Below are 72,089 nucleotides of genomic sequence, written 5' to 3' on the forward strand. Positions count from 1 at the left end.
TATCGCTTCTGAGAGCTTCTGGCCTTTGGTTCCTTCTTCCTTGCATAAAAAAATCATTAACCTGTTCACTCCCACAGGGCTCTCAATCCAATCAACTCATGCTATGTTTCCTGTTCATGAATCCCCATACCGAGACTGGCCATGGTACACCTGATGTCTTCTATGGACTGGACGCTATGCCAACAGCCAAAACCAACTAATTACTTCATAATAATTACTGGAAAATGTTGAAAAAAAGAAAAAAAGTGATGATCTTCAGAGGACATAAGTTCATCACATATTCCATCTCTTCTGCTGCTCATTTTCCTCTTGGGACCCTGCCCTAGGGTGGGAAAGGAGGTCCGGATGATGATGATGATGATGATGAGAAAGAGGTTTAGTATGTTTTGTACCCACAGATGATGTACACCCACTAAACAAATATTTGATACTCCTGTGGTGTGATGCAATATGACACACAGACCATGGATTCTGAACAACCAGCAGTACCAAATGAACGCTATTTCACTTTTACGAATAATGTCAAAGCTCACAGAACCCATGGGTAACGAATAATATTTCTGTGGCCAACATACCTTAAATGCTGACTAATACAGTATGCAAACTTTATCTGACTGTACAAGCATATTATGGGAGTCTCAGGCTGGATTCCGACTATCTATCTGTGTATATCCAGATGACTTAATCCAGTAAGGGGTGGCCACAAACAAACTGCCTCCACGTTGCAGTCCCCCGCCATTACACTGCCTTCTCCCCAACTCACACCCCCCTCTCTCATATACCTTTCCAGTCCATCTCATCCTCTCAAATAAAATTATACAGAGACAGCAAGAACAAAAATGGAAAATGCATAATTGGAGTAAGTGTTAATAGCCACTAGTGATCTCCATAGCCACGTACATAAATTAATCGTTCATGCTAAAATGTAAACATAGATGTGAGTGAAGTGTTTCTTCTGGACTGAGCAGCTTATAAAACCTAAAAGCAGAAACTGTCTAAGAAAGTTACACAAAATATTATTATTATTTCTACATTCTACAGGTAATGTTATGTGCTATGGTTTCAGGGCCGACATCCACACACAGGCTTACCATGAACTGCCTCTCGTAACTACTGTAGGGCTTTCTCGCAGCTACAATAGGATTTTGCAGGAAAGACAATGAAGAGAGAGAGAGAAACTTTAAACCCTTATGAACCAAATGGAGTTCTTTCAAGCTTTTTTTTCTGTGGGAGGAACATGGATAGGTTTGCACAATACAGCTTTCCTCATCCCTTGTTCTTCCTGCAAGTTCTGATGTACAGGAGGGAATGGATGGTAAGTCTGTACGTGCATGGCGGCCCAGGCTTCTATACCCAAAATACAAGATCCATAACTCTATATCAGTTTACCCTCGCATCACCAGGACAACGCCAGTATCGGGGGCAGCTGCGAGTGAGCCATGTTCGCCTGGGAGTGTCAATACCAAGTCAGGATATTTTTTGGTTCCTCTCCTGACATTTTTTTTCTTTTTTATTTTCCTTTCACCATTTTCTTTTTGATTTCCTTTCACCACCTTAAGACAAACTCATTTTGTTTCCATTTCCTTTCACCATCTGACAATCTTTTCTTTTGCACTTCCTCTCCACATCTCCTGACCATCTCATTCTCTTTCCATTTCCTTTCTTCATCTCCTGACATTCTTACTTTCTTTTTCACTCCCTCTTGGCATCTGACAATCTCATTTTCTTTCCATTTCCTTTCACATTTCCTGATAATCTTACTGTCTTTTTTCACTTCCTCTTGGCATCTCCTCAATCTTGCTCAACTTCCAATAGACCTCTCAAACTGAAGGGGTTACATGTAGCCTTAACAACTCCTTCAGTAAGGGGCGTCTCTCTTGGGTTGAATTAAGTCACCAAGAACGAAGCAAAATCATCACCCACTTAACCACACTGAAGGGCATGGCACTTTCCGGCTCCTATGACTCACACAGCTGTATAAATTCATCAGACGTTAAATACTAGAGTTGTTCTGGGCATACGAGGGGCAATGGCAGTAGTACAGAGGTGACATGGATTCCACCAGATTAACCCTTCCAGCCCCAAGAGAATCACTTATACTGGTTTCATTTCCACTTATATTCCTATCATCTGCTGGTTTCGTTTTCACTTATACTCCGGCTATCATTTGCTGGTTTCATTTTCACTCATACTCCTGGCTTTATCCAGCTTAGGCAAAACATGATTAGACGCGGCCTTCATTACCATTCACCTGTAGACTCCTTCAACATATTCACCACCAAAAGTCCTTCCTAACTTGAATCCATATCAAAATAGAAAATGCACTGGGCTTGGTCACCTAATGGCGGCATTCCACACTACTTGATTTCTGGCAGCCTCCTTATTCAGTCCCCTATCCCTGAGGTCACACTCACACAACCTCATTCTAAAGGCTTCCCATGTTGTGTCTAACTCTGCCAGTTTAAAGAATCTATGTTAAGCTGAATAAAATAATCAGTAACAGACAATACACTTATCACCTCCACACTGAGGGATATGGCTCTGAGTCTAAGCTATTGTTCATCTACCGTATCTATCTATAGACCGATGCCCTAATCCCACAAAGGATGGCAGCAGACAAAACACCTCCAAGTCGCTCTGTTACCTACCATTTGAATGCCCTCCCCCCAGCTCACTCCCCCCTCCCTCATATACCCTTCAACTCCATCCCTCCACCTCATCCTCGGCTACTGTACTCCCATAAATACAAAGGTACATGACCAGCACACTTCCTTTGACGGCATAGGTGGTCGGAATGCCTCATCACCTCTTGGGAACTAAACCAATGAAAGGCTGTCACTCCAACTGGGGCGTTCCAACCACTAGACCACCAGGACCAAAAGAACAAGACTAAAATCAAAATAACCTCCCTGGGCTGAAAGGGTTACGAGGGTCATGGGATAACATTTTTTTTACCCTTCAATATATATATTTTTTTTCTTCTACTTCCCGATGCTTTTACTCAGCGTAGGAAAGACTTTATGAATTGGAGGAGTCAGGTACAGCCTTCACTAACCCCATCACCAACACATGTCTATCCTAAGTTGACGAAAGGTCTCTGGAAGTAGGAAGAATGCAATATATCTATGGTACTGAGTGGGTCAAGATAGATGGCATGAGTACAAAGCTTAACTAGTATATATTTATGATGTTCAGCATTAATCCTTTCCCTGCCATGGCCACACTGGACCATCAGACTCAGGCTAATGCAAAACCGTTTTCTTCGGCTCAGGCAATTCACCCGCTAACCCTTAAAACTGAGCACAACTGATATTTTTGCTGCCATTCACTCTTTCTTTGACGCCAAGGGGGACTGAAGAAACAAAGAACATAAAAATATGAACAACAGGTACTACTGCCAACACTGATAATGATCCACTATGGAATGGTCTTCCTCTGTCTGTACAATATTTCCCTTTGGTTGTGATCTCCAGTCTTCTAAAACACCATGTTCTAATATCTCATAATGAACTGATCTTGATTTATTCTATTTTCTTCCTTGTTTTCCTCTCGCCCTTGCAGGCTTCTTTCCTTTTGTTCCTCCCTTTAAAAATTAATAAAAAAATAAAAAAAATATATAAGACTAGGCCATGACTTGAAACTCAGAAATGTCATCTTCACAGCTCACTGAACAGTTCGAAATATTGTGTAAGCATTTCATAACTGTTCCACCAAAGACTGGAGCACTATTCAAGGCCACACCTGTATATCAACCCCACAAACACCCTAGTAGCTTTAGTCACACTGTTTGAGGTACTGTAACTTTTGGTTTTCTTTCAGCTACAAAGAGCAGTATTAGAGACAACACGCCAACTCAAACACAGGCATCTCAAAATGAATGGATCTTGAATTTGGCTCTCTTTTGTATTTTTTTTTTTTTTTCTTGGAAGGAACAGTTTGGGGGTTCCTGGCCTTTGGTTCCTTCTCCCTTGCATTAAAAAAAAAAAAAAAAAAAAAAAAAAAAAAAGGGGGGGGGTAGCACAGGAGCCACCAATAAAGAAAAAATAAATACACAAAAATAAAAATAATAAAATAAAAAGGAAGAAAAAAACATCCACATCTGGCCCAGGTTTTACGGTTAGCTGAGACAATTTCCATTTCCTTGACTCCTAGAATTTGCCTGAACTGAAGCAACCAGTCTTGAGGTAGCCTGAGTCAAGTAACTTCATGCATCCACAGAAGATGTAAGTGTTAATAAATCAGCAGGCCAATATTACCAAACTATACAATATCATCCATGACTTCTTACACAGGAAACATACTCCCTTTCAACTTAATATCAAAGGCAGAATACAATAGATCTGTGTACAGGACTGGGTAGCCTTTCCTTTCACACAAAGTCTTCCCTTAAAGCATATATAATACTGACCACTGGAGGTATACATGACAAGTACCCCACAAGTCCACCTGACATCCTTTCTACCTTATTCTTGCTCCCAACCAGATAATTCTGTTCAAGTTGGGAAAGGCCTCTCATACTGAAGAGGTTAAGTAAGGCTATATGCAATACCTCTAGTTTAAAAGGTGTCTCCTAACTTGAACAAAATCATCTAGAATGGCAACATGAAAACGATATCCCCGTCCTCTATGGGCTGACTCCTTCAGTCCCGCCACCTTCATTTTCCACTTCATTCTTGCAACCATCAGACAAAATCAGCCTGGGAGAGACTTTTCAAACTGGAGAAGTTCAAATACAGCCTTCACTACTGCAGGTCCTCTCTACGCATTACTGAATGGTGGCAACGAGACACAACTGAAAATTAGCCACCAGAGTGAAGCAGCTATCAATCCATCTACAGCCAGACGCCATGATCTGGTAAGGGGTGGCCATTTGTCACTGAGTTTGTTGTTTTACCTGAAGTGGCACGGACCCTCTGTCAAACCACTAGTTGACACATGGGGAACACATCTGGGTTGGTTATATGGTTACCACCCAGCACAGTAAATGGTTTCCTAGCTTACAGGAAAGCATTACACTTGTCACTCAATGTAAAGCCACCTACTTCCTTAAATTTAGTGTTTTTTTATCAGCTAATTCTGGCAACACAACATTTTAACCTGAAGACCTCTTGTAGTAAAGGGTTAATGATTTCTATACCTGTGCCTTCCAGTTCAAACTTTCTCCGAACCCGAATCAAATCATCTGGTGATTGCAGTCATAAAATAAATGGTTTCTGGACTGAAGGTGTTCGAAGCCATATTCAAAAGTAACCCCAGTGAAGCTCATAATATCTCATAATAACTGACCACAGGAGCACCAGACCTCAATTATCCCTGTTATTATTAATCAGGTAACACAACTAGACATTACGCACACATACACAAAGACCTGCATTCTCGTCCATTAAGAGAAGCTCCCTAACACCTCTTTGTGATTAATTTTTGTATATGAGTGGTTAATATCCTTTTGTACAATATCTATGCAGAGTATGGCAATGTCTGAAGGATTTATATAACACAGAGTAGGACAGGAAGGTGTAATAAGCATAATACATCACCTAGAAGGCATTAGGGAGCTTCCTTCACTAACGAGACTAGGGACCCAAGGCTTGTACAAAACATTACAGGTAAGTGACCAGTGTAGCTCCCTTGGTGATGCCCTATGACTGGGAAATGTCCAATCCTCCCCTGGCCAACACACCCAGTCACACGGCACGGCTGTCACTGTCCGGCACATTCACTACACCACACCACCTGATTGAAAGCAATGTAGTTTGTATTCTCTGAGGCTTTGGTGGTCTTCTAGCATATCTTCCTTAGAAATCTGTTCTGTATATTGCAACATAATACCCTGTACACTAAGTCCATCCCATATTAGGCCTCTCAGAACCAGCAGGATCCAAGGCCACACTACTGAAGTCCAAATCAATCAAAGCTGGACACCCTCTCTTGGATTTGGACTGCAGTGTATTAATGCAGGACTGTCTGCAGCCTGACGCTCTGGCCACCATACCATCACGGCATCTTAGGTATTCAGGAATTTTAGTGGCACACTGTAGGCATGAACAATATACTGTACATACGTCTGTTATGGAATCTAAGGACAAATTATGACCAATAGAGGCGCTATGGACCCTCCGCAACTCAGGAAAATACAGGTCTACATCTCTCTCTTTCTGTTCCTTGACTGTAACCACCACCACCAGCAGCAATCTGATGCCAACGCCGTCAATGTTCACAATAAGACGGATAACTGAGGTCACTCTGCAATAACCCTTTCAATACAATGATGTCTTTTGTTTCTCATTACCTGTTACCTTCAGTTCATTTGGTTCACCTTAAAAAAAAAATACTGAAAGGGTTAAAAAACAATCTCCATTAACCCTTTGACTGACACAGTTAACCATAAAGATAAAAAAAATTAAATAAATAAAACAAACCACAATCCACTTAAAAATCATATATATTTCTCAGGGTTTTTCATTGTGAAGTTCAAATTAACTTGATTTTGAAGCATCATCATCATCATCCTCACCACCATCCTTTTCCCAACCCCAGGAGGCTTGAAGTGCAACAAACATGCTTCTGTATAACATTTAACATAAGCAGGACACGAATAATCTTTTCTCTTTGTAAATTTTCACCAATTCACCGTCTTTCACATGGTTCTATGGAAAATAAACATCAGATGTGGATTTCTCTTGATTTTATTATGAAAATAAAGCATATAAAAAAATTTCATGCAAGGAATTTTCTTTTCAATTAATGCACATGGCACATTTTTGGGAATGACTGCTGAATGAACTGTTGCAGCCAAAGGGTTAAGTCTTCCTGTACAACCAAGACTTCAGTTTACATTACTCAAACTCTACTTGCTATCTTTATTACTGGTGATTACTTGCTATCTTTATTACTGCTGATTACTTGCTATCTTTATTATAATATTACTTGCTATCTTTATTACTGATCACTATACTCTTCCTATCTCCGGATTATCGGACTCAACTTAGTTCTTCCCTTGACTCTGGCTGATGTTCATTTTTAGTTTATTTCTCTTGATACCACATGACTATTCAACTTGGGAAGGCCTCTCATACTGAAGGGGTTTCATTACAGCTATACCTAACCCCTCCAAGATCATGCATTAGTCCAAAGCTGAACAAAATCACGATATAACGAGAATAAACTTAGCGGTCGTATGCTTGAACCTTAAATCGCAGAGTGGCATGCAAACCCCTAATTACTAATGGTGACTTATGGAACGACTGTTATTGGGTATGGTTAGCCTGCATCCCATATTACAGGATGCAGTTAGCAACCACAAAAGAAGGCTAAATATGTTCCATCATCACATGCTGCCACCCACCCAACATCCAATCCTATGTTGTCCCACAAGGAGTATGGGAACCCGGGGCTAGGCAAGTTGGTCCTGACATTTAAGATGAGAATGACCAGCCTCACTCATCCCTGAGTGGCATTATGTGAGCCATAAACCCCAACCACCTCTTGGATATAAACCTACACAGGCTCAATCTGACTGGAGTGCCTTAATTACCCACTAAACCACCAGGTGCCATAATCATTAAAAATTGGGGTTCTGCATCACACTTTGCAATTTTTGGCACAAGCGTATAACCCAAACACATCCCAGGACTAACAGGCATTAAAAACACTCACAGTTAACCCTATCAGTATAATTAAATATTTCTTAATCTTTTAAATAAGCTTATTATTGGTACTATTTCAAGTGACTAACCAACTTCCAAAAGACCTCTGGTATTGAAGGGGTTAAAAGCACATCTCCAGTAAACCTTTCAGTAAAACTACATCTTTATAGCACTGTACTATCATCAGGCTATTTTACTGAACACAGCAAAGACCTCTCATGCTGAAGGACTTGACTCAACTTGACTCAGTCCTCTCATACTGAAGGACTTTACTGAACTTAGCAAACACCTCTCATACTAAAGGACTTTCCTGAACTTAGCAAAAACCTCTCAGGACTTTACTAAACTTAGCAGACTTAAAACCTATCACACTGAGGGATGTTACTGAACTTACCAGACCTCTCAGGACTTTAACTTAGCCAAAACCTCATATACTTGATGATTTTACTGAACTCAGGAAAAACATCCCAGGGTGTTACCATCCTAAACTTAGCAAAGACCTCTCCTAGTGAATTACTTTACAGACTTATCAAACGTCTCCAACTGAAATACTGAACTGAACTTAACCTCTCATATAAAAGGCCTTACTGAACCTAGAAGAACCCTAGCATACAAAGGGATCTCTCTCGTACATTACAGGATGACTCCACACCTCTCACGCTGAAATGCTTTACTGAACTTAACTCCTCATACTAGAGGACTTCAGTGAACTTAACCTCGCATACTGAAATACTGTACTGAACATAACCTCTCATACTGAAGGGAATTTGACTCAAGATCTCTCATACTGAATAAGCTAAACCACACGACTCTAGCCTGCCTCTGCCGATAATCACGAAGCGAGCCAGGGGTGATGCTCCAGGGCCTCCTTGGAGCGGTCACCGTAGTCGTACAGGATCTCCGTGCCGACTTCCAGGTCGCGCTTGGCCAGGAGGATCAGGTGTGGGTGGCCGTCAACTTCCACCGCCTTGGTCACCAGGTTGCCATTGCGGCTGTGGTTCACCAGCCGCCCCAGGTACCCAGACTCCTCTGTGGCATCAATACTGCAAAACAAAGTGACCCTCCCAGTACTGTAGTAAAATAGAGGCATGACTTAAGACAATGGGAAGACATAAGCATTTAATTTCTCTCTCAATTATTCAATGACATGAAAATATTGTCCTCTCACGGCCCTCGTACCAGCATCTTCTCAAATCACCCGGAATCACTCAAATGAATGGGGGGAACCGGGCGAGAATGGGTGAGTTTTGCTATAGGATTTCCAGATGGTTGCATCTGTTTACAACTCGTGCGTTGTGCTTTTGTCGGTCGCTGACCCGAGCCGACCCACAAGACCCATGTCCTATACCTGCTGCTGTCCACCAGAGTTGCTGTGTTGACTGTTGTTGTTTTGATGCATTTATTTGTTTATTTTCTCACTCCTCATTTCATGTCAGAACTGTGAGCACGCAGTTCCAAGCTAATTTCAGTTAGGCCAATGCCTAAGCACCCTGAAAGTGTTAAGAACATAAGAAAAGCATTTAGTCCCAAGGAAAAAGTAAAACTGTTGGATGAAGTGGTGTGTGGTGTGGGAGCTTAATGCAAACTAGAGTACCATTCTGACAATCAGATAAAATAAGTCAGGTGTGTTTGCAACAAGGATAGTTTCTTGGTTGGAGTGATATAAAAATAAAAATGTTAATGATGAGGAAGCAGTACAATTCATGTTTTCATGTTTATTGCAACAAGTGTGAAAAAGGCTTTGTGACTGATCTTTGTTATGAACTGAAGGACATGAGTCTACAGAATTTGGTTCTTACAGCACGTGAAGACTCTACGTGTTGAGATAAGAAGTTAGGTAAGACAATTATATGAGTTCAGTTCTTGTGAATTGCACTATCATACAAATGTTACTGCTTGGTATTACTGCAGTAGTGTTTACCAGACTTGTACATAATCACTCAATGCTGATGATTTCAGTGTATTTTTTTCCTTTATTGCTGATGACCACTGATACTTTCAAAAATAGTTTCACAGTGCATTTTTCTTTTTTTTTTAATGACTGTGAAGGAAATAATTCTTGGTGAAATATGTGCCATGCTGGGTGGCAATTTTTTACGTGTTGATTAGGTTAGAAGTTTTTGCCTGGTTGGTATTGGAGGGGTTAAGGGTAGCGGCAATCCTTGGTGGTTAAAATTATGGGGAGTATTGGGAGGCAAAACTTCTTAGGCAGGTTAGGATGCACAGACGCGTCCAGTCGGCAAGATTGTATGTAAGCACACTGCCACGGGTGTCTTAAGGCAGACATTATAATAACCTATCTTTATATATGTTTTTACAGAATAATATGGAGCTCCTAGAACCTAACCCCTATTTTACATGTAAATATACGTCATATTTTAGCACAAATTTGATTCAATACAAGGTTCTGCATAACCCGTTTCGCGTTGTATGATGGCTGTACCGTACTCAGCACAATATGCATCCAACTGCGGCCGGGTGCTGATGATCCCAACCAGTCACTCAGATCTCACACACCAACCAACCCTTTCTCTCATCTATCTCCAGCTAACAGTTTGCCAACACCTGAAGGAAACTATTCACAAAAAGAAGCCCGAGATGTGTCATAAGACTTGTACTGCCGTGTGTCATCATTTTGGCTGAGTTCCCTACCTAAAAATGTTGATTATGTGGCCGGCTACCAAACACAGTTACACATGACATGGTAGTGCATCTCAGGCCAATGGTAGCCAAGAGCCAGGCACTTCTGACCCCCTTCATGACTGGCACAGTATTGTTAGTGTTGCCCCAGGCTCATCTGCAGTTAACCCTGAGGACTGCAGGATGAAGCTGTCCTTCTGTAATCCACCATCCTCCTTTCAGAGGACTGGGAGGGAGCTGTGTGGTTTCTACATAAACAGGCAACACAGCCACCTGGTCACAATGCTGCCAGCCAGTGATGTCTCTCTCTCCAGCATCACACTGTCCTATACTACCATACAGTGACTACAATAATGCTGCCACTTACCAGTACTGTTGATTTTGATGTGTAAAATAGTAGTTGTAGCATCCCTTTGTGGCATCCAGTGCATACCTCTTCTCCCTCTCCTTAGCCTCCCTCACATCAATAAGGTCTCCTATGTACTCCACAACAAATTCACCTTTGGCAAACTTTCTTGTTGTCACCACACCACGCCCTTTGGCCCCAAAGTGTTTCACCTGATAAGGTAATGATAATTAAACTGAGTATCTAGACACTAACAGTGACTATCTATCTAGCAATCTGTCTATCTACTGCCAGACACCTAAATCCCATAAGGGGCAACCACAACTACAGCTTAATGTTCATCATACACCAAGATGCAGTTATCAAAATGAGATACAAAGAACCACCTTATCTTTGAAAAATCGCACAGCAAATGTACAGCCCTGAAGCATATGTATAATACAACATATTCTGTACACTAGGATATGTCATCAAAATTAACAGGAGGTAGGAAAAATACACTTTAAAAAACACATTGTCAAGCGTTAAAGGTTAAAATAATACATCCAGTACTATAATATATAAAAAGATAAATAAGTGTGAGAGAGTCATGAAAGCAGATGTGGCTGGGGAACTGACAAGGGATAGAGCTAGCTGGATGAATTTTGTGCAGGAATGTATGACCAGGGACTGGCACCCCATCTGAATCCAATAGACATCTGATTGACTCTATCAGGCAGATGAATGTGAAGCTATGTATGGAATAAGTTGTACCCATCAAGTGAAGACAGGATTCCAGGGGATGTGAATGGTGAGTGCATGCATGTGTGACCCATTTCATCGGAAGCTGACAATATGATCTTCCACTACTGCATTCTCTCCCTTTCCTGCCCTTCTGTACCCTACCTCACCCCCACCTGTAGGCAGGAAAAAAGAGGCAGGATGATGATGATGATGATGATGATGGTGATGATGATGATGATGTATTATTTCTCCTCACTCTCATGAACTGTCCTTGCAGTACGTGTCATCTTTGGTTTTCTGACGTGTTACTTGGCATTTACTGATTTATTCTTGCAAACTTCCGATGCTTCTGGTCAACACTTGGGGTTACCTCACGTACTGAAGGGATGAGTAAGCTATACCGTATATAACCTCTACAATGTAAGACCTCTCCAAAACTTAATAAAACTGTTATGAAGTAAAATAAATAAATAAATAAAGGACAAGATAGAATGGGCTAACAGTGTGTCCGATACTATCTTACCGTAAGCCCCTCTTCCTTTCCATTTTTTATTCTCTCTTCAATCTCCTTTTGTCTTTCCTGCAGTAGTGTTGTCTTTGGCTTTCTCTCGGACCTCCTGATGGGGAAGAACTCGGTCATCTGTGTGTTGCGCTGGGTGGGTTTGGCCTCCCCGTTTGCCATCGCTGCTGGAGCCTGCTTGCTGCTTTTTTCCGCTTTAGGTTGTGCTGTTGCTCTGCTGCCTGTCTGGGTTGGCAATCTAGGGGATGCAAAGACAGGAAATACCACATGGAGACAGACTGTCTATCTATTTATTGTCAGACGCCTTAATCCCATAAGGGGTGACCACAAGCATATCGCCTCCATGTTGCTTCTGTCCCCCACCATTTCACTGCCCTGCTCCCAGCTCACATCCCCCTCTCTCATATACCTCTCCACTCCATCCCTCCATCTCATCCTTGGCCTCCCCCTCCCTCTCCACCTCACTCACATACACTCTCCTCATCAGTCTCTCACTCTCCATCCTCTCCACATGGCCAAATCACCTTAATGTGTTTCTCCTAACGCTTCCTATCACATCCACATAGAGACAGACATATATGCTATTCACACATCCATCAATTCTAACACAAGGGAAAGCCAGGAATGTGTGAAAAGACATATACTGAACAGTGTACTTACACATCTACCTATTTTAAGACATGGTAAAGCCATGAATGTTATGTGAAAAGACACCAACACACTGAATTACTCACATATCCATCAAACACATGGATCACTTTATGGCACTGTATGACTGTGAGACCTGGGCAGTAGAGGAAGAGGATATTCGTAGGCTCGTATGTACAGAAATGACAATTAGATGGATGTACAGGGCATCCTTGAATGCAAGACCTTGGGGGGCTATGATTATGACTGATGAGTTGAGAGGAGGGATGGGACTGTACAGTAGAGTATTGCTGTTGTGATGACGAGGGGTAGATTGATATAGTCTGGGCATGTGGAGAGGATGGAGGATGACAATTGGGCATGGAAGGTGAGAAGTGTGAACATTGAGGGTAGGGTTGCAAGAGGCAGACCAAAAAAGACCTGGGACAGAGTCACAGAGTGTAATATCATGGATGAGGGACTGAATAACAAAGTTGCCAGAGAACAAGCTGAGTGGAAAGCCACCATTTGCTGACCAAGATAGATGTATGCATGCACGTTGGGGCCTTTAAAAATGATACCTATGAACCACCATCATTACCCTGACCTTCATTACGACCTGAAATAAGGGTTGAGGTACGATCCAGAAACAAGGAAAGAGAAAGTGCAGAAGTGGGTGAACTATCAGCAGCATGCCCAGTGAAACACATCACACAGTCGTCCACACACCATTCAGGCCCTCAGAATCCTGGCTCCAGCTCAAGTCTAACCACCTGTTACTTATTTCCTCTGGCAATTTTTTCTACTGGCTAAAAGCACTTCACACATACCAACCAGATAAGTCACTCCATCAAGTTACAATAGGGATACCAAACCCTTATCAAATGCTCCTCCATAAATAACACATCCACACAATTCAATCATCCTCATCAACTTCCAAACCTTGCTTCTCACACACTCATCTTCAATATTTAACCACCTTCTACCTGGACTATCACACCTTCTCTCATCTTCAAACTCATCACCACATCTACATCCACTCTGTCCTTGGGTAAGAACTGAAAAATCAAAGAGACGCCCTACAAATAAAAAACATTCTTCTAATAATGCAGTTAAGGATTTATTTTCACCAACGGGAACGAGGTCACAAAATATCACTGGAAAAACCAAGTCGTGGTTGCAAGAAATTAAATAAGTCTTCCTAATGAGGTAGAAATGAGTCTCCTTGGTTACTTGCCAAATTAATACTTCAATTTGACTACTGTACACCTGACCATCAACTGAGCTGAATTGGGTGTGGGATCTTTGTCAGGTTAGAACACACACGCAGTATCAGCTACAATGTGACTGGTACTTACTTTCTCCTTGCTTTGGTGGTCTTGGTACTGAATGTGAGTTTCTTTGGTATGAGTGAAAGCTTGAGTTTGGAGAGGGCTGTGGAGGGTGAGAGAGGAGAGTCCAGACGTAACCTCTCCTCATTCAGAGCCTGCAGGGTACATGGTTGTTATTTTCACCTCCCCAGACAGTGAACAGAGGGAACACACACACACACACACACACACACACACACACACACACACACACACACCGGATTACAGGCAGCCTCAATTCGTGAAAATCCGTAACAGAGGGACTTACGATCATTCTTATATGTACTGGAGAGGGATGCCTTCATGTGGTGGCACTGATCAAACCAGATAGCATGGCTGCCTGGTTATAGAAACATCCCTTGCCTTCCTTTACAGCCCTGAGAAGAGAGGAAGGTGTACCGCAGCAGAAGGGCATCTTTAGCCTGGAGTCCACCAAGTTCACATTCAGATGAGCAGCTACTACTACTACTACTCCTTTTAGTTTACAATCCTACCAGCCAATCCCATATCATCCTCTGAGGTATACAAGGCCAAGGGCAGGCTATCACTCTCCATCACTTCTGTAATGTCTATTTTATTACTGATATCGCGAGCCATATCCATCCAGCTCACAAGGGTCCCATATAGTGTCAGGGTTAATGATGGCTAACACCTTTAGTTGTAACAATGCCCCTGAAGTTGAATGAAAGTGTCGAGCTGGGGGGAGGGGGATATGAAAGGGTGAGAGACATTTCCAAACCTGAATAACAGTGTGGTGGTAATAACTGTGACATTTCCAAACCTGAAAAATAACAGTGTGGTGGTAATAACTGTGACATTTCCCAACCTGAATAACAGTGTGGTGGTAATAACTGTGACATTTCCCAACCTGAATAACAGTGTGGTGGTAATAACTGTGACATTTCCAAACCTGAAAAATAAGTGTGGTGGTAATAACTGTGACATTTCCAAACCTGAATAACAGTGTGGTGGTAATAACTGTGAATTCTGAATACAGGCAGAGCTCAATACAAGTCAAGGGTATGTTCTAAACACAAGGGCAACTTTTTCCACACACTTGGTGCTGGAACTTGGAGGCAACTGGCCAATCATGTCTTCAAGTACCAATGGACCTTTAATACTTTATTGTGAACTGGAAAAAAGTGAGGAGAAGGGCAACCTTCAGCAAGGTTTTACTGTATCAAAATAAAATGATTAATGGAGATTTTACCTCCTTCTGTACTAGATCATCATCATCATCACACGGACCTCCCTTCCCACCCTAGGGCAGGGTGAGGAGTAGCAGCGTCCAGACAGTCAAGGTTTGCCCAAAGCAATGGGCCACGCTTCCATTCACTCATCATTCAAGCCAACAGAATTTTGGCTCCATCTGATAGGCCAAAAGATTTCACCACGCATTTTTGCTTCACATATACCTATCTGATAGTCAATCCAACCACTGTCATGTTATAAAGGGGTGCCAAATCCTTGGTCATGCATTTCTCCCCACAAAATTCATCCAAAGAGCTCAGATTCTTGCCAGTCCCTTAGCCTCACCAACTTCCATACCTCTCTTCCTCACACACTCATTCACCATATCCCTTCACCTTCTCCTTGGCCTACCTCGCCTCCTTCCTCTTTTAGATGTCCTCAGATATATATACCTTTTCCACCACTCTGTCGTTGTCCATTCTCTCCACATTACCATACCATCCGAGTACACTCTCTTTGATTCTGGTGTCAACAGGCTTCCCCACTCTGCATCTCTCATGAATCTCATTATTTTGTATCCTATCCACTCTCTGTACTCCACATACATTCCTCAACAGTCACATTTCCACTGCTCTTACTCTTGACTTTTCATGCCACACAACAGTCTCACACCCGCATGATAAAGTTGGCACTAACACTCCTTCATGTAAGCCTCGTGCAGCTGCAACACTCAAGCCTCTGTTTCTTATCAAGGCCTTCATAGCACCAGCTACTTTCCTTCTTTGTGTCATTCTACTTTCAGCTTCTTCTGCACATTTTCCTCTTTTCTGTCACTGTACCCAAGTATCTGAACTCTCTCACCAATTCCAGTCTCTCTCCATTCACTGTAACATCACACTCGGAGTCACCTTCTCTCTCAATAACCATGACTTTACTTTTATCTACATTTACTCTCAAGGCACGACACTCACAGACATCAGCAAAACTCTGCACTAGTCTACCGAGCTCTTGTCTAGGATTTGCAAGTAGCACTGCATCATCAGCATACATCAAATATGAGATATTCCATCCATCACCATTCATTACCAACACCATCCCTCTCTCCATTACTCGTTTTTACTTCCCTCATCACCCCATCCATATATATATTGAACAACCATGGGGACATCACACAACCTTGTTGTACGCCCACACCAATTGTGAACCATTCACTTAGATGCCCACTTACCTTTACACATGTTTCACTACCATCATAAAAACTCTTGACGGCACCTAACAGCTTACCATCTACACCGTGCATGACCAAAACCTTCCATAATCCTTCTCTGTCTACTTTGTCATATACTTTTTCCAGATCCACAAATGCCATAAACACCTTATAGTCCTTCTCACAAGCCTTCTCCACATCTACCTCACTGCAAATATCTGATCCACACATTCTCTGCCATTGCTAAAGCCACCCTCTTTGTCACTCATAGGACTTCTGATATCTCTCTTACTTTCTCCATACTAATTCTTTCATGTACCTTCCCTACCACACTCAACAGACTTATGCCACGATAATTCTTGCACTCACTTTGCACACCTCTATTTTTGTACAGGGGTACAATCATGGCCATTTCCCACTCACTCACACAGTTTCCCTCATCCATGCCTTCTTACATACTTCCAACAAGCACTTCATTTTGCTCTCTCCACTACACTTAATCATCTTTGCATTTCTTAAACCATATACTCATCTGCCAGCAGCAAGAAATACCTAAACTCTCAATTATCCGGTCACAATATCTGGCCCAACGCAATATCCGCCATCGAGGTATATCAACCGGCTTGTAAATGGCAGCCAACCAGCACTTTATTACTGGGTTTTATCATTACTTTATTGTATTTTATGCTTAATTTTCATCTTTAACTCACAGGAAAGTTTTTAGGCTAGGTTGTTGAGATGGATGATGCAATATCCAGCTCAGTGCCAAATACTGACCAGATGGAATATTTGGTGTCTTACAATATGTGGCATAAAGCTTGGCTGAATTACGCCAGATAATTGAGAGTTTACTGTAAATGAATAAATATATCAATAAACAACTAATACATATATACATAAACACATTCATAATATACTGTACCATTGTACAGGCTGAGACAAAAGTTCTCCTACTAATACACCCCTTTTATTCCTCATTTCCCTCTGTTGGCTTACATGCATTTGTACGCTTCTTTGCCTCTAGATGACTCTCTGATGTGGTGCATCAAGGAGGTAAGTGTCATAAGCCTAAAAAGCAAAATGGTAATAAATCTTTTGTCTCTAACTATACCTAATGGGGCTGGTAAGGCCGAGAAAGTTTGTGAATATAGTACCTGAATCTTGTGTGGGGTGGGAGGTCCAGTGTGTGGGCTAGAGCCATCCTCCACACCGGTAGACGTGGATGAGGACGTGGGTGTGTTGGGAGCCGAGAGGGAGCCGGTAAACTCCGCATTAGACGAGGGAGTTGGGGAATGCACTGGACAGGCCAATGCCAGGCCGTTGTTGGTGGCCCCAGGGTGGGACGAGGGTGAGCTCTGAAGCTGTAACTCTTTCAGTGCCTGGCTGCGAGTACACACTGTGCGTTTGGGGGGTGTTGGCACACCATCCTTGGTAGGAGACCCTCCTAGTTGGTTAGGAGCCTTGGTAGGGGACCCTCCTAGGTGGCCATTCATGTGCTTGGTTGGGGTGGTTGGTGCAGAGGTGGGCAGCGTGCGAGACAGCTGGGCGTGGGTCGGCTCTGGCTCCATCTTGCAGCTGCCGTCAATACTGGTAATACTGCTGTCCTCCACCTCTGCATCATCCCCTACTGGAGGAGACCTGTCAAGGCAAAACATGTATCAGTACCACAAACCAGTCAATCCCACACAATCACTTTACAGGTGTAACAGGTGCTAGAGAGGGACACCTTTGTGTACGAGGCAGTTCCAATGCTTGATTCTACACAAGTCCCTCACCTCCCTCCCTATCCCCTAACAAGAGGATGGTGGACTTGTGGGTGAATGATGACTTGTGGCTGTACTACACCAGGTTCACATTCAGATGAGCCTGGGACCACAACAATAACAAAAACATTACAGGCCTGAGGGTAGGCTACAACAGTCTATATATATTTAAGGTAAGAACAACGTCATGTTCCCAGTGTGGCATTGCATGATCAAAGAGAAATCATGTCAAGCATCAGATAACGAAGGAACAATAGTCAACACAGACTGCCCTTATAAGTTTTACCAAAAGCAACATGCTATTACGTGTTCAACCTTCCACACACCACAAACACACTAAAATATAGTAATGCTACAATGGAGAAAAAGTTAGAAATCTTGTTCTCTCAAGCTGTATATCCTGCCTCCCTCTTTGCTGAAGACCCATAAACCCTCTGACGGTCAACACAACTCCATATTTTACTCCACCTAACTTAGAGCTACATGTAACTTATTGACGTCGGAGCCATAATACACCCTGAGTGCTGAAAGTACCATTTTACCTTCACATATCCAGCTCTCCACTAGGTTAACATCCACAAGTCTGGGGTTGCAACTACTACTACTACTACCAATACCAGTGTTAAACATTATCAGTGTGGGATAAGTGTACCTTGATGGAGAAAAATAGTTGGTCATCTTGTTCTCCCGCGTTGTGCATCCTGCCTTCCTGTGTGCCACCGCCCCATTCACAACCTTGGTCTCCAGCCGGCAGTCCTTGGGCCCCTTTGGACCGTCCCTGTGACTCACCACCGCATTTTCATCTTTGCTGCTGCGGTTTGTACGCCTCTTGCCTGAAATACAAAGGTGTGGATCATATGTGAGTTTGGGAAAAGTTATCTATCTATCTATCTATTGCCAGACACCTTAATCCCATATGGGGTAGCCACAAACAAACTGCCTCCATGTCGCCCTGTCCCCCGCCATTTCACTGCCCTGCTCCCAACTCACACCCCCCTCTCTCATATACCTCTCCACTCCATCCCTCCATCTCAACCTTGGCCTCCCCCTCCCTCTCTCCCCCTTCACCTCATCCTCATACACTCTCCTCGTCAGTCTATCACTCTCCATCCTCTCCATACGAGTTTGGGAAAAGTGGTTGGAGTTTTTCTTTATCAGTAAGGTACACTCTAATATGGGTAAGGGTGAGATGGAGGCTAAGAGGTTAGGGTGGTGTGCTGTTCAAAAGGACAAGAGTTTCAAACCAAGCTACACAGGGTACAGTTTGGACAATTTGAACTTTGCCAAAACAGACCTTACTGATGTTCCCTCAGACTCCACTTAGAAACATCCGTACTAATATTGTAATACCAGACCTGAATGACGTGGCCCTAAGACGTACTCATGATGGATAGTTGGTTATGGCAGTGAAGCAGCGTGATTTGTGACATGCACGACTGCTGCACTCCAGGGAATAGGCTACCAGTATCGAATCCATGCCTCCTTTCTCTCTTTCTCTCTCTCTATGCTGTAATGTTTGCCCAAATATCTCACTAAGATAATGTCTGCGTTATTCCTGCTGCCACCAAACCATTTACTCAGCTTTGTAGGCCTGTCTCAGAGTTAAAGGATTAGAAGTAAATGTCCACCAGTCCTTTCAGCATGTCATTTTTCCCCTTGGCTGTGTAGTACTGTGCAGAGGTGGTAAGAGCCTGGCACCTATTAACAAAAATGTCGATGTACTACAAAGATTAATGAGAGAGAGAACACGCAACATGGAAAGCCGCCATAAGGTGACCAAGGATGAATCATGAAAGTACGTTGGAGCCTTTATAAACGAAAACGAAAAGGAATGAAAATATCAGTATATGACATGGGACTGGAAAAAAAAGCTGATATGGACTATGGGCCACACACACACACACACACACACACACACACAAAAGCCTACACTATTAAGGAAAAAGAGATGTGGATAATAAATGAATTACAACGGGATTATGGCGTCTGGCAATAGATAGATAGATACAAAAGTAAAAGAGCAGGCAATAATGGATAACTATGATGATGATAAGCACACGAAAGTCAAAGAAGGAAAACACTGAATTAGGAAGAATGTAGATACAGTATTGACCAAGGTAAAAAGAAAATAAAAAACAATTATTGGGAGAAAAAAGAAAAAATGACCAGTGTAATGCTGATAGAGATGAGACAATACCAAACACCGGTATACTCTCATCGGAAAAGGATGTTCCCTAACACATTTTCCCTCTCATTCCCAGTCTCCCTCTCCCTCTCCTCCCGTCCATCTCACTCACATATACGGTACTCTCCTCTTCTGTATGTGCCATTGCAACAGCTGTTTTGATCTTATTTATGCAATTTATGTTGATAACACAAGAGGATTAAATATGATACAAGTGAACAGTAAGGTATAGCATGGAAAATAAATCACCGAGAAAGAGGTGTTAGTAGGCTTCCTCACCCTTTGAAAATACAGTACTGGCCAATATCACTACAAAATAAAGTGCAGGATAACAATGAAATATGAAACAAGCTGATAAAGGCACTGAGTCAGGACACATATAGAAGGGAGAAAATCTATCTACATTTACATTCCTTAATCACAGAGGAGGAGGCAACACACAAATCCCCTCCATGTTACCCTCTCCACCACTGAATGTCCTCCCTCCATCACATATCATTCTCCATCTAGAGCCACATGACTTAATCCCATAAGGGGTGGCCACAAACAAATCGCCTCCATTTCGCCCTGTCCCCTGCCAATGCATTGCCTGCCATGTCACTGCCCTACCCCCAACTTACACCCCCCCAACCCTCATATACCTCTCTACTCCATCCCATCTTCATTCAGTTCCCCCCCCCCTTACTCTATCTCACTCACATACACTCTCCTAGATAGTCTCTCACTCAACATCCTCTCCACATGGCTACCTCTCCACTCCATCCCTCCATCTCATCTTCAGCTTCCCCCCCCCTCCATCTCACACACTCTCCTAGTTAGTCCCTCACTCTCCATCCTCTCATGGCAAAACCAGCTCAGTGTATTTCTCCTAACCTGCATAAATAACCAAAATAATATAATCCAAGTGCAAATGCCAACAGAACAAGAGACAATGATTTCTTTTATCCATCCACCTACTGCCAGACGCCTTAATCCCATGAGGGGTGGCAACAAACAAATTACTGCACCTCCACATCAATACGTCCTCTGTCATTTGCCTCCCCTCCCTCCAACACTCCCTCCCTGTATTTCTGCACTCCATCCCTCATCTCATCCATGGTCTCCCCCTTCCACCTCACCCACATACACTCTTTTAGCCAGTCTCCCCCTTCCACCTCACCCACATACACTCTTTTAGCCAGTCTCTCAATCGCCATCCTCTACACACGGCCGAACTATCTCACAAGTATTTCACTTAATACTTTTCAACCACATTCACATCAACACCCTTGTTTGTCTGTCTGTCTCTCTCTCTCCACATAATCCTCTCTAGCTCATTTCCATTTCTCTCACTCATGACATGTGTCCTCTTTGGGTCCAAGCTATAAACACACACACACACACACACACACACACACACACACACACACACACACACACACACACACACACACATTCCATCCACATTTGAGTACATCAATGTTATCATCTTGTTTATATACTTGTCATGACATGGAGGAAGTTAGTAGAACCATGTCATGACAAGTATATAAACAAGATGATAAAATTGATGTACTCAAATGTGGATGGAATGGTATCTAAATTACTAGAGATGAATGATTATGTCAGAGAAAATGAACCACAAATAATATGCCTAACTGAGACAAAATTAACACCAAGGATATCCAATGACATACTAAACTTAGAGGAATACAATATATGGAGAAGAGACAGAAACTTAAAAAAAGGAGGAGGAATTATAATATTAACTAAGAAAAATCTAAAAGTCAAGGAAATAAACCTAGATATACCATCACAAGTAGAACTGATTGCAGTAGAGATCGACACATCTGAAGGTAAAGTAATTGTAGCCAATTTGTATATGCCACCCAGATCAAACACATGGGAAAGAGACGAATATGAGGACCTGGCAGAGAGTACAATTCAGAGTATAAGATCCTTGCTACATAAAATGGAAGAGAAATCGGAAAGAATTATACTAACTGGGGATTTCAATACAAATATAAATTGGAATACTCTAGATATAAATAGCCAAGAAAGCTGTTGGGACCAAAAGCTCCTGGATCTCGTACAAGAGTTTTTCTTAACGCAACATGTGAGGGAAACCACTAGAAAAAGAGGACTTGATGTACCTTCAGTGCTAGATCTAATATTTACTAGGCAAGAAAATGACATTGACAGTTTAATATATCACCCTCCACTCGGCAAAAGCGATCATGCAGTACTAAATTATAACTTCAGGATAGCATATGACAGTAAACAGCAATGACAGTTACAAAAAGAGACTAAACTATAAAAAGGGAAATTATCAAGACCTAAAGAAGTATTTCTTAGAAGTTGATTGGGAAAATGAGCTGAGAGGACAAGATTTAACTGCTGTATATAAAAAATTTTGTGAATTTTATGAAATAGGAGTCCAGAAGTACATCCCACAGCACAAAGAAGCAGATAAGAAAATACAGAAATGGTTCAATACAGAATGTAAAAAATCAAAAGAAAGAAGAGATTTGTTGTGGAATAGATACAGAAGACACAATAGTGAAAGGGCGTATAATAATTACAAACAGGCAAGAAACGACTATACAAGAATAAGGAGAGAAGCCCAAAAACAGTTTGAGGAGGATATAATAAATAAAAGTAGTGATCAACCAAAACTGTTTTACAGCTATATCAGAAACAAAACCAAAGTAAAAGATATAATACAATCCATCACGGACGAGGGAATCACTTATACACACGAGAAAGATATTTGTGAAGCACTAAATAAGAATTTCCAATTAGTTTTTACAGAAGAAAACAATTTTGAGAGGGAATATGTGGAACACGCATGTCCACACATACTACCAGATATACAAATAGCAGAAAAAGTAATACAGGAGGAGTTAAGTAGATTAGACAGAGGAAAAGCAAGTGGTCCTGATGAAATTTCATGTTGGGTGTTACGAGAATGTGCAAAGGAGTTAAGTAAACCATTATTTTTAATTTTCAAGAAATCCTTGAGTCAAGGGAAACTACCTGATATTTGGAAAAAAGCAAATATAGTCCCCTTATTCAAGAAAGGAAATAGACAAAATCCTCTCAACTACCGACCAGTATCACTGACCAGTGTTGTAAGCAAGGTATTAGAAAAACTTATAAGAAAAGCTTGGGTAAATCATCTAGAAGAACACAGTATGATAACAGAAAGACAGTTTGGCTTCAGAAAAGGAAAATCATGTGTTACTAATCTGTTGAGCTATTATGACAGAGTAACAAACACAATACAGGAAAGGGAAGGATGGGTGGACAGTATCTATTTAGATTTCAAGAAAGCTTTTGACACAGTACCACACCAAAGACTTTTATGGAAGCTGTACCATCAAGGAGGAATTCGAGGCAAACTGTTTTGTTGGATGCAAGACTTTCTCATAAAAAGAGAAATGAGGACAGTACTAAGAGGAAACTACTCATCATGGAAAGAAGTGACTAGTGGAGTACCACAGGGTTCGGTGCTGGCACCAATCATGTTTCTAGTGTACATAAATGATATAAACAGTAACACTGGAAATGACAGCTATCTGAATATGTTTGCAGATGATGCAAAAATACAAAGGAGAATTACTAGCACAGACTCTTGTAGGGAGCTACAAGAAGAATTAAATAAACTTCATGAATGGAGTAGTACATGGCAAATGGAATTCAATGTGGACAAGTGTCATGTAATCAAGTTTGGTAAAAGTGGAAAAAGACCTGATTGGGATTATAAGTTAGGAAATAAAACCCTATACACATCAGAAAGAGAGAAAGACCTAGGTGTGATTATCAATAACAGACTATCTCCGGCTGACCACATCAGCGAGAAGGTACAGAACATGTATACACTGCTTGCAAATATGAGAATAGCATTCACATACATAAATGAAGACATGCTAAGAAGGATAATAACATCATTCATTAGACCAACCCTGGAATATGCATCAATAGTCTGGAGTCCTCATCTCAAAAAGCATATAGACAAGATTGAAAAAGTTCAAAGGGCCGCTACAAGATGGATACCAAGCTTAAGGGACCTAAGCTACGAAGAAAGACTAAATAAACTGAATCTACCAACACTACAGGAGAGAAGGAAAAGAGGTGACATGATAATGCTGTATAAGTGCATATCAGGAAAGGAGAAAATAGACATAAATGATTACTTAACATATGGAGAAGCATCAGCAAGAGGACACTGCAAAAAACTGCATAAGAAGAGAGGTGATAAAGACGTACGGTAAGGAAATTCAGTTTCCCAAACATAGCAATTGATCAATGGAATGCACTACCGAATGAAATAGTGTGTGCCAAAACAATTCACAAATTTAAGGATATGTACGATAAATATGGTCTAAGACACGGGACAATACGAGCTTGACTCATTCCTGTAAAGATACAATTAGGTAAGAACAATTAGGTAAGAACACACACACACACCAGAAGCTCATGACAAACAAAATATAATCAGGGTCAGTTACTGAATAGGAAAATAGGTTAGTTAGAATAGGAAAACATTTACTCTTCAGGACATTCCCAAGTTACACTCCATACTGATTACAAAACAGTAAAAGCTTATACGGTAGCTACTTTTTTCAGTATATTTGCAAATTAATCTTGGCTGGTCTCATAACAGGGAAATATTACTCTTCAAGAATTTTGCAAGATATACCATACGGTATACCAGAATGGTTACAAAACAGGAAAACATTACACCCTGTATTCTGGGCATGACAAGACAGGTTACAAAATAGGAAAACTTTACTGCACTCTGTCCAGGATATTCTCAACACAAATTAATGACTGCTTACTAAATACAAAACAATAACAGAAGCACCATACCCTTCTTAATCTATCTTAGGCTTAAATTGCCATCTTTCCATCTTCAATGCTGAGCTGTAACAATATATTAACACTTGAATATGATGCTAATTATGAAGAAGTGCTATGGGAAGAATGCAGAGATGTGGCACTATGTTTCTGCCACTGAGCTATATGAAATAAGCTACAAAAGGATGAAAATCTGGGCCAAGGTAAATACAGTATGATGCTAGTCATGAAGAAGTGCTATGGGAAGAATGCAGAGCTGTAGCATTGTGTTTCTGCCACTGACCTAGGTGAAATAAGCTACAAAAGGATGAAAATCTGGGTGAGGGGAGATTAATACAGTACAGATGTGGAAACTCCAGGACCATATTGTTATTATCCTTGTGTAGTGTGGGGCTTGAGGGCGATTTAGTGTGATGTGGCTTTGTTAATATTTTTCCCTGTTTCTGAAAATCATGATAGACAGACAGTAATTCCTAGAGATACTTGGCCATGTGGAGAAGATGGGAGTGCGAGACTGACGAGGAAAGTGTATGTGAGTGAGGTGGAGGGATGGAGTGGAGAGGTATATGAGAGAGGGGGGTGTGAGCTGGGAGCAGTGCAGTGAAATGGCAGGGGATAGGGCAACATGGAGGCGATTTGTTTGTGGCCACCCCTTACGGGATTAAGGCGTCTGGCAATAGATAGACAGACCATTCTGAAACAAGCCCAAAGCACTATGAATATGGGGACTCTTGTGATGTTAAGTGTAAATACTGTCCTTGGTAATTAATAAGACCCTATCTATCTATCTACTGCCAGATGCTTCAATCACATAAAACATCACACACCAGCTGCTATCACTTTTGTGACCTGGGTAAGTGATTTTAATGTCTGTAGAACTCACTTATTTTCTATCTATTTACTGCCAAACGCCTGAATCCCATATGGGGTGGCCACAAACAAATCTTCTCCATGTTGCCCTGTCACCTGACATTTCACTTATTTTCATTCATCAAACTTAAAGGTGTGATACAATTTGGACTGACTGTATAACTAATAATCTGTTAAGGACATTGTACGTTAGTTAAAGATAGCTCTCTCTCTCTTTAATGGGAATTTTGATCAGACAAATAACTACCAGTAATTACTTCCAAAGACACCTTACATAGTACTGTACAATGTGAATTATACTACACTCACTCGCAAAGGCAAGAGCCAAATTCCACACTTGTACAAAAGCACAAATGAGCACAAACTGATTACAGTACAGTACTAAAGTATGGCAGGTGGTGGCAACCATCATCCACTCACTTGATGTAGTGCTGCCTACTTCTTCCTTAGCCTTTATCATTCTTTTTCTGTGCCTGCCCTCCTCTCTTCCTATTTCTCCCATCTTTCCTGTCACTTCTTATTGCTTTTCTTTCCTTTACAGGTGGCTTTACATTGAGTGACAAGCCAAATGGTTTCCTGTAAGCCAAGAAACCATTTACAACGCTGGGTGGTAACCATATAACCAAACCATACGTGCTGCCTACGTGTCAACAAGTGGGTTGGTGGAGGGTTAGTGCCCCTCCCCGTAAAACAAATAACTCAGTCAAATGGCCACCCCTTACAGGATTATGGCGTCTGGCAATAGATAGATAGACTGAAGTATGTAGTGTGACTTTTAAAGTGATCCAATGATAGAAGTAAAACCCACATATAAAGTACAATTACAGTACAGTACAGCCAAAGCCCTTCTAGATTCACACTACCTGGGCCAGTATGCAAAATTCCTGCCTTAGTGTGAATGCTGATGGCGAGTTAGTATGAGTAATATTATGAGTAACAGTATGAGTAACAGAGGCTATGCTAGTATGGCTGATGTGGTAGTGTTTGTTCTTCCTGCCTACGTATCCCTACCCTGGCCTTAGTATGAGTCAGTGTGCATAATTTCCTGGTTAGTATGACTGTTAGTGTGAGGGGAGGGGAGGGCGTGGGAGGGTGCCCCCGAACCGTTATACCACCTCACACTTTTCACACTACATAACCACATACTAAACCCATTAACAGCGATTAAATACCCAAGCAGCGATTACCTCAACGCGGATTAAATAACCAGGGGGATTTAAAAGGGCAAACAGGGGTAAATAAATGGTCTAGGTGCCGTTGAAAAGGCAACAGCTCGACTAACACAAGCATAGCATCCTTTATTTTCTCACCTTTCACCATCTTCCCTCGGGACCCAGACCGGATCCGGATACTCCTGGCGATGGGGATGTGGCTCACCATGTACGATCGCGAGTCAACGGCCACGGATCACTCAGAAAGCTGTCATAACTGGGGAGTTGAGAGGCATCAACTCTAACGTGCGTCCTCCTCCATAGATCCTCCATTCAAACCTGCGCAGAGTTGCCAAATCCTAAATGACAAATTATATATACACACTAAAGTCGTTCAGAAAAACAGAGAGCAAAAGATCCATAAAACAACTCTGAATTAGACTCAGTAACTAAACTAGAGCTAACTTAGTCAAAATCACTGGTATACCTCAGTCCAAATTCACCAGGTATATTCGCTAAACTGGCTCTTAAAAACAGCTATAATATCTCTCAGTATGAAAAAAAACAGAATACTGCTATCAATTAGAGCTATAAGCACTTGACTATCGTTAAAACTCTTAGAAATCTCAGACTACCCAAATTTAAAGCTGCTAAACTTGCTCACAAACATCGCTAGATGCAAAAAATTGAAAATCGGTATAAAAAGTGCCATGATCTATAAAATATTGTCAAAACTTTGAAAACGTTCTAGATTACGGCTGGATTTCTCATATCTCGACATCAAATGCTGTCGCTAAATGGAAATGAGTAACCCAGGATCTAGCGTATAACATACTATATTAGCAACACTGAACCTGCGCTGAGACTCGCCCCCTTCAGTACTACTCTTCATTTCCACTCCATAAACACCAGTTTTATATATCTGTCATCTACAGATATCACTTGGCACGAATAACTTTCCATAATTATCTCTCAAAGACAAGCAGACATGAGCGATAAGCCATACATCCACTGATAAAATGTAAAAGTCATCAGCTGATGGCTAGCCCTCGAGCCATATCACTCAGCACGAGGGAACGAAAAGTAAATACAAGATAATGGTTGTTGTGGCTTCCTGGGCCATTTAAACACAACATGACGCTTAAGTCAAATGTGTCTAAAAATATTGTGTTTCATTTCCGCATCAGTTTTGGGGTAAAAATGAGATGACAAACTTTCTTTGTTACTCCTGGCGCATGATTCAGGGACGGGATTCACAAACGAACTTAAACTACGATCAATTCCCCATCGCAAGAGTGAATTGATTTTGCAGGAAGAGCAAGAAAAGGAGAGCGTAGAGCATTCCCGTGGTTTTTGCTCTTCCTCGAGAAAACAGAATCCTCTAATTATAGTAGAGTATTGATCATAAAAGTGTTTGTGAATGGGAGAGCGGAAGTCGAGGGGAGGGCGGAAGTATGGCGTGCTGTGGCATTGAGCGGTATTTATAAAGCATCCTAACCCATTTACCGATATTAAAAGCCTCCATACGAGACATAGATGATTACATATCGTTTTGTTTCTCATATTTTTTACTAATATTCACTCTAATTTGATTGTAAAGTGCTTGATATCTGTTTGGGCGAAGACAATCAGTATTAGAGGAGTAATCACATACATAATTACTTTTAAGCTTAGGGAATTTATGAATACAGTTTATTGGTGTACATGCGAGTCACCACGGTAACTACATCACGTTATATAAAATTCATACTTGCAGAAATTTACAGCTATTCATGTAAAAAAATTTTATCAACATGAATTAACTAAACGAATACCGATTACAACAAAAAAAACAAACAAACATAAATAAATCGACTGCTAATAACCTACCAATATGTTTGATTTGATGATACTGAAATCTTAATATAATCAAAATACTCTATATCCTCCATGACACATTATTCCATTCTCTATCTATCTCTAATTCATTTTTTTTTTCATCAGCAGCGTAGGGGACCAGGGCTAGGTTTCTTTCCGGTTTAAATTAAGGCAATAGGCAATAATGACCAGTCGCTCTTCCCTGAGGTGATATTCTCGTGACTTACATTTCTTTTATTATTATTATTTTTTTTTTAAGGAAGAACTAGACACCATCATCCACTCACTTGATGTAGTGCTGCCTACTTCTTCCTTCATCTTAACCTTTTTCTGTGTCTGCCCTCCTCTCATCCTATTTCTCACCATCATCCACTCACATGATGTAGTGCTGCCTACTTCTTCCTTCACTTTCATCATTCTTTTTCTGTGTCTGCCCTCCTCTCTTCCTATTTCTCATCATCATTCACTTACTTGATGTAGTGCTGCCTACTTCTTCCTTCATCTTTATCATTCTTTCCTGTCTGCCCTCCTCTCTTCCTAGTTCTCACCATCATCCACTCACTTGATATGCTGCCTACTTCTTCCTTCACCCTTGTCAAACTTTTCCTGTCAGTCCTCTCTTCCTAGTTCTCACCATCATCCACTCACTTGATGTAGTGCTGCCTACTTCTTCCTTCACCATTGTCATTCTTTTTCTGTCCTCCTCTCTTCCTATTTCTCCCATCTTTCCTGTCACTTTTTATTACTCTTCTTTCCTTTTCAGGTGGCTTTACATTGAGTGACAAGCCTAATGGTTTCCTGTAAGTCAGGAAACCATTGACAACGCTGGGTGGTAACCATATAACCAACCCATAGGTGTTCCCTACGTGTCAGCAAGTGGGTTGGTGGAGGGTTAGTGCCCCTCCCCGTAAAACAACTCAGACAAACGGCCACCCCTTACGGGATTATGGCGTATGGCTGGAGACTGATAGACAGATAGACAAATTGACAATGATGGTCGAAAATCTTCCTCTGTCCTGTTCTAACTTCATAAAGAAATCCTTACTTATATAAAATTTCCATCTATCTATCTATCTATCAATAGCCAGACGCCATAATCCCGTCAGGGGTCGCCGTTTGTCACTGCGGGAGGTTATAATTGTTTTCTGCAGGGTGATCAGGGAAGGCAGTGCAAAATCTCCCCCTGTTTACTTCTTACTGGGAAAACATATACAGTATTAGTTTCGAAATCTCTGGACAAATCACATTATATACACATAATATTATATACATAACATAGACGGGAGAAGAAAGGTCAAAGGACGAGACGAAGGTAGATGCAGAGAACAGAACAGAACAAATCACAAGGAATACGATAACGCGAAGGAAGAGTGACTGAACAAGACATGTAAAGCGATGGAGAAGCTAGGAAAGTAGAACGGTAAGATAATGTACGAAAAAATCCAAGAGGGTCACTGGTAAGAAGAAGCAACAGCAAAACACTGCGATTAGGAAGAAGGACGGGTACATAGCGATGGAAAAAGAAAGTCAAAGACAGCTGGAATGAGTACATATCAGATCTTTTTGAAGATGAAAGACCGGAGCGTACAAACAGGGATGAGACGACTGTATACACCGAGGAGGAAGGAGCAGTGATTCTCAAAGAGGAGGTTGAGGATGCTATGAAGGAGATGAAAGCGGGAAAAGCCGTGGGGGAAGATGGTATATCAGTGGAGATGTTACGAGCACTTGGAGAGTTTGCCTTTGATCGGATAACGAGCTCAGCGAATGCCATATATAATACGGGAGATATACCAGAACAGATGTACATTTCAGAGTTTATAGTCATACCAAAGGTGGCGGGTACATTAGAGTGCACTAAACACCGCACCATCAGCATCACAAGCCAGATCACCAATATCATTCTGAAGGTGATGATACAGCGAATCCGAAACAAAATCCAGCACGAGCTATCGGAGTGCCAGTCTGGATCCACAAGAGACAAAGGCACGCGAAATGCCATATTCTTCCTTAGAGTATTGGCCGAAAGAGCATTCGAGGTACAGAAGGACGTCTACTTGTGTTTCGTAGATTACCAGAAACCTTTCGATCGAGTCAAACACGATAATCTACTACAAATGCTGGAAGAACTGAAATTGTATCGGAAAGACATCAAGATGATTAGGAACCTGTACCTAGAGCCAGAAAGCGGCAGTTGGAGTAGCAGATGCGAAGAAAGTATAGTGGTATTGAAAGAGGTGTTAGCCAAGGCTGTGTGATGTCCCCAGACTTTTTCAATCTGTACAGCGAAATGATTATGAGGAACGTAGAACAACTAGAAGAGGGATATGTGGACGATACTGTACTGATCGCCGATTCAGAAGAAAGACTACAGAAGCAAGTTGAGAAGCTGGTGCAGGAGAGCCGGAAGAGAGGTTTGCATATGAATATTAAGAAGACAGAAGTGATAGCAGTCTCGAGGAAGGAGAAGACACCTGAAGCAACAGTGAGGGTGGACGGAGAAGTGCTGAGGCAGGTTGATAAACATAACTACATAGGGAGTATGATGACTACAGATGGACGGAGCTCGCAAGAAGCCATAAGAAGGATAGGAAGAGCGAAGGCGGCATATCAGAAACACTGGAACGTCCTGACCAACCGACAAATATCAATACGTACAAGACGAAGATTTGTAAAAAAGTACGTGTTCAGCACTTCTGTACGGGTGTGAATCATGGCCACTGAACTAGGAGGAAGAGCGGAGACTAGAGGCAGCGGAGATGTGGTTTTGAAGGAGAATTTTACGAATATCATGAACAGAGTGGAGGACGAAGGAGTCAGTATTACAAGAGGCAGGAACGAAGAGCGAGTTACTCGGCGTGATGAGGAAGAGGCAGATGACATTCACGAGTCACTTGATGAGACGGAGGGGACTGGAGGTGTGTTTAACTTGAAAGGTCAACGACAAGAGAGAGAAGGGAAGACCGAGGAAGCCTTTCATGGATGGGCTGGTCGGAGGCACAGGAGGGACGAGCGAAAAGACCGAACTGTTACAGAAGGCAACGAACAGAGACGAATGGCGCTCCTTAACAGCCTGCGTCCACTGCGATACGGCACCAAGATAGACACATCACAAGCTAGTATGCAGCACCCGTTTAGCAACACACTCTCCCTATTCCTCCCCAATTCCCTAATGCGAGAGTTAACCGATACTCCCAGTCCTTCAAGTATCCTTCCCCATTACAGCGGGCTCAATCGGTAGAGAGGTGGCCTGCCGTTCTAACGGACGCAGGTTCAAATCCCCGCTGGAGCAGGGAACAGTTTAAGGATTTGAATTTCATTAAATCAGGCTTTACTGATCTACCAGAAGATCCGCCGACATGTCGTAAAAATACCCCCGCTAATACCAATACACCAGTCCTATATGAGACAGCCCTAGCATGTATTCAATATCGACGGTGGGTGTTAACGCCGAAGTGGTGACATGTAGAGGTGTATGGTATGTAGGAGGACTGCTGGGCCCTGATGGCAGGCTGTGAAACCTATGCCCAGAGTCGGACACATAAAAAAAAAAAATCTAACAGGACACTCTACCCTTTCCTCTCCAATGCGAGAGTTAGGCAATACTCCCAGTCCTTCATGTATGCAACAGGTCAACTCTGGAACTGTCTCCCTCTGTCTGTATTTCCCTCTGCCTATTACCTCCAGAGTAGGTTGGTAGACAGGTAGGTAGGTAGGTAGGTAGATAGGTAGATAACTAATACTCCCAGTCCTTCATGTACGCAGCAGGTCAGCTCTGGAACTGTCCTCTTCTGTCTGTATTTCCCTCTGCCTATGACCTCCAGTCTTTTAAACGCAATGAGTCCAGGCATGCCTCTCTCTCTCTCTCTCTCTCTCTCTCTCTCTCTCTCTCTCTCTCTCTCTCTCTCTCTCTAATGCCCCTGCTAATTGGATGGAGGTGCAACTATGGCGTCCATCCGGGAACAAAACCTCCACACTCTTCCCCGCGCCTAGCTGTGACGAGGTGATGTTGGGCCAGACAGACTTCTCTCTCTCTCTCTCTCTCTCTATTATTACAGCCAGTGTTTTCATGCGACGGTACTGGCCCAATTACAACAAATATCTATGTACTTCATCTATCAGTCTATCTTTATTCATTTGTCTATCTATCAGTCTATCTATCTATCCGCCGTGACTGTAGGAGCTTCAACGGGTCTTACTTATAAAGCAGGAATGAGTCTCCTTGGTTACTAGTCAAATCAGTACCCCATAGGCACCACTGTTGGTTTATCTGCAGATTCCTGTTTGTACTAGTGAGTGAACAGATCTATCTTATGTCTTTCTATTGCCAGACGCCTCAATCCCGTGAAGGGTGGCCACAAACAAATCGCCTCCACGTCGCCCTGTCCCCTATAATTACGCTGCCCTTCCCCCAACTCACACGGTCACACCCTCTCTCATATACCTCTCCACTCCAAGACCAAAACAACGAATCCACCAATCTTATTAGTGCGAAAATTGAACCCCAGTCCTTCCACACGCGAGCTAAAGCCTCAAATTTTCGTGGTTCGAGACTGTCCAATATACCACTGTCCTCTGGTGCCTAAAAATGTAATAATAAAGTTTTCATTGTTATTCTTGGATGGGAGGCTTCGTACCATCTACTCTTTGGCGACTTATTTTCCACATTACTTTTTATTTTTCTTATTTATCCTCCTGCCCCTTGCTGAAGAAAACGATGTCGATACTAAAAATACAAAGAGGATATTAAGGCGCAATATTCAAATAAATCGTTAACGAAGAGGGGATACGAAGCCTCCTATGCCACTCAAAATTCAAAACCACAACACCGTCATCTGATGTTTGGAAAAGAAATCACAAAGTTGCCAATTTGAACCACATCTACTTGGTATTCTAAGCTTCAAATAAATTCCTATTATTCCTATACTCAGCCTCGTTATTTTATTTCCATCTCAGTTTGACGTTAACTCCCGTGTGGTTTAAACAGCCATTTTTAACTGTTATTTTACGCGTCCTGGTTTTGACACTTTTTAACCTATTCTTTTAAAAACGCAGTGACTTTTACGTAAGGGATCCACGGATTATTTTAAATTTGTTACTGAAAACTGAAGTCAAGGATATTAAAGGTAAGTTAACTAAAAATAAAATAAAATAAAATCAACCACATGGCAGAGCACACACCTCCGCCAACGCCTATACCACTTAAATCACCTCCAAAATTTTATCAGCTATTCCTTGACCCATGACCCATATATCCACAATATTTCAATGATATCCATCAATAAATTTTTAAACTATCGTGTGGACAAACATACTAAAAAGTGCTGAACCGGTACTTTAACTCAGATCACTACTAAAATCTAATCAAATCTTCCTTGACCCATAACCCACATAGACACAAAATTTTACTGAAAGCCATTGAAAACTTATTGAGACATCTTGTGGACAAACAGACAAACAGGGGTGAATACATAACCTCCTCTAACTCCGTTAGCATAGGTAATAATAATCGAAGGTATCAATGATGGTGAGCTGAGTGAGTTCTTTGATCTCAATGTGGGACTGAAACAGGGTTGTGTGATGTCTCCATGGCTGTTTAATATATACATGGATGGGGTTGTAAAGGAGGTGCAAGGTAGGGCAGTGGATGTGGGGGTGGCTCTAATGAATGAGGGTGAGATTTGGAAGATTCCGGTGTTGCTGTTTGCTGATGATACAGTACTGTTGAGTGAAGATGAATGGGAGTTGCAAGGTTTGGTGAATGAATTTGGGACAGTGTGTAGGAGGAGGAAGCTGAAAGTTAATGTAAACAAAAGTAAAGTTATGGTGTTTGAGAGGAATGAAGTCACAGAATGTACAGTGAGGCTGGATGGTGAGGATATGGAGAATGTGAGTGCATTCAAGTACTTGGGTAGTGTGATGAGTAAGGATGGAATTTTGGGGGATGAAGTACGTGAAAGGGTACAGCAGGGAAGGAAGGTTGTTGGTACACTGAAAGCAGTGATAAGAAATAGGGAGGTGAATATGGAAGTTAAGAAGTCACTGCATGATAGTATTGTGATCCCTACCCTGACGTATGGAAGCGAGGCATGGACCTTGCAAGAGGGGAACAAGTCAAGAGTGAGAGCAGTGGAAATGAGTTACTTGAGAGAAGCATGTGGAGTGACGTGGAGGGACAGGTTGACGAATGAAGAAGTGAAGGAACGCTGTGGGGTAGATGTGGATGTGGTTGAGAAGATTAGGAGAAATACACTGAGGTGGTTTGGACATGTGGAGAGAATAGAGAATGAAAGACTGACTAAGAGGGTGTATGTAAGTGAGGTGGAGGGAGGGAGAGGGAGGGGTAGGCCGAGGATGAGGTGGAGGGATGGAGTTGAGAGGTATATGAGGGAGGGGGGGGTGAGTTGGGGGGAGGGTAGTCAAATGGTAGGTGACAGAGTGACTTGGAGGAGTTTTGTCTGCGGCCACCCTTTGCGGGATTAGGGCGTCGGGCTATAGATAGATCAATGTTCTATAAATGGAGGTGGTACGTTGTGGTGACCATCATCCACTCACTCGATGTAGTGCTGCTTACTTCTTCTATCACATTCATCCTTATTTTCTGTGTCTGTCCTCCTCTTCCTATTTCTTTCTTTCCCTTCTGCTTTTTTTTTTTTTTTTTTTTTTTTTTTTACTATTCTCCTCTCCACTTCAGATGACTCTACACTGAGTGACAGGGCTAATGGTTTCCTGTAATCCAAGAAACCATTTATAACGCTGGGTGGTAACAATATAACCAAATACCGGGGTGATATGGGGCCTTCTATGGTGCCTTTGTTAACTGGGAAAAGACGCAAATGCGGCGTCCATTCCGGAACCAAACTTCCACACTTCCCCGCGCCTAGCTGTGGTGAGGCGCTGTCTACCACAGGGGAACATTAATTCACTGAGCGGGACAGCCCTGCAGTGGCGGTTGCTTGCCTGCTGTTGATGTGTCTGATAGGTCAACAAATGTAGGTGTTGCCCATTATCGCTGGACAATATATTAGTTCCACAGGTATACATGACGAGTGATGAGAAGGGTGGGTGGTGAACGGAAGGCAATGATTGATTATGTGTGTGTGGATGAAAGGATGAGGTGTGTGTGGGTGGTGAACTGAATGAACGGAAGGCAATGATTGATTATGTGTGTGTGGATGAAAGGATGAGGTGTGTGTGGGTGGTGAACTGAATGAACGGAAGGCAATGATTGATTATGTGTGTGTGGATGAAAGGATGAGATGTGTGTGGGTGGTGAACTGAATGAACGGAAGGCGATGATTAGGTGTGTGTGGATGAAAGGATGCGAAGATGTGTAATGGATGCAAGAGCTTATAGAGGTTGGGAGGTGGACTTTCTGACCAGCTCTTGGTGGTGGTGAAAGTCAAGGTTCAAATGAAATGGAGAAACAGGAGAAAGGAAGGACAGGAGGAAGTAGTACATACAAGGAGGGTGGAAAGGTTGCAAGAGGATGGAAAAAAGGCAGAATATAAGAGGGAAGTGGAGGAGCGATTGGGTAAATATGATTTGGAGCAGATGGGGGACGTGGAAGGTGTGTGCAAGATAGTACAAAAGAAATCTGTGCAACATGTGAGGTGGTGTGTGGGGTGAAGAGAAGACGAAAGGGGGTGCAAGGAACAGCATGGTGGAATGAAGAGGTGAGACAGGCTGTGGCACAAAAGAAGAAAGCATATAGTGAGTGGATGAGAAACAGGGGCGTGGAAGAAGTTGAGAGACGGAAGAGAGAGTTACATGTAGAAAGGAAGAGAGAGGTGAAAAGATTAGTAAGAGAGTAAGAAGTGAGTGGATGAGGAATATGGAAGGAATTTGAGTGTAATGTGGAGGGAATGTAAGAAAATGTTCTGGAAAGAGGTAAAGAGAGTTAAACAGGGTAATAAAGTAGCTAGTCGGGGAGTGAAAGATGAAAATGGTAGATTACTAGTGGAGAAGGGAGAAAATTTAGCAGATGGAGAGAACACATTAAGGAATTAGAGAATGAAAGTAATGCGAGTATAAGTGGCTGGGGAATGGCTGGGAGAAAGAGGGAGGTGAGAAGACAGGAAGAAATCAGTAGGATAGAAGTTGTGGATGCAATGAAGAAAGTTAAATCGGGGAAAGCCCCAAGAATTGATGGAGTGTGTGGTGAAATGCTGAAGCATGGGGGAGAGATAGTAGTAGAATGGATGTGGAAGATGTGCAGATTGGCCTGGGAGGAAGGTAGAGTCCCGGAGGATTGGAAGTCAGGTATAATTATTCCCTTGTACAAAGGAAAAGGGGAAAAAGAAGTGTGTGGTAATCATAGGGGCATTTGTCTTCTTAAGTGTAATAGGAACAAGGAGGTTTTAAGAAAAGAAAACGTTGTGTTGATCAGATATTCTTAGATCTTTAGTGGAAAAGTTTCTAGAGAAGGGAAAGAAGTTGTATGCAGCCTTCGTGGATTTGGAGAAAGCATATGACAGGGTTGATAGACAAGGATTGTGGAAAGAATTAAGAATATACTGAGTAGATGGGAAGTTGTCGAATGCTATGAAGAGTATGTATGATGGTGCTAAGGCTGCAGTGCGTGTGGATGGTGAACTAAGTGAATTTTTCTCTTTGAAGGTTGGGTTGAAACAGGGATGTGTCATGTCTCCATGGTTGTTCAATCTGTATATGGATGGGGTAATAAAAGAGATACAAGGTAGGGCAGTGGATGTTGGAGCAGCCCTAATGAGAAAGGGTAGCGTTTGGAAACTCCCTGTACTGTTGTTTGCAGATGATACTGTGTTGTTGAGTGAAGACGAAGGGGAGCTGCAAGGCTTGGTGGATGAGTTTGGGAGAGCGTGTAAGAAACGGAATCTAAAGGTGAATGTAGGGAAGAGTAAAGTGATGGTCTTTGAGACAGGTGAAGTCAGTGAATGTACAGTGAGGCTGGATGGTGAGGAAATGGAAAATGTGAGTACGTTTCAGTACTTGGGGAGTGTGATGAGTAAGGATGGAAGTTTGGAGGGTGAAGTGCTTGAAAGGGTACAACAAGGAAGAAAGGTTGCTGGTTCCTTGAAAGCAGTGATAAGGAATATGGAAGTGAGCATGGAAGTAAAAAAGTCGCTGCATGACAGTATTGCGATACCAACTCTAACGTATGGAAGTGAAGCTTGGACCTTGTTGGAAGGACACAAAAGCAGTGGAAATGAGTTATTTGAGAGGAGCATGTGGAGTCACATGAAGAGACAGAATGACAAATGAGAAAGTAATGAAGCGTTGTGGTATTGATGTGGATGTGATAGGAAGCGTTACAAGGAACACACTGAGGTGGTTTGGCCATGTGGAGAGGATGGAGAGAGAAAGACTGACGAGGAGAGAGTATGTGAGTGAGGTGGAAGGGGGAAGAGGGATGGGGGGGGGGCAAGGATGAGATGGAGGGATGGAGTGGGGAGGTACATGAGAAAGGAGGGTGTAAGCTGGAAGCAGGGCAGTGAAATGGCGGGGGGGAAGGGCGACATGGAGGCGATTTGTTTGTGGCCACCCCTTACGGAATTAAAGCGTCTGTCAATAAATAGTGTAGGTGTGAAAAGGGTGTGGGTAAACGACGAATAAAAATGTTTGTATATATGTACTATGGCAGAACATAACTACTAGACCTATACGTGATTAAGTCAGTTTTGATCAGTTGTGTAGGTGTGGAATCTCTCTCTCTCTCTCTCTCTCTCTCTCTCTCTCTCTCCAATCATTTTCTCAAACCACATATAAAGACCTTCAAGTAGCCTACAATATTTAAACTTTCATCCATAAACCTTTAAGTAAATATTTCAATTATCTTTATTCTTATCTTTATCTTTATTTTATCTTTATTTCAGCGGCACTATGGATGAAGAGGCTGGGCGTGAGCAAAGGTGGACGCCCAATTTGGAAGAGAGAGAGACATCTACCGAAGAAATTCAAACCGAACCGACAGTAGCGGAGGCTGACGAAGTGATAAGCAAGGATGATGATGATGATGCCGGGACTGTAAATGATGATGATGATGCCGGGACTGTAAATGATGATGATGATGATGATGCCGGGACTGTAAATGATGATGATGATGATGATGATGATGATGCCGGGACTGTAAATGATGATGATGATGATGATGATGATGATGCCGGGACTGTAAATGATGATGATGATGATGCCGGGACTGTAAATGATGATGATGATGATGCCGTGGTTGTATATGATGACGATGATGATGATGATCGGGAGGAAGATGAGGAATCAGATGCGAGTGACGAAACCATAGTCGGCGAAAATGCCCCCAAGAAATGGGAGACAGTACCGGATTTAAAAACTTGGCGGGAGTTGCCCAGTACGGGTGAAGATGTACAGTCTCCAAGAAATTCCTCTGAAACACGACTGCTGTGAGTATTTAAAAGAAAACAGAAAATCTTTCCTGTTTTCCCTTGTTTTGATTATATTTCGCCTCTTCCTTAGTTCGGGAAGAGGTCGTAAGGATGGATGATAACTGATAACGATTAATGTCTGATAATGGTGACTGACGATGATGATGATGATTGACGATGAAGACTGGCGATGATAATGATGATGAATAGCTAATAGTAGTAGTAGTAGTAGTAGTAGTAGTAGTAGTAGTAGTAGTAGTAGTAGTATTCATGCCATAAATTCGTTTTGATGTGTGCCTCATTACTTAACTCTCAAATCCTTCCCTCCCCAGGCAGTACGTATGCCCCAAATGCGAAGCTCCACTCAGCGGTAACCAGCTCTACCTCCTCTGCGGCCACTGCGTCTGTGTGGACTGCTTCGGCGCTAACAACACCGAGGGAAAGATAGTCTGCCCTTCATGTCACCAGCTTGAGCCCAGTTTAGAATCTCTTTGGACACGAAGGGACCAAAATCTTGAAATCCAGACTGCAGGACAAGGGACAGTTGGCCAAAGTGTAGATTCCAGTTCGCCACCTAGCACTTCAAAACAAGGAAGCGAAAGAGTTGCTTCCAGGCCATCTTATGCTTTGGGACAGGGAGCCCCAGGCGGCGCTTCCATTACGCTACCTTGGGCTTCGGAACAAGGAGTGGCTGGCCAGAGTACAGCGTCTAACATACCATCTTTCACTTCGGGACAAGAAATGGTCAGCCAAAGAGTTGCTTTTACAAAACTATCTCAGCCTACCGGACGAGATACAGTTACTACCACGCGCTTCTCCTTCAACAGACCATCTTGCATTTCAGAACAAGAGGTCCAACAGCACGATCCTCCAGAGAGACAATCTACTGACACCGATGACGAGTTATCTGATGTTCCTTCGAGTTCGCCTAATTTTATGAGTTCTGAGTGGATGGACAGAATATGCAGACAATCCCCACCCAAACCTAAGAAGAAGGATGACAACCAACCACCCCCATCCAGATTTAACCTACAGCCTTGTCCCAGTTCCGTGGTCATCACGATGCTTGGAGTGATGTTCACCACCTGGTCCATAACGAGTATTATGGTGTTCAATCAGGATATCAACTTACAGTCCCCCCTGCCACTTCTCCCTGCCAACCAACCCTCCACCACACAAATGAACTGGGAACTCTATCCATCAATTGATCCAGATAATGCCGTTGCTGGAAACTGGCTTGCTGTGAGACCCACGTATCTAGACGGTTTAGGAATCCGTGCTATTTTCCAGTTTTTATCTCGGGTGGCCATACAAGAGAGTTTGAAATTTTACACCAGGACACATTCAGACGATGAGCTATCCACGGTGACTGCTACTGCTGAATGGACTTCGGATAAAACCCCAGAAGTGACTAGACAATACACAACTGGTACATCCTACACTGAGACTGTTCTGGCATCTATGAATATCACTCCAGCGCCACCAACCCCTCATATTCCTACTCCTTACAAATCACTTTCCATACGAGAGAGCCAAGTTACCCACACGACAAATCTCACTCAGGTAAATACAGGAGGTAATACTGTATCCTTGCCTTATTCCCATATGACTGTGGTGTCTTGGGGTGACATTACAGTACCAGTGATGAGCTTTCCTGGTCCTCAATTATCAATTCCTAGAGATGGGATAAAATTAAATCGAACTACACCAACTTCGTCTTGTACTGGCACAACTCTGGCCACTTTAAATCCCGCTCAAGTACCACCAGGTCGCCATATTCTTCATCCCCACAGACGATATCATAAAAAAGGCATTCCAACTATTCAAACAACAAAAATGTCTCTTGCTGAAACATTAACTGATACAGGAGCTTTGTCTTACACTGAGAGTACCCTGGCCTCTTTGGAAGCTGCCCTACTACCGTCAGTTCCTTATACCCCTCATCCAAGCGAACAGCCGCCTAAAGGACACACTCAAATGCTCCAAACAAATCTCAATCAGCCTCTTCCTCCTCCGACATCATCTTCGGAGAACACTTCTCCTTCCGACCCCATGATAACCGACAATACGACCCTCCACACAGCATTTACCTTTACACGCCTTCGGATGTCTCCACAGTTCACCTTGGCTGATCTCTCCCTCTGCACACTGTTACCCAGATGCATACACGGCAGAGAACAGGACCTGCCACACTGCTCTATGTGCAAAGGAAGGCTGTGTCTGTACTGCACGAGGCTCGACAGGGTAAAAACAACAGGCGTACCACAGACACAACAAACACTCCTTCCCACTGAGCCACACAAAGGTAAATCTGCTTCGCCTTTGTCAAGGGAAGAGACGTCACTGCCATTACTCACCGAGGCAGAGACCCTTCACCCAGCTACACTGCCACGAATCCAGCAACCTCAACAATCACCAATAACAGAACTTGAATCACCACAACAATCAACAATAACAGAACCTGAATCATCTTTGCAATCAGAAATAACAAAAACTGAACCACCTCAACAATCAGCAATAACAGAAGCTCAACCACCTCAACAATTTGCAATAACAGAACCTCAACAATCAGCAATAACAGAACCTCAACAATCAGCAATAACAGAACCTCAACCACCTCAACAATCAGCAATAACAGAACCTCAACAATCTGCAATAACAGAACCTCAACAATCAGCAATAACAGAACCTCAACAATCTGCAATAACAGAACCTCAACAATCAGCAATAACAGAACCTCAACAATCGGCAATAACAGAACCTCAACAATCGGCAATAACAGAACCTCAACAATCAGCAATAACAGAACCTCAACAATCAGCAATAACAGAACCTCAACAATCGGCAATAACAGAACCTCAACAATCGGCAATAACAGAACCTCAACAATCGGCAATAACAGAACCTCAACAATCGGCAATAACAGAACCTCAACAATCGGCAATAACAGAACCTCAACAATCGGCAATAACAGAACCTCAACAATCGGCAATAACAGAACCTCAACAATCGGCAATAACAGAACCTCAACAATCGGCAATAACAGAACCTCAACAATCGGCAATAACAGAACCTCAACAATCGGCAATAACAGAACCTCAACAATCGGCAATAACAGAACCTCAACAATCGGCAATAACAGAACCTCAACAATCGGCAATAACAGAACCTCAACAATCGGCAATAACAGAACCTCAACAATCTGCAATAACAGAACCTGAATCATCTTTGCAATCAGAAATAACAAAAACTGAACCACCTCAACAATCAGCAATAACAGAAGCTCAACCACCTCAACAATCTGCAATAACAGAAACTGAACAACCACCGCCAATCATGATACCAGCTTTTGAACCACCACCTGATCTATTTGCAACATCAGATTTAGAACCACCTGGGCTGTATGCAATGGGGGAGCTGTCTCAACCATTTGCACTATCGGACATTGAACCGCCTGAGCTATTTGCACCGACAGACAGTGAGCCGTTACATGAATTTCTAGTGATCGCGCCGCCTATGGAGTTTGCGGATATTGAGCCACCTTGGGAATCTACAGACCTCAAACCAACTCTGGATTTTGAGGTGTCGGATAGTGCGCCACCTCAGGATGCTGCAGAGTTGGATATTGAGCCACCCCAGGATGCTGCAGTGTCGGATAGTGAGGGAGTTGCTGTGTCGGATAGCGAGGGAGTTGCCGTGTCGGAGAGCGAGGGGGTTGCCGTGTCGGAGAGCGAGGGGGTTGCCGTGTCGGAGAGCGAGGGAGTTGCCGTGTCGGATAGCGAGGGAGTTGCCGTGTCGGAGAGCGAGGGAGTTGCCGTGTCGGAGAGCGAGGGAGTTGCCGTGTCGGAGAGCGAGGGAGTTGCCGTGTCGGAGAGCGAGGGAGTTGCCGTGTCGGAGAGCGAGGGAGTTGCCGTGTCGGAGAGCGAGGGAGTTGCCGTGTCGGAGAGCGAGGGAGTTGCCGTGTCGGAGAGCGAGGGAGTTGCCGTGTCGGAGAGCGAGGGAGTTGCCGTGTCGGAGAGCGAGGGAGTTGCCGTGTCGGAGAGCGAGGGAGTTGCCGTGTCGGAGAGCGAGGGAGTTGCCGTGTCGGAGAGCGAGGGAGTTGCCGTGTCGGAGAGCGAGGGAGTTGCCGTGTCGGATAGCGAGGGAGTTGCCGTGTCGGATAGCGAGGATGTTGCCGTGTCAGATAGTGAGCCATCTCAGGATGCTACAGTGTCGGACAGTGAGCCACCCCGCGATGCTGTAGTGTTGGATAGTGAGGATGTTGCCGTGTTGGATAGTGAGGATGTTGCCGTGTTGGATAGTGAGGATGTTGCCGTGTTGGATAGTGAGGATGTTGCCGTGTTGGATAGTGAGGATGTTGCCGTGTTGGATAGTGAGGATGTTGCCGTGTTGGATAGTGAGGATGTTGCCGTGTCGGATAGTGAGGATGTTGCCGTGTCGGATAGTGAGGATGTTGCCGTGTCGGATAGTGAGGATGTTGCCGTGTCGGATAGTGAGGATGTTGCCGTGTCGGATAGTGAGGATGTTGCCGTGTCGGATAGTGAGGATGTTGCCGTGTTGGATAGTGAGGATGTTGCCGTGTTGGATAGTGAGGATGTTGCCGTGTTGGATAGTGAGGATGTTGCCGTGTTGGATAGTGAGGATGTTGCCGTGTTGGATAGTGAGCCACCTCAGGATGCTGCCGTGTCGGATAGTGAGGATGTTGCCGTGTCGGATAGTGAGGATGTTGCCGTGTCGGATAGTGAGGATGTTGCCGTGTCGGATAGTGAGGATGTTGCCGTGTCGGATAGTGAGGGAGTTGCAGTGTTGGATAGTGAGCCACCTCAGGATGTTGCTGTGTCGGATAGTGAGGGAGTTGCAGTGTTGGATAGTGAGGATGTTGCCGTGTCGGATAGTGAGGATGCTGCCGTGTCGGATAGTGAGGATGCTGCCGTGTCGGATAGTGAGGATGCTGCCGTGTCGGATAGTGAGGATGTTGCAGTGTCGGATAGTGAGCCACCAAAGGATGTTGCAGTGTCGGATAGTGAGGATGTTGCAATGTCGGATAGTGAGCCACCAAAGGATGTTGCTGTGTCGGATAGTGAGCCACCAAAGGATGTTGCTGTGTCGGATAGTGAGCCACCAAAGGATGTTGCTGTGTCGGATAGTGAGCCACCAAAGGATGTTGCTGTGTCGGATAGTGAGCCACCAAAGGATGTTGCTGTGTCGGATAGTGAGCCACCAAAGGATGTTGCTGTGTCGGATAGTGAGCCACCAAAGGATGTTGCTGTGTCGGATAGTGAGCCACCAAAGGATGTTGCTGTGTCGGATAGTGAGGATGTTGCTGTGTCGGATAGTGAGCCACCAAAGGATGTTGCTGTGTCGGATAGTGAGGATGTTGCTGTGTCGGATAGTGAGCCACCAAAGGATGTTGCTGTGTCGGATAGTGAGGATGTTGCTGTGTCGGATAGTGAGCCACCAAAGGATGTTGCTGTGTCGGATAGTGAGCCACCAAAGGATGTTGCTGTGTCGGATAGTGAGGATGTTGCTGTATCGGATAGTGAGCCACCAAAGGATGTTGCTGTGTCGGATAGTGAGGATGTTGCTGTATCGGATAGTGAGCCACCAAAGGATGTTGCTGTGTCGGACAGTGAGCCACCAAAGGATGTTGCTGTGTCGGATAGTGAGGATGTTGCTGTGTCGGATAGTGAGCCACCAAAGGATGTTGCTGTGTCGGATAGTGAGCCACCAAAGGATGTTGCTGTGTTGGATAGTGAGCCACCAAAGGATGTTGCTGTGTCGGATAGTGAGGATGTTGCAGTGTCGGATAGTGAGCCACCTCAGGATGTTGCTGTGTCGGATAGTGAGCCACCTCAGGATGTTGCTGTGTCGGATAGTGAGCCACCTCAGGATGCTGCTGTGTCGGATAGTGAGCCACCTCAGGATGCTGCTGTGTCGGACAGTGAGGATGTTGCAGTGTCGGATAGTGAGCCACCTCAGGATGTTGCTGTGTCAGATAGTGAGCCACCTCAGGATGTTGCTGTGTCGGATAGTGAGCCACCTCAGGATGCTGCTGTGTCGGATAGTGAGGATGTTGCTGTGTTGGATAGTGAGGATATTGCAGTGTCGGATAGTGCACCACCTCAGGATGTTGCAGTGTCGGATAGTGAGCCACCTCAAGATGTTGCAGTGTCGGATAGTGAGCCACCAAAGGATGTTGCTGTGTCGGATAGTGAGCCACCAAAGGATGTTGCTGTGTTGGATAGTGAGCCACCAAAGGATGTTGCTGTGTCGGATAGTGAGCCACCAAAGGATGTTGCTGTGTCGGATAGTGAGCCACCAAAGGATGTTGCTGTGTCGGATAGTGAGATACCAAAGGATGTTGCTGTGTCGGATAGTGAGCCACCAAAGGATGTTGCTGTGTCGGATAGTGAGCCACCAAAGGATGTTGCTGTGTCGGATAGTGAGCCACCAAAGGATGTTGCTGTGTCGGATAGTGAGCCACCAAAGGATGTTGCTGTGTCGGATAGTGAGCCACCAAAGGATGTTGCTGTGTCGGATAGTGAGCCACCAAAGGATGTTGCTGTGTCGGATAGTGAGCCACCAAAGGATGTTGCTGTGTCGGATAGTGAGCCACCAAAGGATGTTGCTGTGTCGGATAGTGAGCCACCAAAGGATGTTGCTGTGTCGGATAGTGAGCCACCAAAGGATGTTGCTGTGTCGGATAGTGAGCCACCAAAGGATGTTGCTGTGTCGGATAGTGAGCCACCAAAGGATGTTGCTGTGTCGGATAGTGAGCCACCAAAGGATGTTGCTGTGTCGGATAGTGAGCCACCAAAGGATGTTGCTGTGTTGGATAGTGAGCCACCAAAGGATGTTGCTGTGTCGGATAGTGAGCCACCAAAGGATGTTGCTGTGTTGGATAGTGAGGATGTTGCTGTGTCGGATAGTGAGCCACCAAAGGATGTTGCTGTGTCGGATAGTGAGCCACCAAAGGATGTTGCTGTGTCGGATAGTGAGGATGTTGCTGTATCGGATAGTGAGCCACCAAAGGATGTTGCTGTGTCGGATAGTGAGGATGTTGCTGTATCGGATAGTGAGCCACCAAAGGATGTTGCTGTGTCGGACAGTGAGCCACCAAAGGATGTTGCTGTGTCGGATAGTGAGGATGTTGCAGTGTCGGATAGTGAGCCACCTCAGGATGCTGCTGTGTCGGATAGTGAGCCACCTCAGGATGTTGCTGTGTCGGATAGTGAGCCACCTCAGGATGCTGCTGTGTTGGATAGTGAGCCACCTCAGGATGCTGCTGTGTCGGATAGTGAGCCACCTCAGGATGCTGCTGTGTCGGACAGTGAGGATGTTGCAGTGTCGGATAGTGAGCCACCTCAGGATGTTGCTGTGTCAGATAGTGAGCCACCTCAGGATGTTGCTGTGTCGGATAGTGAGCCACCTCAGGATGCTGCTGTGTCGGATAGTGAGGATGTTGCTGTGTTGGATAGTGAGGATATTGCAGTGTCGGATAGTGCACCACCTCAGGATGTTGCAGTGTCGGATAGTGAGCCACCTCAAGATGTTGCAGTGTCAGATGGTGCACCACCTCAGGATGTTGCAGTGTCAGATGGTGCACCACCTCAGGATGTTGCAGTGTTGGATAGTGCACCACCTCAGGATGTTGCAGTGTTGGATAGTGCACCACCTCAGGATGTTGCAGTGTTGGATAGTGAGGATGTTGCAGTGTCAGATGGTGCACCACCTCAGGATGTTGCAGTGTTGGATAGTGCACCACCTCAGGATGTTGCAGTGTTGGATAGTGCACCACCTCAGGATGTTGCAGTGTCGGATAGTGCACCACCTCAGGATGTTGCAGTGTCGGATAGTGCACCACCTCAGGATGTTGCAGTGTCAGATAGTGCACCACCTCAGGATGTTGCAGTGTCGGATAGTGCACCACCTCAGGATGTTGCAGTGTCGGATAGTGCACCACCTCAGGATGTTGTAGTGTTGGATAGTGCACCACCTCAGGATGTTGCAGTGTCGGACAGTGAGCCACTTCAATCATCGTCAGTGGAGGCAGCAGGTGAAGACACTACTTTGCAGAGTCGTAAACTTCCTGCCATCGGTAGTTCCTCAGTGACCTATCCTGATCACACGGGGTCATCCCAGATATCAACAGACGTGTATGAGTCACACCCACAGCTGCCACACACTGATACTGAAAGGCAGCGAGAGAGAGATCGACAGCTTCGATTGCAAGAGCTGCACCACAGGCACACAAAAGACCGGAACACGGCTGCGAAAAAGCTTGACGTATCGCCAGAGATTTTAGACAACCCTCGGGCACTCAAAAAAGAACTATATAAACTGAGGAGGTTCGAGAGGCGTTTAAAAAGATGGGGTCGAGAGGCAGGCTTTGAAATTTCAATAGAAACAGAGAGTACTTGGTTAAGGGACAGAAGTGAAGTCTTAGCTTACAGTATGAAAACTGAGAGCCATCCCACGAGTGTTACTTTGCAGGAGAGCAGGACTGTGCAAGGTGGGGAAGAGGATCATCTGCAGGGGCTGGCCACGGGAGAGTCTGAGGCAGAGGATCTATCTAAGAAATATGACATTTACAACTTAGACCAGTTTGCTGATCTTGAGGGGTGCTATGATGGATTAAAGTCCATGCTGTACAAACTGGCCAACTACTCTTATGAGGGTTGGGGTATGTTGTACATGACCGAAGAACAGGCCTTGATGTTGATGGAAAAGCGAGACCTACCTGGCAATAGGCCTGACTCTCCGACGTCCTATCCCGGAGGCTTAAGGCGACGGAATTTGAATCGAAGGGACAGAAGGACATCCACTTGCGCTGCTTATGGCCAGAATTTGTCCGATATTGGCCAGAGCTCATCCAGAGGTGACCAAAAGACATCCAGTGGCAAAAAGAAGTCCAAAAGTGGCCAGAATTTGTCTAAAAATGGACAAAAACCACCTGGAAAAGGCCAAAAGTCATCAGCTGGCGATCAAAAGTCATCCAGTGATAAGAAGCCCTCAGGTGGTGATAAGAAGCCTGCAGGTGGTGATAAGAAGCCTGCAGGTGGTGATAAGAAGCCTGCAGGTGGTGATAAGAAGCCTGCAGGTGGTGATAAGCCCTCAGGTGGTGATAAGCCCTCAGGTGGTGATAAGCCCTCAGGTGGTGATAAGCCCTCAGGTGGTGATAAGAAGCCCTCAGGTGGTGATAAGAAGCCCTCAGGTGGTGATAAGAAGCCCTCAGGTGGTGATAAGAAGCCCTCAGGTGGTGATAAGAAGCCCGCAGGTGGTGATAAGAAGCCCTCAGGTGGTGATAAGAAGCCCGCAGGTGGTGATAAGAAGCCCTCAGGTGGTGATAAGAAGCCCGCAGGTGGTGATAAGAAGCCCGCAGGTGGTGATAAGAAGCCCGCAGGTGGTGATAAGAAGCCCTCAGGTGGTGATAAGAAGCCCTCAGGTGGTGATAAGAAGCCCTCAGGTGGTGATAAGAAGCCCTCAGGTGGTGATAAGAAGCCCGCAGGTGGTGATAAGAAGCCCGCAGGTGGTGATAAGAAGCCCGCAGGTGGTGATAAGAAGCCCGCAGGTGGTGATAAGAAGCCCGCAGGTGGTGATAAGAAGCCCGCAGGTGGTGATAAGAAGCCCGCAGGTGGTGATAAGAAGCCCGCAGGTGGTGATAAGAAGCCCGCAGGTGGTGATAAGAAGCCCGCAGGTGGTGATAAGAAGCCCGCAGGTGGTGATAAGAAGCCCGCAGGTGGTGATAAGAAGCCCGCAGGTGGTGATAAGAAGCCCGCAGGTGGTGATAAGAAGCCCGCAGGTGGTGATAAGAAGCCCGCAGGTGGTGATAAGAAGCCCGCAGGTGGTGATAAGAAGCCCGCAGGTGGCGATAAGAAGCCCGCAGGTGGCGATAAGAAGCCCGCAGGTGGCGATAAGAAGCCCGCAGGTGGTGATAAGAAGCCTTCAGGTGGTGATAAGAAGCCCACAGGTGGTGATAAGAAACCCTCAGATGATAAGAAGCCTTCAGGTGGTGATAAGAAGCCCTCAGATGGTGATAAGCCCTCAGATGGTGATAAGCCCTCAGATGGTGATAAGCCCTCAGATGGTGATAAGAAGCCCGCAGATGGTGATAAGCCCTCAGGTGGAGATAAAAAGCCTGCAGGTGGTAAGAAGCCCTCAGGTGGTGATGATAAATCAGATGGTGATCAGAAGCCCTCAGGTGGTGATCAGAAGCCCTCAGGTGGTGATCAGAAGCCCTCAGGTGGTGATCAGAAGCCCTCAGGTGGTGATCAGAAGCCCTCAGGTGGTGATCAGAAGCCCTCAGGTGGTGATCAGAAGCCCTCAGGTGGTGATCAGAAGCCCTCAGGTGGTGATAGGAAGCCCTTAGATGGTGATCAGAAGACCTTAGATGGTGATAGGAAGCCCTTAGATGATCAGAAGCCCTCAGATGGTGACAGGAAGCCCTCAGATGGTGATAGGAAGCCCTCAGATGGTGATAGGAAGCCCTCAGGTGGTGATAAGTCCTCAGATGGAGATACGAAGCAGTCGGGCGGAGATAAGCAGCAGTCGGGCGGAGATAAGCAGCAGTCGGGCGGAGATAAGCAGCAGTCGGGCGGAGATAAGCAGCAGTCGGGCGGAGATAAGCAGCAGACGGGCGGAGATAAGCAGCAGACGGGCGGAGATAAGCAGCAGACGGGCGGAGATAAGCAGCAGACGGGCGGAGATAAGCAGCAGACGGGCGGAGATACTATGAAGCAGACGGGCGGAGATACTATGAAGCAGACGGGCGGAGATACTATGAAGCAGACGGGCGGAGATACTATGAAGCAGACGGGCGGAGATACTATGAAGCAGACGGGCGGAGATACTATGAAGCAGACGGGCGGAGATACTATGAAGCAGACGGGCGGAGATACTATGAAGCAGACGGGCGGAGATACTATGAAGCAGACGGGCGGAGATACTATGAAGCAGGCGGGCGGAGATACTATGAAGCAGGCGGGCGGAGATACGAAGCAGTCGGGTGGAGATAAGCAGGCGGGCGGAGATACGAAGAAGCAGTCGGGCGGAGATAAGAAGTCATGCAGTGGCCAAAAGTTACTGGAAAATGGCCAAAGCTCTTCTCACAGTGATCCCAGTGGCCAAAAGTCATCTAACACGGGCCATGATGGACAGAAGTCATCCAGGAGTGATTCTAGTGGCCAGAGTTTGTCCCCTGAAGGCTCCAGTGGCCAGAGTTCATCGCAGGGTGGCCAAAGGTCGTCGCAGCGTGGCCCCAGAGGCAAGAAGTCCAGGAAGCACAGTGGCCGCAAGCATTAGTGACGTGGTGGCCAGTGAGGTAGGTCGTGTTATCCGTTTGTTAGTGATGTCTGCGTTATTCCCATCAGCCATTTTGAGATACTTTTCGTGCTGGAGAGTTTAGATATTAACCTAGAACCCTTGATGTTATCGGAAGACTGACGTTGAATAAAACAGTTTGGATATAATAATGCAAAATAAAAAGGACGTTGTTGTACTAGAGGAATTTAAGTTCTGTGTTTAGTGTGGCCTAATAATTCATCAGTTATTCAAAGAGTTGCTGCTGTGTCCCCAGGCTCATTTGAATCGTGAGCCTGGTGGACTGCAGGCATAAAGTTACCATTCTCCTGCAGTTTATCCTCCTCCTTTTTGGGGACAGGGAGGGAGTTGAGAGACACTGCATAACTGGGCAGTTCGGTCACCTGAATATATTGATGCCATCACACGAATGTCCCTCTCCAGCACCACGAAAGTTAAATAGCAGGAAAATATTTTAGCTGAAAAATCGGGCGTTAAGGGATGCCTTCTATAGTGAGATGAGTATAATGGTGGCTGAACAGGGAGCTGTTGATACAAGTCTTAATGAACAGTACAGTACTCTCAACAGCAATCTCCTTAAAGTTACTGCTTCAGTGTGTGGATGGACAAGGCCAAGCCCCCCCCCCCCCACCAAGACACTAAGTAACATGGTGGTGGGATGACGGTGTAGAAGGTGCACTTAAGAAAAAAAGAAGGTTTTTCCAGGAATGGAAAAAAGGGACTAGAAAAGAGGTAGGACTAGAAAAGAGGTACACAGGGCAAAGTCTGAGTCTCAGACTTTTACTAGATAACCTAAATAGTGTGGAAAGGAAGAATATGGTATTTAAGGTGGCAAATCAGATGAAGAGGGAAAACTGAGATATCATAGGAGAAGAGTGTGTGAAGACTGATGAAGGAAAGGTAGCGGTGAACAGTGGAGATATTAAAGACGCCTGGAGACAGCATTGTAACTGTTGAATGAGGAGTTTGATTAGAACAGGGAGCTTTGGCCTTTGATTGATTCTGCTACTGTGAGCAGGACAATAGGCAGGATGCAGATGGGAAAAGCGCAGGTGTGTCTGGGTTGACTGCTGAGATGCTGAAGGCCTCAAGAGATTTAGGAGTGGGGTTTGTTATTAATCTGATAAACACAATTATGTATGAGTGTGTTGTCCCAGATGACTGGCTAAAGAGAGTAAATGAAAATGTGTACAATGAGAAGAAGGGTGATGCCCTGGAATTATGAAATTATAGAGGCACAAACTTTTGGACCAGATAATGAAAGCAACTGAGAGACTTCTAGAAGGTATGAATAGAAGAAGAGTGAATATTGATGAGATGCAGTTTGGGTTTATGTCAGGCAAAGGGACCACTGATGCCATATTCATCGTTCGACCGCTTCAGGAAATGGTAAAGAAAAGGAATCTGTACTTTGTTTTTGTTGTTTTGGAGAAGGCCTTTGACACTCCCTTGGGAAGGGATGAAGTGGCCAGTAAGAATGCTTGGGATGGAGGAGTGGCTGGTAAGGGTGGTTATGGCAATGTGTGTGAGTGCTCGCACTCAGGTAAGGGTGAATGGAGATTTGTGATGAGTTTTCCGTGAATGCTGGTGTGCATCAGGGGTCAGTTTTGAGCCCCTTGTTGTTTATCATGGTGTTTGGACTCCTGGGGAAGATGTATGCCGATGATTTGGTGTTGATTGCTGAGAATGAAAGGGAGGTGGAGGAAAGATTTAGGAAGTGGAGAGATGGCATGGGGAACAAGGGCTTAAGAGTAAATGCAGGTAAGAGATGGTATCTAGGGCTGGTGACGGTACTGTCAAAGAAGAGGGAGAGTGGCCATGTGCAATTTGCAACAAGGGCGTGGGAAGTTATGCCATCTTGTGCAGTGTTTGTGATAAGTGGGTGCATAAGAGATGTAGTGGTATTAGAGGTAGACTGCGATAATGCTGATTTCATGTGTGTGGTGTGTCAGGGAGAGCAGGTGGAGATTGTCAGGTTTGAAAGGTCTGAACTGCTGGTGAATCTCTTGTGTGTGTGGAAGAGTTTTGTTATTTGGGAGACATGTTATGTGCTGGAGGTGGTGCTGGAGCAGCTCTGTGGCTAGGGTGAGAAGTGGTTGGAAGAAGTTCAGGGAGCTGTTGCCTCTCCTGACACTGAGAGGGCTGTCCCCCCGTGCTAAGAGATTTTTGTATGCGGCATGTGTTAGGAGTGTAATGCTGTATGGTAGTGAGACCTGGGCAGTAACGGAAGAGGATATTCGCAGGCTTAAACGTACAGATTATGACAGTGATTAGGTGGATGTGTAGTGCGCCCTAGAATGCGAGGCTTGGAGGAGGGTGGGCTTGATTTAAGATGGGGGAGCTGAGAGGCAGGGTGGGACTGGAGAGTATTGGTGTTGTAATGAGGACAGGCAGATGGTTTGGGCATGTAGAGAGGATGGTGGATGAACACTGAGTGCAGATAGTGAGAAGTGTGTACGATGGGGGTGGGGTTGCGAGGAGCAGAAGTTAAAAAGACCTGAGATGAGGTCATAGTGTGACCTCTGGGATAAGGGACTGAATAGGGAGGCTGTAAGAGATCGAGCAGCATGGATAGCCGCCATTACTGTAGATGATTAAGGCCGACGCATGCAAGTTTGCTGGGGTCCTTATAAATGAAACGAAACGAGGACAGTCCAATTTGGGTAAAAACTGTAGTGTCTTCTCTGTAACCATACCTTGTTATATCATAATTGCCACTACGTAAAGGCAGCCCTCTCCAGCACCACGCTCTCTGTCTATTTATCTATTGCCAGACGCCTTAATCCCGTAAGGGGTGGCAACAAACAAATCTCCACCATGTCACCCTTTCCCCCGCCATTTCATTGCCCTGCTCCCAGCTCACACCCCCCTCTCTCATATACCTCTCCACTCCATCCTTTCTTATCATCCTCGGCCTCCCGCTTCCTCTCTCCCCCTCCACCTCACTCACATACATTCTCCTCGTCAGTCTCTCATTCTCCATCCTCTCCACATGATCAAACCACCTCAGTGTGTTTCTGCTAACGCTTCCTATCACATCCACATCCACACCACAACGCTCCTTCACCACACTGAAAGGGTTAATGAAGGCATAACTACCTCCTCCAGCTCGAAAAATATCTACTATGCAGATTAAGATTTCAATTCACAGTTTAAAATGAATAACAAGCCGTGCAAGAATATGATGCTCTTAATACTTTACCTATACTGACTCTATTTCACTTTGAGGCATAGAACTCTCATCTCAACCTTAAATACTGAGCGGATACAAGCTCTTAAAACTAAAATATGGTGAGAGTCACGAAGAAGTGCTGTGGAAAGGGTGTACAGCTGAAGTAGTATCTTATTCTGCAAGTGAAAAAAAAAAAATAACTGGCCTTAATTATGTGTCAGATGTGCAAAATATTACCTATTTTTTATGTCACTGTAAATTAATTCGAGGGAACTTAAAAAAAAAAAAAAAAAACTTTGTAATTGTGTAGTGGAGAGGTATATGAGAGGAGAAGGTGTGAGCTGGGAGCAGGGCAGTGAAATGGCGGGGGGGGACAGAGCGACATGAAGGCGATTTGTTTGTGGCCACCCCTTACGGGATTAAGGCGTCTGGCAATATAGATAAATAGACAGTAATCGTTTACCGATCGTGTAACATAACCGAGACGTTGGCCAAAACTGCCCATATATGTTCTGAAATTAAGCCACGTCCCAGAGCCCCGTATGTCTATCTATCTATAGCCCGACGCCCTAATTCCACAAAGGGTGGCCGCAGACAAAACGCCTCCAAGTCGCTCTGTCACCCACCATTTGACTACCCTCCCTCAAACTCATTCCTCCCTCCCTCATATACCTCTCAACTCCATCCCTCCACCTCATCCTCGGTCTACCCCTCCCTCTCCCTCCCTCCACCTCACCTACGTACACCCTCTTAGTCAGTCTTTCATTCTCCATTCTCTCCACATGTCCAAACCACCTCAGTGTATTTCTCCTAATCGTCTCATAAAGAACACCTTACAAAGAACAATATAAGGCAAGAAGTTAGGTTCTCATCGTTCAATACTATATAATTCTAGAAAAATAAACTGCTTACAATTGTCAGTTTTAACAAGATCCCAAATGCCTTTCAGCTTGGTCAGGTGTAGTCAGACTGGCGCGCTGATGTTTTGAAAAGTAACCAAGGAGACTCATGCCAACCCCATAATGGCCAACGGATTTCATTTAAATACGCCTTAATTTTCAAGTTGTGAGAGTGGCCCAGTTCCATCAGGTGAAAATAAATCGCCTATAGTTAAGCTCTGAATGGCGGTATTTACCGGTGATGATTAAAGAGTTACCAGTCACCTTTGAGAGAGAGAGAGAGAGAGAGAGAGAGAGAGAGAGAGAGAGAGAGAGAGAACTGTGTAGCATGACAATCTCTCCAACTAGGCCATTCAACCCACAAAACCACTAAGATATTACTGATCTGTTTGTAACTCTTCCAGCACATGAGTACCAACCAACACCAGCCACCTATGAAGCCTGCTGCATCTCAAGAATATGAATGATCGTCAAGAATGCAATTTCAAACTCTCCGTCAAGCTCCGTACCGTCAACCGCTCTCGCCTAACATTATTTTCGTTCTGGTGCTGCTGCCTGAGTATAATCCAGCTGAAGAGGGTTTTTTGAATTGGAGGACTGAAGTTATCCTTGTGCAATACCCTTTTTACTATACTCTGTATTGTAAGGTCCTTTTTAAACAGACTTAGCCACAGAAAGACATCCACAGTGTAAGAATTAAGGCTCATACGCATCAAAGGTTAAAGTCCTGTGTATTTAGGACACTCCATATCTTACCTCTTTGGCAAATACTTCACCTATTATTATTATTATTATGTTTTACACCGTGTTCTTGCCTCTTTGGACGATCTTACTGAATTTAAGAGAAAAGCTTTGAAATGAAGGCGTTAGTGCTCACATCAACCACTTCCGTACGAGCTCCCTAAAACCAAATAAAAATAAATAAATACAAAAAGGTACACTAGACAGGTTAATATTCACTTGATAGGCATTCCAGCTGTAGATATAAAAAACAGAATGAGAAAATACAGCGTGTAATATGCAAAAAGGTTGGTATGGGAGAAGTATTTGCAGAAGTTTTCGTGACGATCCATGCTATATTATTTATTTATTTTAATTTTTTGTGGCATATATATTTCATTCTAATTTTGACTTATTAATTCTAAGTGTACAATATTTTACCTGACACTAAATTTATAGTCTGGACATTGTTGCTACTCATCCTGTCCTAGGGTGGGAAAGGAGGTCCGGATGATGATGATATTAAATTTATAGACTGTGGCTGGACACATACTGATTTATTTTGTGATGACTTAGCATATGAATGTGCAAATGTTTTATGGTTAATCTGTTCTGCTTTGACTAGGCACTGATTTAAATGTTTTACGGTTAATCTGTTTTACTGGGCACTGATTTAAATGTTTTATGGTTAATCTGTTTTTGCTTCTATTGGGCACTGATTTATCTTTTACTGGTAACACTGGTCATAACGATTTTAAACAGCTGTAGCAACGTTTGTATGAGGGTGGTGATGATTGCTACCGTGCTATACTAGACAATGGATCTTTCTTTTATTATATTGTATTTTTTAATGTGACATGCCTACAAAATACCATCTTTCCAGTCCCACTCTTAAACAATACTAAGAGATATACCATGTTGCCTATACACAGACACGAAGTTAGAACATTTTTGAAGTTTCATCCACTTTAAATGTAATCCAGAAAAATATGGATACCTTTTGCTGGCACTGAATAGTATTAAATATGATCCAGTTACCTCAGAATATACAAACAAGTGCCTTCAGTATACCACTCGTTTTCTTTACCTTCTCAGCGATCATTTTACGAAAGGATATTGCTCTTAAATCGGCAATGCATTCTAAAATATCGATCTTTTTCATACAGACGGTACTGTTATTGTTGTAACTTATGGCTCTTATTGTGAACCCACTGGACTGCAGGCTGAAGGTGCCGTCTTCCTGCAGTTCACCATCCTCTCTAGGCTATGTTAAGGAGTTTAGGGACATTTGTATCAAGATCTAATGTATAACCAGGCTGCTCACGAGACGGTACTTTCTATGTAGTTAAGTACTGGATCTCTAAACAGGTAATTTTTCTATTGTGGACCTCAATTCAATCCAATAATTTATCTTTTACTTACCGTACTTATGGCCATGGCTATGGCCATGTATGTGGGTGCTCACACCCAAGTAAGAGTGAATGGACATTTGAGTGATGAGTTTTCCGTGAATGTTGGTGTGCATCAGGGGTCAGTCTTGAGTCCCATGTTGTTTATCATGGTACTTGAAGCCCTTTCACGTGACTTTAGAAACGGACTCCCGTGGGAGGTGTTGTATGCTGATGATTTGGTGTTGATTGCAGAGAATGAAAGGGAGGCGGAGGAAAGGTTTAGGAAGTGGAGAGATGGTATGGGGCAAAAGGGCTTAAGGGTAAATGCAGATAAAACAAAAGTGATGATATCTAGGGCTGGTGGCGGTACTGTCAAAGAAGAGGGAGAGTGGCCATGTGCGATTTGCCACAAGTGCGTGGGAAGTAATTCCATCTTATGCAGTGTTTGTGATAAGTTGGTGCATAAGAGATGTAATGGTATTAGAGGTAGACAGCGAGATAATGCTGATTTTATGTGTGCGGTGTGTCGGGGAGAGCAGGTGGAGATTCAGGCATGAAAGGACTGAACTTGCTGGTGAGTCTCTTGAGTGTGTGGAAGAGTTTTGTTATTTGGGAGACATGTTATGGGCTGGAGCAGCTCTGTGGCTAGAGTGAAGAGTGGTTGGAAGAAGTTCAGGGAGCTGTTGCCTCTCCTGACACCGAGAGGGCTCTCCCTCCATGCTAAGGGATCCTTGTATGCAGCATGTGTTTGGCCATGTGGAGAGGATGGAGAGTGAGAGACTGACGAGGAGAGTGTACGTGAGTGAGGTGGAGGGGGAGAGGGGGAGGGGGAGGCCAAGGATAAGATGGATAGAGTGGAGAGGTATATGAGAGAGGGGGGTGAGAGTTGGGAGCAGAGCAGTGAAATCGCGGGGGACAGGGCGATGTGGAGGCGATTTGTTTGTGGCCCCCCGTATGGGATTAAGGCATCTGGCAATAGACAGACAGATGTGTTAGGAGTGTAATGCTGTATGGTAGTGATTGTAAGGCAGTAAAGGAAGAGGATCTTCACAGGCTCAGATGTACAAAAATGACAATGATTAGGTGACCGTGCAGTGCGTCCCTGCGTGCAAGGTCCGGGGGGGCTGGGTTTACGATGGAAGAGTTGAGAGGTAGGATGGGACTGGAGAGTATTGGTGTTGTGATGAGGAGAGGTAGATTGAGATGGTTTGGACATGTGGAGAGGATGGGGGATGATAATTGGGTGAGGAAGGTGAGAAGTATTAATATTGGGGGTGAGGTTGCGAGGGGTAGACCGAGAAAGACATGGGATAAGGTCATTAAGTGTGACCTCAGGGTTAAGGGACTGAACAGGGAGGCTGCCATAGATCGAGCAGCATGGAGAGCCGCCATTAGGTGACCAAGGCCGACGCATGCATGTTGGAGCCTTCAAAAACGAAAACGAACGAAACTTGACTATTTTAGGCAACCTGGGAAAAGCCTGTTTCATAAAGGGGATTAATAATGGCGGTACATAACCTCACAAAACTGGAAAATCTCATAATATTATTTAAATAGCCTGAAGATGGCAGCTTTAAAATTAACTGATAAATAGTGTCGCGTGAATGTAGACGTTACGGTTTTCATGTTAACTCTGCCTTTCATCTTTTTGCAGCATATTTTGGTAACACTAGAGAGACAGACTGACAAATGAGGATGTGAAGGAGCGTTGTGGTGTGGATGTGGATGTGATAGGAAGCGTTAGGAGGAACACACTGAGGTGGTTTGGCCATGTGGAGAGGATGGAGAGAGACTGACGAGGAGAATGTATGAGAGTGAGGTGGAGGGGGAGAGAGGGAGGGGGAGGCCAAGGATGAGATGGAGGGATGGAGTGGAGAGGTATATGAGAGAGGGAGGTGTGAGCTGGGAGCAAAGAAACGAAATGACGGGGGACAGAGGGACATGGAGGCGATTTGTTTGTGGCCACCCCTTACGGGATTAAGGCAATAGATAGATAGAATGTAGATATTATAGCTTTCACGTTAACTTTGCCTTTTATCTTTTTGCAGCATATTTTAGTAACTCCGCGGCAGAAGACAATGCTACGATTCTACATCCTCGCCATAAGTATCACCTGCACCAAGTCAGCATTTACAGTGGAGACATGGAATTTGTAGGCCAAGTTAGAGTAAAAAAGGGTACAGTAATAGCTATCTATCTGTCTATTGTCAGACGCCTTAATCCCTTATACGGGGTGGCCACAAACAAATCGCCTCCATGTCACCCTGTCCCCCCGCCATTTCACTGCCCTGCCCCTGATTCACATACCCCTTTCTTATATACCTCTCCACTCCATCCCTCCTTCTCATCCTTGGCCTCCCCCTCCCTCTCTCCCCCTCCACCTCACTCACATACACTCTCCTCGTCAGTCTCTCACTCTCCATCCTCTCCACATGGCCAAAAGTAAAAGTCTGCAGCAATTGAGTACACAAAAGGATGCATTGGTGTTGATAATAGATTGCAGGATGTGGAAGACAGTGTGTGATAGGATGAACAAGGACTGGGTGATGAACAAAGAGACTGGATGATGAACAAAGAGACTGGATGATGAACAAGGACTGGATGATGAACAAGGATAGGACTGGATGATGAACAAATAGACTGGATGATGAACAAGGATAGGACTGGATGAGGAACAAACGGACTGAATGATGAACAAGGACTGGATGATGAACAAACGGGCTGGATGTTGAACAAGGATAGGACTGGATGATGAACAAATAAACTGGATGATGAACAAGGATAGGACTGGATGAGGAACAAACGGACTGGATGATGAACAAGGAGAGAGAACTGAATGATGAACAAAGAGGACTGGATGAACAAGGAGAAAGAACTGGATGAACAGGGAGAGAGAACTGGATGAACAGGGAGAGAGAACTGAATGATGAACAAAGAAGACTGGATGATGAACAATGAGAGAGAGCTGGATGATGAACAAGGATAGGACTGGAAATGAACAAGGATAGGATTGGATGATGAACAAAGGGACTGGATGATGAACAAACAGACTGGAAATGAACAAGCAGAGGACTGGATGTGTCACAATACCTCAGCAGATGCGTTTTTGGAATCTGTACAGGAATATTATCTGGGTGAAAAGGTCTGTGCCTGGGGACAGAGAGAGAGGGAAGCACAGGCAGTCTCCAAATGTGTTAGGTCTATCTATCTATCTATCGCCAGACGCCTCAATCCCTTATACGGGGTGGCCATAAACAAATCGCCTCCCCGTCACCCTATCCCCCGCCATTTCACTGCCCTGCTCCCAATTCACACCCCTCCATAACACGTCTTAACTATCTATCTATCTATTGCCAGACGCCTCAATCCCTTATACAGGGTGGCCATAAACAAATCGCCTCCACGTCACCCTATCCCCCGCCATTTCACTGCCCTGCTCCCAATTCACACCCCTCTATAACACGTCTTAACTATCTATCTATCTATTGCCAGACGCCTCAATCCCTTATACAAGGTGGCAATAAACAAATCGCCTCCACGTCACCCTATCCCCCGCCATTACACTGCCCTGCTCCCAATTGACACCCCTCCATAACACATCTGTCTTAACTATCTATCTATCTATTGCCAGACGTCTCAATCCCTTATACGGGGTGGCCACAAACAAATCGCCTCCACGTCACCCCGCCATTAGTTAGGTGTCGATAAAAATTTCTGGAACTTATTATTTCGTGACGCTGAAGGACGTTTTCCTTATTATCTATAGCCAGATGCCTGAATCCCGTATAAGGTGATCACAAACAAATCGCCTCCACGTCACCCTATCCCCCGCCATTTCACTGCCCTGCTCCCAATTCACCCCCCCTCTATAACACATCTATCTTAACTATCTATCTATCTATTGCCAGGCGCCTTAATCCCATATGAGGTGGCCACAAACAAATCACCTCCATGTTGCCCTGTCTCCCGCCATATCACTGCCCTTCCCCCAGCTCACACCCTCTCTCTAATACGCCTATCTCAACCCTTATACTTCGCATTTAAATTTCGCGGCACCGTAAGATTGTGAGCATAAAAAACGGGCGGGAACTTTGAAACTGTCTATTTTGATATTTTAAACACCCAAAATACTAGACAAAGTATGGGGTTTCAATATATCATTTGAAAGTTCAGAAGCTGCTCTTTGCCATGATAAAATCAGAAAGAAGGAATAATGTTCATGGGCAGACATAAAAAAAAAAAAAAAAAAAGCGATATTGCTGGCCAAAAACGTATCTTAACACCATGGGAAATTTTTGTGCTGCGTGTTTGAGGGGTGTGGGTGCTATACCATAATGATACTTGGCCAGTGAAGGAAAAGGGTGTGTGTAAAATTGAATGCAGAGAGATTAGAACGGCCAGATGGATGTGTAGTGCTTCCCCGAGTGAAGGAGTTACAAATAAGCAACAGAGATTGATTGGGAATTGAAGGCATTGATGTGTAGGGGGACATTAAAGTGGTTTGGCCATGAAAGATCTTAGGATGAAAATTGGTTGACAAGATATGAGTGTGAAGTGGAGGATAGAGCACCACGATGACCTGGAATGAGATACTACAAAATCACCACAGTGTAAAGGATTAAACACAAATGCTGCCAGAGATTGAGTAGTATGGACAGCTGCCATTAGTGATCATGGCTGACACTTGCAAACCTGTACTTAATCATCATCATCATCCAGACCCGTTTCCCACCTATGACTTCGGTGAAGTAGGGTGGAGAAGGCTAAAAATAAAATACTAGAAAGCACTCAAAGAGTACATACCTACGCCAATGCCATTGCCATTAAAAAGGATCAGGAACCAGATCCTGATTTGCATCAAAATTTAATCAATTTCTTCTTGGTCCACGGCCCACCTGTCCACAAAATTCCATTGAAATTAATTGAGAACTTTTGGAGATATTGCGTGGGATATTCCAGATCCGGATCCGCCCCCAAATTTAATAATTTCTTCCTTGGCCCATGGCCCACTCTTCCACAAAATTTCATCAAAATCCATTCATAACTTTTTGAGTAATCCTGCTAACAGACAGACAGTCAAACAAACAAACCAACGTGGTGAAAAACATAACCTCCTTGGTGAAGGTAAAAAATGATCTACAGTCTGTCCAACTAAATGGGCCACACACTCATATATTCACCATTCAAGCCCCTGGAATCCCGACTCAAACCCACACACATATACATCAACATTCACACACTTCATTCTGATAATCAACATTAAAAATAATCTAAATGGAGAATGTGAGTGCATTCAAGTACTTGGGTAGTGTGATGAGTAAGGATGGAACTTTGGGGGATGAAGTACGTGAAAGGGTACAGCAGGGAAGGAAGGTTGTTGGTACACTGAAAGCAGTGATGAGAAATAGGGAGGTGAGTATGGAAGTTAAGAAGTCACTGCATGATGGTATTGTGATCCCTACCCTGACGTATGGAAGCGAGGCGTGGACCTTGCAAGAAGGGAACAAGTCAAGAGTGAGAGCAGTGGAAATGAGTTACTTGAGAGGAGCATGTGGAGTGACGTGGAGGGACAGGTTGACGAATGAAGAAGTGAAGGAACGTTGTGGGGTAGATGTGGATGTGGTTGAAAAGATTAGGAGAAATACACTGAGGTGGTTTGGACATGTGGAGAGGATGGAGAATGAAAGACTGACTAAGAGGGTGTATGTAGGTGAGGTGGAGGGAGGGAGAGGGAGGGGTAGACCAAGGATGAGGTGGAGGGATGGAGTTGAGAGGTATATGAGGGAGGGGGGGGTGAGTTGGGGGGAGGGGAGTCAAATGGTGGGTGACAGAGTGACCTGGAGGCGTTTTGTCTGCGGCCACCCTTTGCGGGATTAGGGCATCGGGCTATAGATAGACAGATAGACTACACTCAGGCACTGGAATGTAAACGCAAATAAAACACAACAACATTTATTAGTGTTGTACAGCCACGATAAAAAATGTTCTTAGAGTACAAACATCTCCTTCTTCACCAACAACAGCATCACATCATTATTCCAGATCCGACAGATTCATCTCCGTCACATCGTCTGCTGCCCCGTCATCAGATATGTCAGATTCGTTGTCAACACCATCATCATTCTCGTCACCATCATTCACTGCACCTTTATGCTTCTTCACGGGAGGTCCATCAGTGTCACTATCATCACCATCATCATCATCATCAAAAGCATCATCATCATCACCAAAAGCATCACTATCATCATCTTCTTCATTCTTCTTTCGCTTCTTTTCCTTCTTCTTTCTTTCCTTCGCGCGTTCACTCTTTGTTAGGAATCTGTAAAAGCGTGCATCTGTCAGACACCAAATTACAATATTTATATCATTAGCATTATCTTGTTGCTTTACATCCCACAGGAAATCGGACAGGAAGGATTAAAAAAATATAAATAAAATAAAGCATTATCACAACCACCACAGCCACCACCACCACCATCATCATTACCACCACCACCACCACCACCATCATCATCACCATTATCACCATCACCACCACCATCATCATTACCACCATCACCACCATTCTCATCATAATTACCACCATTACCACCACCATCATCATTACCACCATCACCACCACCATCTTTATCACCACCACCACCATCATCATCATCATTACCACCACCACCACCACCACCATTATCATCATGATTATCACCATCACCACCACCATCATCATCATTACCACCACCACCACCATTCTCATTATAATTACCACCACCACCACCACCACCACCACAATTCTCATCATAATTACCACCACCACCACTGCCACCACCATCATCACAACCATCATCATTATCACCACCACCACCACCACCATCATTATCATCATTACCACCACCACCACCACCACCACCACCACCACCACCACCACCATCATCATTCCTACCACCACCACCACCATCCTCATCATTATCATCACCACCACCACCACCATCACCACCATCATCATCATCATTACCACCACCACCACCATCATCATCACTTTCACCACCACCACCACCACCATCATTATCACTTTCACCACCACCACCACCACCATCATCACCACCACAACCACCATCACCATCACCACCACCATCATCATCATTTTTACCACCTAAGGATGGAGTGAAGTAGGGGCCAGAGAGCAAGCACAAAAGAAGGAAAAGTACCAACAGTGCGGCCAGTGAAATGAGCCATACACCTCACTCATCATTCCAGCCCTCGGAATCCTCGTTCAACCTCGCATCAAATTAAACTACAGTAATTCAACGACCATCACACAAGTTCACAATTGTATATCCCAATAATAAAAACAGGTCATAAGTTAGAGCATAATGCTGAATGGTAGTGAGACCTGGGCAGTAAAGGAAGAGGATATTCGCCAGCTCAAACATATGTTAATGGCAATGATTAGGTGGATGTGTAGTGCATCCTTGAATGCGAGGCCTGGGGGGGCTGGGTTTATGATGGAAGATGTGAGGGAGGATGGGACTGGAGTGTATTGGTGTTGTGGTGAAGAAGGGTAGATTGAGATGGTTTGGGAGGAAGGATGGGACTGGAATGAATTGATGCTGTGATGAGGAGGGGTAGACTGAGATGGATTGGGCATGGTGAGAGAATGGGGAATGGCAACTCTATGTGGAAGGTGAGATATGCAAACGTTGGGGGTAGGCTTGCGAGAGGCAGACTGAAAAAGACCTAGGACAAGGTCACAGAGTGTGACCTCAGGGATAAAGGACAGAATACGTAGGCTGCCAGGGATTGAGCAGCATGGGGAGCTACCATTAGGTGACCAAGGCCGGCACATGCAAGCATGTTGGAGCCTTTATAAATAACACGATGAAAAATGGGGTTGGGTTAGATCCAGATATACAGCATATGCATCATCACCAACATCATTATTATCTGACATTATTATTAACATCAATATTATTATTTTTATTACAAACAAATGTTTTTGGCACGATTCAGAGATAGAAACATGAAATCAAAAAATCAGGAATAATATTAACAGACTGGCCAATGACATGGACCACAAATGCCTTCATCCATAATTCAAACATTCAAAATTAACTGTGACTGAATATATATGGCCAATTCCACTCAGGACTTTGTTGGCACATCTCCTATAATACCACACACCATATAAACTACCTCTCAGATACCACACCATATAAACTACCTCTCAGATACCACACCATATAAACTACCCCTCAGATACCACACTATAAACTACCTCTCAGACACCACACACTATAAACTACCTCTCAGATACCACACATCATATAAACTACCTCTCAGACACCACACACTATAAACTACCTCTCAGATACCACACCATATAAACTACCTCTCAGATACCACACTATAAACTACCACTCAGATACCACACACTATAAACTACCTCTCAGATACCACACATTATATAAACTACCACTCAGATACCACACTATATAAACTACCTCTCAGATACCACACACAATAAACTACCTCTCAGATACCATGCACAATAAACTACCTCTCAGATACCACACACCATATAAACTACCTCTCAGATACCACACACCATATAAACTACCCCTCAGATACCACACACAATAAACTACCTCTCAGATACCACACACCATATAAACTACCTCTCAGCTACCACACATCATATAAACTACCACTCAGATACCACACACCATATAAACTACCACTCAGATACCACACATCATATAAACTACCTCTCAGATACCACACACCATATAAACTACCACTCAGATACCACACCATATAAACTACCACTCAGATACCACACCATATAAACTACCTCTCAGATACCACACACTATATAAACTACCACTCAGATACCACACACCATATAAACTACCACTCAGATACCACACACTATATAAACTACCACTCAGATACCACACACCATATAAACTACCACTCAGATACCACACACCATATAAACTACCACTCAGATACCACACACCATATAAACTACCACTCAGATACCACACACCATATAAACTACCACTCAGATACCACACACCATATAAACTACCTCTCAGATACCACACACTATAAACTACCTCTCAGATACCACACACCATATAAACTACCACTCAGATACCACACACCATATAAACTACCACTCAGATACCACACACCATATAAACTACCTCTCAGATACCACACACCATATAAACTACCACTCAGATACCACACCATATAAACTACCTCTCAGATACCACACACTACATAAACTACCTCTCAGATACCACACACTATATAAACTACCTCTCAGATACCACACACTATATAAACTACCTCTCAGATACCACACACCATATAAACTACCTCTCAGATACCACACACCATATAAACTACCTCTCAGATACCACACACTATAAACTACCTCTCAGATACCACACACTATAAACTACCTCTCAGATACCACACACTATAAACTACCTCTCAGATACCACACACTATAAACTACCTCTCAGATACCACACACTATAAACTACCTCTCAGATACCACACACTATAAACTACCTCTCAGATACCACACACCATATAAACTACCTCTCAGATACCACACACTATAAACTACCTCTCAGATACCACACACTATAAACTACCTCTCAGATACCACACACTATAAACTACCTCTCAGATACCACACACTATAAACTACCTCTCAGATACCACACACCATATAAACTACCTCTCAGATACCACACACTATAAACTACCTCTCAGATACCACACACTATAAACTACCTCTCAGATACCACACACCATATAAACTACCTCTCAGATACCACACACCATATAAACTACCTCTCAGATACCACACACCATATAAACTACCACTCAGATACCACACACCATATAAACTACCTCTCAGATACCACACACTATAAACTACCTCTCAGATACCACACACCATATAAACTACCTCTCAGATACCACACACCATATAAACTACCACTCAGATACCACACTATATAAATTACTTCTCATTATACTGTGACTGCAAAATAACTCAACTGGATCTGAAAAACACACTACTCACACAGAACACAAGAGAAATAAAAGTCTAACAAACATGGACACAAACGCTGCCATAATCCATTCTCTGCAACAAAGGTGTGTGTGTGTGTGTGTGTGGGTGTGTGTGTGTGTTCCCCCCCCCCCAAGACTGATATGGACATGAACCTGGAGGAGTGCAGGGTGAATTTTCCCTCCTGCAGTCCACCATCTTTGTCTTTGAAGATAGGGAGGGAGATGAGGGATACAGTAAGACATCACCATAACGGACTAATTGGGGCCCAAGCAATTCCAAAAAACGTGAAAGTCCGATAAAAGCGACATCCGGACTTGCCCGTGCTAACCCGGACTTTTCCAATATATCAGACACTAGTCCAGATCGCATGAAGGGTTTTTAAACTGTTCTGACTACCACTGTGGTACTGTACTGTGTTATAACTTCACTACAATAATCAAGTGGTAATATTTGTAATAGTATTGTACTGTACACTGATAAACATGTCTTTTATTTACCTTATTGTGGTGAACACAGTTGAAGTGGTCAGGCAGTCCGGACTGCTTCTGGCTTTATCGGACTTTTTCCGATATATAGGAATTTAGTCCGGTACCTCTTCGAGTCCGATAAATGCAAATTCCGGTCTATTGAAGTCCGTTATAACGAGGTTTTACTGTATTTGTATAACTGTACGAGACACCACTTAAATAACTGCCTCTCTAGGACTGCAAACATAAGATATCAATGCTTTACGACAAATGTTTTTATATTCTAGTTTATGTCTGCCTTGCCGGGGGGAATACTTCTTCACTACGTCTATGTGCTTCCCATCTACTCCCTAAACCCTTGGCCTGTATTCTTAGGTAGCACCCTAACACCTTTTCCTAAGCTATTTATTTTACACCTGTCCTATTCTGTGTTATATAAATCCTTCTAATATCGCCATACCCTGCATAAATAACGTACAAAAGGATATTAACCAGCCATAACAAAAAATAAATCACTAAGGGAAAGATGTTAGGGAGCTTCCTTAACCAGCCATACCAAAAATAAATCACTGAGGGAGAGGTGTTAGGGAGCTTCCTTAACCAGTCAAATAAGAAAATAAATCACTAAGGAAGAGGTGTTAGGGAAATTCCTTAACCAGTCAAATAAAAAATAAATCACTAAGGAAGAGGTGTTAGGGAGCTTCCTTAATCAGTCAAATAAAATATAAATCACTAAGGGAGAGGCATTAGGAAGCTTCCTTAGCCAGTCAAATAAAAAAATAAATCACTAAGGGAGAGGTGTTAGGGAGCTTTAATCAGGCATACCAAAAAATAAATCACTGAGGGGCAGATAGTGTGAAGAGAGCGCTGGATGCGAGAGGGATGTCTGTTGAGCAAGGAAGAGTGGCTGTGCGTGACAGAAATAAATGGAGAGAAATTGTGAATGAATAAGTGATGACGCAGCCCTGAGGGGATATTCTCCCGCATTTGGTCTGATCAGCTAGTCAGGTCAGGTGCGGGTAAGGGGATGGGTATGTTATGATGTGGCAGGGGTAAACCAGTTCTGCTGTCGGTGTCACTGCTTGCATTGCGCAGTTGACCCTTGTGTGGTGTGGTGCGGTGAGGATCTGTCCGTTCTCCCCTTTGGGGCTAAGATGCGAATGAATGTGTTTAAATGGATGAGTAAATGGAGAGTGTGTCGTCCTGTCTTGGCTACCTCCCTTTCCTTGGGGGAAGCAGCCTAGGTATATAGATAGATAGACTACTACTACTATTAACTATAACTACTACTGCTATTAACAATAACTACTACTACTACTACTACCTGTAACTATAACTACTACTACTCCTCCTACTACTACTATTAACTATACCTACTATTACTACTATCACCACTACCATTAGTTACTACTGCTACTACTACTACAACCATTAGCTATTACTACTACTACCACTACTACTACTACTTCCATCACTACTACTACTACTACTACTACTACTACCACTACTACTACTACTTCCATCACTACTACTACTACTACTACCACCACTACTACTTCCATCACTACTACTACTACTACTTCCATCACTACCACTACTACTACTACTTCCATCACTACTACTACTACTACTTCCATAACTACTACTACTACTACTACTACTTCCATCACTACTACTACTACTACTACTACTTCCATAACTACTACTACTACTACTACTACTTCCATCACTACTACTACTACTACTTCCATCACTACTACTACTACTACTTCCATAACTACTACTACTACTACTACTACTTCCATAACTACTACTACTACTACTACTACTTCCATCACTACTACTACTACTACTTCCATCACTACTACTACTACTACTACTACTTCCATAACTACTACTACTACTTCCATCACTACTACTACTACTACTTCCATCACTACTACTACTACTACTTCCATCACTACTACTACTACTACTACTACTACTTCCATCACTACTACTACTACTACTACTACTACTACTACTACTTCCATCACTACTACTACTACTACTACTACTACTACTACTACTTCCATCACTACTACTACTACTTCCATCACTACTACTACTACTACTACTACTACTACTACTACTTCCATCACTACTACTACTACTACTTCCATCACTACTACTACTACTACTACTACTACTACTACTACTTCCATCACTACTACTACTACTACTACTACTACTTCCATCACTACTACTACTACTTCCATCACTACTACTACTACTACTACTACTACTTCCATCACTACTACTACTACTACTACTACTACTACTTCCATCACTACTACTACTACTACTACTTCCATCACTACTACTACTACTACTACTTCCATCACTACTACTACTACTACTACTTCCATCACTACTACTACTACTACTACTACTACTACTTCCATCACTACTACTACTACTACTTCCATCACTACTACTACTACTACTACTACTACTTCCATCACTACTACTACTACTACTACTACTACTACTACTACTACTTCCATCACTACTACTACTACTACTACTACTACTACTTCCATCACTACTACTACTACTACTACTTCCATCACTACTACTACTACTACTACTACTACTTCCATCACTACTACTACTACTACTACTTCCATCACTACTACTACTACTACAACCACTACTTCTCTCTAAGCCTCACTAACAGATAATTTTTACCTGTGTTTTACGATGCCAAATATATGGATGTGACGTGTGTGTGTGTGTGTGTGTGTGTGTGTGTGTGTGTGTGTGTGCCTGGTTCCTTGTTGTTCTTCTTCTTGTTCTCAGCAGTAAACCGTCATCTTCACCCCTGCTATATTTTCCACTAACAATTCTCATCTTCACTGGCTGCTCTATTCCTGCCCCTCACAGCACCAGCGACATTCTTCCTTCGGCAACTCGTTTTTCCAGTTCAAATATCTTCTTCTTTTTCAATCCGTGTGCCAAATCAAACTCCTCCATCAACTCAAGTATCTTTCAACTTAGCATCATCAACTTAAGTCATCTCTTCTCACAATTTCATTTCGTTTATCAAAGCTCGAACATGCTTCCATCTGTCAACCTTGGTCACTTAATGGCGGCTCTCCACGCTGCTTGATCTCTGGCAGCTTCCCCATTCAGCCCCTTATCCCTGAGGCCACACTCTATGACCTCATCCCCGGTCTTTTTTGGTCAGTCTCTTGCAACTGTATCCCCAACATTCACAGAACTCAACAGCAGCTCTCCATGCTGCTTGATTTCTGGCAGCCTCCCTATTCAGTCCCTTATCCCTTATCCCTTAGATTCAGTCCCTTATCCTTTAGATTCAGTCCCTTATCCCTTAGATTCAGTCCCTTATCCTTTAGATTCAGTCCCTTATCCCTCAATCAAGTTTTTTTTTTGGTCTGCCTCTCACAACCCAATCCCCAACATTCACACATCTCACTTTCCCCATGTACAAATGCTCACTTGGTTTCCGACACACTCACTTGGTTTCTGACACTCACTTGGTTTCCGACACACACACACACACACTTGGTTTCCGACACACACACTCTCACTTGGTTTCCGACACACACACACACACACTCACTTGGTTTCCGACACACACACACTCACTTGGTTTCCGACACACACACACACACACACTCACTTGGTTTCCGACACACACACACTCACTTGGTTTCCGACACACACTCACTAGGTTTCCGACACACACACACACTCACTTGGTTTCCGACACACACTCACTTGGTTTCCGACACTTGACACTAGTTCATCTCACAGTGCCAGGTCTGGATCTTTAGGTATTCATTAATCTCATTCTGGAGCCTCAATTGCACACAGCAGCATAGCGGCCGACCTTACAGAACTCATCCAATCACCTCAAAGTGGTAGGTAGTGGCAACCATCATCCACTCACTGGATGTAGTGCTGCCTACTTCTTCCTTCACCTTTACCACTCATTTTTTTGTGTCTGCCCTCCTCTCTCCCTGTGTCTCCCATCTTTCCTATTGCTTTTAATTACAGTACTCTTCTTTCCTTTTCAGGTGGCTTTACACTGAGGCTGCATATGATACACCAAAAATACTGACCACATTCTGTAGCTTCATATAAACATTTAATAATAATAATAATAATAATAATAATAATAATAATAATGGTAGTACTAATAACAATATTAATAATATACTACTAATAATCATCATCATCATCATCATCAGTATCTAAACCATCTCAATAATAAACTGACAGAGAAATCCATCACAACAATCCATTAATCTCACCTGGTCTCATCATCGTCGTCACTCTCGTCATCATCCGAGGGGAACATCTCCTTGATTTTGTCCTTGTCCTTGGCCTTCTGTTTCTCCAGCAACTCCCGCCTCTTCACAGTTGGCAGGTTGTAATCATCCATCTCCACGCGGTTGGATATTTTACGCAGATGTTCCTTCTCCCACACCTTCTTCCAGTTCTCGTAGTGCTTGGCCAGGGGAGTTCCGCTTTGCTTGACTGCGATCTGTTGGGGTTATAAGCAGTCTCAGTCTTCTGTTAACTCTCTCTTGGTTGACTTGAATCATTTATAAAGGCTCTAACGTATTTGTGACTCTCCACGCTGCTCAATCCCTGGCAGCCTCCCTATTCAGTCCCTTATCAGTCTCAGTCTCCTGTGAACTCACTCTCG

The 72,089-nt window shown here is 43.7% G+C and overlaps 3 protein-coding genes across 3 annotated transcripts in view; 1 reads left to right on the forward strand and 2 right to left on the reverse strand.

Annotated features, from left to right (window-relative positions):
- Positions 1 to 8,478: 8,478 nt before the first annotated feature.
- Set8 (SET domain containing 8) lies at positions 8,479 to 27,365 on the reverse strand. The gene is made up of 7 exons (XM_080280103.1): positions 27,238 to 27,365; positions 18,686 to 18,866; positions 17,425 to 17,908; positions 13,861 to 13,988; positions 11,879 to 12,113; positions 10,654 to 10,844; positions 8,479 to 8,689 (listed from the first exon to the last, which is right to left on the reverse strand). The coding sequence occupies exons 1-7, from the start codon at positions 27,305 to 27,307 to the stop codon at positions 8,479 to 8,481; spliced, it is 1,500 nt and encodes a 499-aa protein (XP_080136229.1). The 5' UTR covers positions 27,308 to 27,365.
- Positions 27,366 to 31,225: 3,860 nt separating this feature from the next.
- Positions 31,226 to 31,645, forward strand: LOC145409810 (uncharacterized). Its single transcript, XM_080280117.1, has one exon. It carries the CDS (start codon positions 31,226 to 31,228, stop codon positions 31,643 to 31,645), a length of 420 nt encoding a protein of 139 aa, XP_080136243.1.
- A 31,144-nt stretch (positions 31,646 to 62,789) lies between these two features.
- LOC145409799 (nucleolar complex protein 2 homolog) overlaps positions 62,790 to 72,089 on the reverse strand; it is a 37,749-nt gene continuing 28,449 nt past the window's right edge. The window contains exons 15-16 of the mRNA XM_080280105.1: positions 71,692 to 71,924; positions 62,790 to 63,134 (exon numbers count right to left, since the gene is read on the reverse strand). Coding sequence (XP_080136231.1) covers positions 62,849 to 63,134; positions 71,692 to 71,924 — 519 coding nt within the window. The 3' untranslated portion in view covers positions 62,790 to 62,848. The remainder of the gene's footprint in view (positions 63,135 to 71,691; positions 71,925 to 72,089) is intronic.

This window comes from Coenobita brevimanus, chromosome 83, assembly GCF_032717465.1.
Source record: "Coenobita brevimanus isolate Jiangsu-jjx chromosome 83, ASM3271746v2, whole genome shotgun sequence".
Lineage (NCBI taxonomy): Eukaryota > Metazoa > Arthropoda > Malacostraca > Decapoda > Coenobitidae > Coenobita > Coenobita brevimanus.

Bases quoted from the DNA above. Each gene is read 5' to 3' on its own strand.
- Set8 (XM_080280103.1), bottom strand. From the start codon at position 27,307: ATGGTGAGCCACATCCCCATCGCCAGGAGTATCCGGATCCGGTCTGGG. The intron at 17,909-18,685 runs GTACACTTATCC...TTGCCTTGACAG, and splicing joins AACTATTTTTCTCCATCAAG to GTCTCCTCCAGTAGGGGATG. The intron at 12,114-13,860 runs GTAAGTACCAGT...TGCATCCCCTAG, and splicing joins ACCACCAAAGCAAGGAGAAA to ATTGCCAACCCAGACAGGCA.
- LOC145409810 (XM_080280117.1), top strand. From the start codon at position 31,226: ATGATTATGAGGAACGTAGAACAACTAGAAGAGGGATATGTGGACGAT.